A 72,089-nucleotide genomic window follows, 5' to 3' on the forward strand; every position below is an offset into this window, starting at 1 on the left:
CTTAAAAAGTTTCTAACACCTGTTGTACCCCACAACGTTAAATCGACATAAGACAGCTTACGTCAATCTAACTCTGTGAGTGTCTACACAAAAATGTAGCTACCATCAAAGCAACTTGCCCAGTACACCGACTTAATAACTCCACCTCCACGAGAGGAGTAGCACGTAGATGGATGTAGTTTAGGTTGGCACAGTGTCACTGTAGACATTGCATTGCTTACATTGACTATTGCTGCTTTTCAGAAGCCGTCCCACAATGCCCCTAACTGACAGTTAAATCGGTGCAAGTGCTTCTGGTGAGGACATCCACCACTGACACCAGGAGCATAGTGTGGACATGCAAAAGCAATTTAATTACTGTGGTGGCTGTCCATCAATGTAACTTAGGTCAACTTAATTTGGTAGTGTAGACTTGCCCGAACTGTTAGTTTTTTGCATTTTTAGCAAATTGCTTCTCCAATTCTTTTGGGCCTTTCGTATTATACATTTACATTTTACTTGACAGAATTGGTGCTCCTTCCTATTTTCCTCATTAGAGGAAATGATAGCTTGGAATTGCTCTGTTTTTGAGGCAGACGGTTAATAAAAGAGTTTAATTCAGTGTAATTTGTATAATTATATTTAGCAATTGCAACCTGATAATTAGCCCTTTGCAGCCAAATAGTGGCTTGCATCATGCAGCATAGATCTGGAATGGTGTTCTCTGTTTTGTTCATTTACAGCATTGACCACCAGTGATATGGGGGCTGGAAGTGAGAATTGGTACTCAGGACACTTAGCTGGAACATAAAAAGCATGTAGATAAGGGTGAGCCAGTCAATATAGTGCACTTAGATTTTCAGAACACCTTTTGCAAGGTCCCTCACCAAAGGCTCTCAAGGAAACTAAGTAGCTGTGGAATAAAAGGGAAGGTCCACTCATGGATCTGATTGAAAGATAGGAAAAAAAGGTAGGCATAAAGGGTCAGTGTTCACAATGGAGAGAGGTGAACAGCAGAGTCCCCCAAGGATCTGTACTGGGACCAGTGCTGTTCAGCATATTCATTAATGATCTGGAAAACCTGGTGGTGAAGAGTGAAGTGGCATAGTTTGCAGATGTCACAAAATTATTCAACATAGTTAAGTCCAAAGCTGACTGTAAATAGTTACAGAGGGATCTCACAAAACTGGGTGACTGGGCAACAAAATGGAAGATGAAATTCAACATTAATAAGTGCAAAATAATGCACCTTGGAAAAAATAATCCCAACTATATGTACTGTGACAATGGTCTGTCCTTGCCTCTGTGGGTCCCACATTTCCTGGCAGATTTCGCTAGCCTCAGAGGCTCACTGTGACCCTCCACGTAACCCTTCTTTCTCTAGAGACAAGGGTCACAGTCTACTGAGCCATTTTCATCATAAGCCAGCAAGGGAGGTGAGGAGAAGTTATCCTTCCTTGCACAGTCTCTGTTGTCTCCCAGTCTCAGTGATTAATCAGGGGGCAAAGGTGGGGGGGAGCCCGGGCCCACCCTCTACTCTGCACTCCAGCCCAGGGATCCTAATAGTATCAGCTATGGTAGCTGACCTTTTAGAAACATGACATGTACAATTCCCTGGGCTACTTTCCCCACAGCAGCCCTCACTTCCTCAAGCTCCACTTCACCCTTACCTCAGGGCCTCCTTCCTTGTGCCTGATAGGGTGTGTACTACTCAGCCTCTCCAACAGCACAACTTCCTCCCATAGCTCCTGACATGCACACCCACCTGACTAACTGGGAGGCTTTTAACTAGTTTCACCCAGCCCCTGGTTGGCTTCAGGTGTCCCAATCAACCTAGCATTCTCCCTGCCTTCTGGAAAGTTCTTAATTGGCCCCAGGTGTCTTAATTGACCTGGAGCAGCTGCCATTTCACTTATCGTGGTACCAGGGATTTGTTTAGCCTGGAGCTAATATATCTCTCTCCCACTACTTTTCTATAGCCATCTGGCCTTGCCCTGTCACAGTACACAATTAGCTCTAAATTAGCTCTTACCACACAAGAAAGAGATCTTTGAGTTGCCATGGATAGTTCTCTGAAAACTTCCACTCAATGCACAGCAGTGATCAAAAAGACCAACAGTAGGGTAGGAAATATTAGGAAAGTGATAGAAATTATCATAATGCCACTATATAAATCCATGGTGCTCCCACAGCTTGTATGCTATTTCCAGTTCTGGTCACCCCATCTCAGAATATAGTGGAACCAAAAAAGTTTCAGAGAAGGGAACAAAGATAATCAAGGGTCTGAGATGGCTTCCATATGAGGAGAGACTAAAAAAATTAGAGATGGACATCTTAGAAAAGAGACAACAAAGGGGGAATATGATAGAGTCTATAAAGGCATGAATGATGTGGAAAAAGTGCATTGAGAAGTGTTATGTACCCTTTCACACAATACAAAAACCAGGGGTCACCTGATGAAATTAGTAGGTAGCAAGTTTAATACAAACAAGAGGAAATACTTTTCCACACAGTTCACAACTAACCTGTGGAACTCATTGCCATGGGATGTTGTGATGGCCAAAAGTATAACGAGGAGAAAAAATTAAAGAACTGGATAAATTCATGAAGGATAGGTCCATCAATGGCTATTAGGCAAGATGATCAGGGATGCAAACACTACCAGAAGCCGGGAGTGGAAAACGAGTGGAACACTCCATAATTGCCCAGTTCTTTACACTCCCCCTAAAGCTCTGGTAAGCATCATAGTTGGAGACAGGATACTGGGCAAGATGGCCAGGGCCTGACCCAGTATGGCAACTCTTATGTTCTTATGTAAGGAGAGTTGATCACCAGGACAGCACTGTAAGCACATTCAATACAGCAGCCCAGTTCATGTTCACAGCAGTTATTTAGTGCTGTGCATCGTGGCTGCAATCCTCAAGAATCTGGAGAAAGGTCCACCACAACATCAAGGATTTCCCCTTTGGTGGACTGAAGTTGTGTAGTGACTCTGCTGATGGGTTCTTGCACTACTTGAAGGACTCAAGTGCCACCATCTGCTTTCTTGGTATTTACACCCTGAAAACAGAAGAACATTTAGCCGATCACAGACAGCACAGAGAGATATCTCTCCCCTGCTGTTCTTCAGTCAGTCTTAGACCAGGCTCCAAAGAATCCACCTCTAGTAGGGAGTGCTGTTCAGGAGTCATCTGAAGTGGAGCTCCCATAGGGACATTACTCAAAGAAGTAGGAGAGGTTACTTACCTTTGTACAGTAACTGGAGTTCTTCAAGGTGTTTGCCTCTAAGGGTGCTCCACTACCTGCCCTCCTTCCCCTCTGCTTTGGGGTCCTTGTTTTGCCAGGACTTTGCAATAGAGAAAGAACTGAGGGATGTTCATCTGATGTTGCCCTATATACCCTCAGTATGGGGCATGAGGATAGCTAAGGCGCAAGTGCAGAACTCACAGGCACTGCTACCAGAAGTCTCAAATCAAAGGCTCATGGGGCACATTCAGACCTGAAGTGGAGACCCATAGGGACAAACATCTTGAAGAGCTCCATTACTGTACAGGATAAGTAACTGCTCCTTCTTAATAAAATTATCTGAAAATGAAAACAGACTTTTAAAACACACTGCTGTGCTCCTGTTTTATATTTTCAATAAGCACTGGCTGTATAGTGAAAGTGACTTATTATGTTGTTTCATTATGTGTCACGTGGAATGCTGCAGCACAGATATACACAGAAAAGAGCAGCTGTGGGAAAAACACAGACTTGGCAATATACTCTACATGCTCCTCATCTGGCTCTGTACTTTCTCATTGACTCTGATAATTTTTGCCCAGGAGAGAGCTGGAATAAATCATAAAAGTCAAAGTGGTGCAATTTTCAGCATTTATCTTTGAATTTCCTGGCTTGTAGGCCTGTTCCAGTTCCCTGTGAAGTCACTGGAAAGACTTCCATTGATTTCAATGGGAGCTGGCTTAGACTCTGTGCGTGTTTCTGTTAAATCTTTAGGGACAACTCTTTCTTCAGCTCCACCTGGTCAACCCCATTGAAATAATGAGCTGCACGTCGGTAATTAAGGGTAAGATATTTTAATATAGTTTTTGCGTTATGGAATTTCCTTGTGTTTTATAAGTAGTACTGACAGTTCACAGAGCGAGTGTTCCATTGATCAGGATTTGGCTCCTCCCTAACCTTTTACTTTGAATGTTTCTGGATTGCTGACTGATCTTCCTAGGTCATCCCTCATGTGGACACACCCATATGAGGGGGATCAGGGAGAGGAAATCTCTATGAGGATCCCTTTGGGGAGACTGTCCCAATGGACAGTGTATGTTGGAAGCAGGGGATTGTTAAGCCGCAGTACCTGTACCCAAATTTGGCAGATCCCCAGTGATCTGAAGATCAGGGCCATTCATACAGAAGCCCTATTCCTCTACATTGGCTTTGGCCCCAGCACCACTCGCATGCTCACATGGTTCTCCAGGATTACAGCTGTTAGAAATATGACCACTTATTTTAAGTGCTTCAGTTTTTGGGTGCCCAATTTCAGACTCCTAAACACTGATTTTTCAAAGGAACTGATCACCCACAACTCCAGGTACAGTCAATGGGAAATGGAAGTTCTCAGCACCTCTGAAGATTGGACCCTAGGAGATCTCAGCTTTAGGCCCCAGATATGAAGACCCCAAATTTAGGGCCATTTTTTGAAAACTGTGGCCTATTCAACCCACATATAGACTAGCTGGGCAGCCCCATCACTCTCCAGGGCAGACATTGAAATTATGGCCACTTCCTCCACAGTCTGATCCAGTCTATGGAAAGGCTTCCCTCGGCATCAGGGGGCTTTTGCTCAGACCCCAGGGCCACCATGGGAACAGGCTCCCTGTACTTTCTCTCACCCACCTAGGGCCAGGCAGAATTTGTCCTTCAGCCTTTCTTACTTTTGTTTTCCTTTCACATCCTTCCATTTTCTGTCCATTTCTTTTTGTTGAGTACTTTTACTTTTTACTCACCCTTTGGCTATTGGTTTACCACTCTCTCCTTTGTTGTCTGTCTGTATAATCCATACGAACAGCATTTACACAGACCTGTATGTGCAATTTATATTACTTGACAAAGCTGGATTTCCAATTTTTTAAAAAAAGTAATATTTCCCAGCAAAAAATATGTAATTCATTCTTCAAATGGTGTAAACCTTAGGAAGTCACAGCATTCAGATGTAAGGCTCACATTTTGACCTGGACACACTGAGCTTCCCCTGAGCTTTTAAAAGAAAATGTCACTGCTATTGGTTAGTTTGTTTCATGCTTTTGACATTAATTTAATTGTAAATATTTTGCTTATTGGTTGATGGTTGAGGCAGTGAATCTGCCTCTAACGCAGAGTACAGTGCATTCTTCACTGCACACCCATTCTCCACTCCACACTCCACTCCACACCCAGATATGGCTCGGATATGGCCTGGAAAACAGATTACCTTCTGTATTCTGAGGGACTGTATCATGTGGCCCATATGTTCCTGTCTTCTGAGGAGAGCACACTACCTTATAAGAAATGGTCCACTAGGAAATTGAATTTGGATCCTTTTTTAAGGGTGTTGAGAAACATGATCTGGATTATTTGTGGGGAAGCATTACGGTGTCCTGAAAAGTGTATGATTGTGTGTAAAAACAATATACTGCATCTGCACAGGTATGTTTTATATCAAATATTGTAGAGTCCTAAATTATGATTAATTTTTAATGTTCAGCACTGGAGCACGGCTGATGCAACACCCTTTTATGAGGCACAGTACTTTTGTGGCGCAGAGGGACACTTCTACTAGCTGGTGTGATGGGGGAGTAGGAAGGGTGAGCTGGCCCAGAACCCCCTTGCCTCCTTTGGTGTGTCTGACATTGATGTCTGTGACCTCCAGTCTTTGTGTAAGCAGAGTCAGGATGAACTCCACCCTGATATCTGGTGGTGAGGTGTGGCAAGTTGTGGAAAGGAACTTCAGGGGCTGATCTCATTTGCATAGGCATACCCACCCAGCCCAGAATGAGGCCATAGCTGCCCAAATGGTCACTTTGGCTGCTGTGGGATCCCCAGTGTCTCTGTTATTGGGGCAGATTGTTATTACCCTGATTACGGGAATCAAGGACAGTGGAACTGTACTTGGCCTTTCGTTATGATGGAGGGACTCGCCATCTACTAAGTAGCACTCGCTAGGCAAGGGACATGGGTTCCAAAACTCTGTGAATTGAGAGAGGCTGGGAACAGGTATTAGTACCTGGTGGTGTGGGCCCCTTTGTGAGGGTCTGAAACATTAATTGCACCTCTGTCTCTCTCCACTGTGGAATGTCAGAGCTAATTTTGGGTCTATTAAGAGTCTAGTTACAGGTACTGTGCTGAATTCACTTTGGCTCCCACTACTACAAGCTGAAATCACTAAAGAGCTAAAATTACTAAGAGCTGAAATCACTGAGCACTGTGGGGTGCCTGAAGACCTAGAGTGCAGTAGAGCTGTTCGTGGATGGGCTGGTGGAGCAGTTCATGGGATGGCTGGTGGAGTGGAGCAGTTTGTGGGACTGCAAGCAGAGCAGAGCGGCTTGTGGAGCAGCTCAGAGTGAAGCCCTGTGGAGCAGTCAGCTTCAGGTCACGTAAGGTGCCCCTTACCTCTTCTTCTCTCCTCCCCCCCAACCCCCAAGCACATTTTTACCTAGACTGGGGAGTAACACTCTGCAGATGAACTTTTGAACTCTGGGGCTGGACTTTTGGGGTTGTTGGACTTTTTGGACTTTGGGTGATTTTTGGATTGCTGGACTCAAGAGATGTTTGGGTTGTGGGACTCAAGAACCCGAGGGAAAGGACATGGCCCAATTTGGTGGGGTGTGTCTTTGCTCATGGTTTGGTTGATGAACCCTAGTTGTGGTGTTTTCCCAATTTAATGCTGATGTTGTTTACCTCATGTTATTAAAGATTCTCTACTACACCGAGACTCTGTGCTTGCGAGAGGGGAAGTATTGCCTCTTTGAGGCGCCTAGGGGTGTGTGTGAGATTTTCTGAGGTCACTGGGTGGGGGCTCAAGCATTTGCATTTGCTTTGATGAGAGGGAACCCCTGTGTACTGAACCCGGCCCTTGCTGCCATCAACTCGGCCTGGCAGAAGGGTTACATTTGCATTGCTGGAGTGCAGAGATCAAGCCTTTTGGGGTATGTTTACACATTAAAGAAAAACCTCACAGCTGGCCTGCCTACTTACCTTGTGTACCCACTCAGGGAACAGTCCTAAATGTTTTCCCAACTCAGAGGCATCTAGAAAGCTAGAAAAGCTAAATGGATATTAAAAGAATGGGACACTGGGAGAGCCTGTGAGAGACAAGCCCAGCTCACCAGCCTACAGGGAGTGCAATGAAGTTGAAGAGAGATTTGAACAAGCTACTTGCTGAGTTTTCACTTTTACTTCAAGTTTTACTCTAGCCTATTTATTTATTCTGCTGTTTGCAATTTCTCGCTGGGGCTTTTGGGAGTTTAGGTTATGGAAGGCTTAAAGTTAAGCAAGTGCAAGTCTTTGTGGGATCAGGTCTTAAATTAATGTTTATATCAGTTATTATTAAGGCTAGTCAGTGATAGAGGAAAGAATTGGATTTGGGGCCTCTCTGCTCCCATAGCAAGCTTTTATATTAATTATTATTATTATTATTTTATGTTATTATATTTGCTAAATTAATCATGCAAAATAAATTCAAAATCTCATGCATTTTTTCACATACAGATTTTCATCAGTTTTGTCCATCCCTAGTTATTATCAAACTCATGGTCCCAAACCTGCCCTCCTTCCATCGGTAAGATGCTAACTGCAGCCAGTCTGGGAGTTTTGCCTGAGTAAAATGCACAGGATCAGATTCCATCATTGTAAAACATGTTTTACTCTGAAACACCTAAGAAAAAATCACTGCTATATAGCAGTCCCCATGGTGGGTGGGTGTGTGTCTTCCATTGATGTTAACCAAAATTACTGTTTGATTAGCGGGGTATTTAGTATTCATTTAATTATTATTGATGGTATGGCCCCTGCCTATTTTATTTATGTTTATCTTATGACTATTGGAGGTAAATTTCAAATGGAAAATATCTAGAATTTTGTTTGTACAGTTTCCATTTTGATCAGCAGAATAAACAAGGAGAGATTATTTATTTTAATAATTTATATACAGTGCACCTGTTACAGTGGCAACTGGGCACATTCCATAGAGCTAAAAACCTCAGTGTAAACAGCAAAATGAAGAAGAAAGAAAACAATTATACCTCTCTTGATGTTTCATGAAGCTCTGCCTGCTCACCTCAAACTTTAGTTCCCAACAGTGTTTCAAAACCTCTGCTAATGGAAAGTATAGTAGGGTCGATTTGTGTAGCTGTGTAGATGTTCATGCAATTAACTGTGGAAATGCCATGGGTATTCTTCAGTGCTAGAAAGAAAACACCATCTGATAAAGAAATCCTAGCTTTCATGGCTCTGGGATCATTTGAATTAAAAGCAATTACTTCATGTAATTCTAAGAGGTGATAATCACTCATATGCTCATTAAAGTGCTATTACAGTTATGCCTTCTACTGGAAATCTCTAGCCACCTGAGTCAGCTTATCAGGTTACAGAAAAACACTCGACAGATTCCCTAAGTTCCAGCTTGTCAGGTACTTGGTTTTAATAAAGAATCAAATAATTTAAAGGTGCATAAAGTCATTCCCCAGGGAAAGTTGAAGAAAATGGAGATATGGAAAATATGAGCAATTGCTGTAATTGAAAATATAATTGCAGGCTGATGTTTTTCACAGCAGCCTCTGAACCATAGGGGGAGAAGTTGGTGGGAACATTTCTTGCTCTTTGGATTTGACTATATATAGTATTTAGAAGTTCCTGTGATGGTAGCAATGATAATACAAAGCTTTGTTGAATTTATCTACCCTTGAAGGCAGGGTTGACGTATGCAAACAGGCAAGATCAGAGTTCCACCACGGTGTTATTTGAATTAATATTTTCTCATAACTCTAGGACATGAAGCAGATGCTTTTGAAGGAGCTCTGGTGTTTTTTGGAGATCTCCTCCCACAGCCCGTGTAAGTATTCACAAAGTACAAAATGAGCTTGACATTTTGTTCAGCTCAGTAGGGACATCAGTAATTTTCAGTTGTTCATGAGAAGTGTTTCAAATGCAGCTCTGTGAAAAGGCTTAGCAGAAACAAAAGTCACAGCCCCCAAAACCCATTTCTGTTAGGAGAAAATAGGAGTAATACACTTTGTCATAAAATTACAGGGTGTCCATCAGCCTCTGCTAAATATAAGCCAAGCAATGAACAATGGTTCTGTAGCACTGATTTAAATTATAAGGTGTTATTGTGTTCTACCTGTTCCAGCAAAATGCTTAGTAAGAACATTGGATTAGATTGTTGCAAATTCTGCTTTTACAATACCACTTTCTGTTCATGCACTGGCTCCTCTGGGTCAGAGCCCAGCCAAGAAGCTGCTCACTCTTCCACTCCATGTGTATAAGATTAATGGGATCTGTGTGAAATGCTTTTTCCCTGTTGCTGGAACATATGCCAGACCAGCACCATGAAGGTGCAAAAACTTGCTGTTTGGTCAGAATGCAAAGCCGAGTGAATGCTCAGTGGACGCTTGAAACAGACATCTCAAGCAACAAAAGACCTAACATGATGGAGAATTGCAGCCCCATGAACACTTTCTTGTATATATTACAATATTCCATAGCAGTGTCCAAAACAAAAGAATTTATAGCAATATCACTCTGAACTGTGATCTCAGACACTTAGGACCATTGGACGGGATTGGTACTTGAATGGGGGACAGCAAAGGAAATCCCAGTGGGTGCTAGTGACTGAGGGATCCTCCCAAGTCAGTATTGAACCTGTGTGCCTGTCAGGTGTTACAGGGAAGGGAAGAGGGTTAGTTACATTTTGTTGAGATAATGAACAGATTTCCTAGCCTCTTGTTGACAATAAAAATCCTATGGGACTGTTTTCTGAAGGCACCATTTCCAAGAATTGATGTGATAACTAAAATTGTGTGAAACAGTGACCCTGGACCCACATGATCACAGCCTGTGTTTAGGGTTGTCGGGTTCTTAGGCCCCAGCTCACCTTTGTGAAAGGTTTTGTAGATGCAGGCTGAGTGTTGCAGATAAAATAGCCTGGCTCTTCCCTCCAATTTTAGCACTGCCTCAGCAAGTCTCAGGATTTCCTACTTATTTCTGATATTGTCACAAGGAGTCCAGTGGGCTGAACACGTGGTTGGATGGCTCACATACCAAACCTAAAGGGGACACAAGATGGCTGCTTCCCCCTGCAGGCTATCTGGAGACTGACTGGGCTGCTTCTGGTAATTTGTTAGTGTCTTTTGAGGAGCAAAGGGAGGAAGGGACCATGAAAACACTCCATTTACCAGCAGCTCACAGAATAAATGAATGGGCAGGGATAATGAATAATCCCTTTCATAGTAGCTAGGGTAACTCTGTGAGCTGGCTGTTGATTATGATGACAGAGGAATGATGCACAACAATCCCTAATAAACACTAGGGATTAGGGGACATCTCTATCCCATAGCTGTTCCATGTATGGTATGTAGGATGTGCTGCACCCTGAGCCTCCAATCTTTCTAAGGCCTGGAGGTGCTGTGGCCCACGCAAAGTAGATCCCAAAGGACTCTCTGCAGAGCGAGTGTCCACTCAGTCCCTTGAAGGCCTGTTGGAGTGCCACATAACCACAAATTAAGAGCAATGGAGCAGGCCACTATGTCCCATTCCCGCCAAAAAAGCTATCAGAGTTAAGGTGAGGGAAGCTGGAGGGTAAATCTAGGCTGATGGGGGGTAAGTCTAGGCTGAGTGGGGGCAAGAGGTGGATGATATCATTGGAGATTTTGGTTCAGAACTGAAAGGAAAGCAAAGATATTAGATCATCCTTGGTGCTAATCCTGGGCAAGTGAACTGCTGCAAATAGTTTGCAAATACCTTGTGCATCAAACCCTGTAGTATTAGCATAGCTTGGCTGCCAGCTCTGGTGATCTGACCAAATTCCAGGAAGTGTAATTATATGCTGTTTACTCAGCTGCCCCTGCAATTTCAATAGCACATAGTATTCTTTTCTTCCTGAGCCTACATTGTGTGCAGAATTGCTGTGAGTTCATTAATAATTGCAACACTTCAGTAGTAAGCTAGGTGATTCCTTCATACTCTGTCATTAGATAGCCAGAATTTTTCCTAGGTTATAGTGGTTTCTGCCATTTGTTAGAAAGCTGTCCTAGACCATTTTGTTAGAAAGCTGTCCCTGGGCATGGGAAAAGATGAATAACCTCTGGGTTGCCAGGCCTTGTTACTCTTGTATCAATGCCTTACTATATAGCCAGTGATCTTCCACAGAGTCAGATTGGTTCTTTAAACTCTTTAGAAGCTATTGCTGCAGTTATTGGAAAATCAACACAAATACTTCACTTGAATTGCTGTGATTCCTCAATGTAATCCAGTTTAGATGGGAAAAAATAATAATCTTCCTTATGTGTCTGTGAAATCTCATTATATAATGTGCAAAACTTTAGGCGTTCTGAATTCTGCCTATCATGTATTCCTAGGAGACAGAGATCAATTCAAATATTTGAAAATTAACTTACTGGAGATCCATGACAGCATAGTCACTTGTAAGACTTGATATCTATGCTCCAAAACTGAGACACAGAATTCCTGGAAGTGAAACTTCAGGTTATTAATGTCCTCTAATGTTGTATTATATTCTTCGCTACACTCTGACACGCCAACCTTGGAGAACACTAAAAAGGCTGTTTCTAACATGCTTGTGCAAGGCCATCTGGGCTTACCTTCACTGTGCTACATGCTGGGTGATCTTGGGGGTCAGTATCTGTCATCCAGGTGTCCCCAGATTGGTCCAGGGAGGAGCAAGAGGCAGAAGAAAATAACAACATGGAACATAGAGGAGAACAACGGTAAAGAAAGTTTCATGACCCTCGATCTCCTCCACTTGTGCTCTGCTGGGACTGTGGGTAATGCCTGGGGTAGCTCCTTGAAAGCCACCCACCTTCTGTCCCTGCTTCCACAGCAGCGTCTTTTGTAGACAGCCCCTGTTCACAAGTTCAGGCTGCAGGCTCAGGCAGCCGCCCACAAACCCAAGCATCTCTTCTCTGCTCCCATGACATTCAGCTATGCCGAAAGAGCGCTGGATAGTGGCCTTATGGGGTCACCAGTGGACCTCCTTAGTCAAGTGTTGTGTAGCCTTCTGTTTGAATGAACAATGGGGAAGAAAAGTCACAAAATGAGAACAAAAGAACAAAAACAGGAAAGCAACATTATTGTTGTTGTCCTTTGTGGCTGAAGATAATACTGATGCTGGGTTTATGTCTTGTGAGTATGATTGTGGCTAAAAAGACTGATGAAGTGCATAGGAAGCTTGATGCTGAGGAAGGCATTACAATCAGTGCCTGCTGAGTGTGCCGCTGTTTACGGCTCACCTCTGTTCTGTGCCTCAAGATCCATATGGCAGTTAATCTTGCACTGGGCAACCCCCTATCTGGCTACTGCTTGCCAGCATGATCTGTGTGTTGTTGACAACTCCCAGCTGTCAATGTTGCACTGTTTCAAGTTATGCTTCAGTGCGACCTTGAAATGTTTCTTCTGGCCACCTTGTATGTGGTGGCCCATTTTCAGTTCATCATACAGCAACTACTTTGGCATTCTGGTGTTGTGCATCCTCAACACATGACCAGCCCAGTATAACTGTGATGTGATAAGCATGGCTTCAATCCATCCCCTGTGGAGTGACTATGTTCCAGAACCTCATTGTTGGTAACTTTATCCTGCCATTTGATGCAGAGTATGGCATGTAGATGTCAAAATTGGAACTTATCTAGAAGCTTAATGTGCTTCTTGCAGGAGGTCTGTGTCTTAGACCCATACAACAAGTTGGACAGCACAACCACTTTATAGACTTTTGACAAGGTTTGAAGCTCAATATCATGTTGCTGCCAGACTCTGCCTGATAGTCTGCCAAATGATGAACTGGGTTTGTTGATATGAAATGTCTGCTCCTTGTCTATACTAACATCATTTGCCAATGTACTACCAAGACAGAGAAATTCCGTAATAGCATTCAGCTGGTGGTGCTGATGGTGACTTTTAGTTTTGTGTATGGACATAGGCTGATATACGACTGCTGCCTTTTTCAGACTCATTGTCCACCCATCCCTTTCTGCAGACTCTGTGAATCTGTCTATGATCTATTTAATATCTTCTAGAGTATGTGCCTCTAAAGAACTACCATTGGCATACAGCAGCTCATGAATAATTGCCTCAAAGAGCTTCATGGAAGATCACAGCCTGTTCAGATTAAATAATTTTCCAGAGGATCAGAAACTTTGTGACACTCTGTACCTCAAAGTAGCACCCTGGAATCCCCACATTCACCTCTGAGATGTGATTAAGATATGTTTGTAAAGTGCATGCCTTGTGAAGTATCATTTTGAAAGTCTTGGTCTGTTGAACCTTAATATCCTGTTGGATTGTATGTGCTATCATTGTATGTGAAGTTATGAAGTATTGCTATATGTGTTACTGAAATATGTTTTGAGGCTGGGAGACACCCGTAGCTGGCCTTTCATTAGTGACAAAGGAGCAGCTATCACTGGCCAGACAGGCATTAATGGCCCACCAAGAAGAATCCACTCTCCCAGAGGCTTTTCAGAGAGGGCATGTATGCAATGGGAACTGCCTGACCCCCACATCACAGCAAGGATCTTTCTAGCAGCTGGAAGAAAGTATAAAAGAGGGACAGTGACACCATCACTTGGCCTCTTTCACTCCCCCTTCCCCCCCATCTCAACAGCTGGACTTTGAACTAGAGAGATTGGTCCCAGGCTGGACAGGAGTTCAGTCTGAGTATTGAGAACTACAAACTGCCTGTAACATCTATTAGGGTGAGAGACTGCTTGATTCAAATCTTGCTTAGGCTGTTAAAGTTAGAATTTGGACTGCAAATTTATTTTTGTTTATTAGGTAACCAACTTTGATCTCTATGCCTGCTACTTCTAATCACTTAAAATCTCTCTTTCTGTAGTTAATAAGTCTGTTTTATATTTTACCTAAAACAGCGTGAGTTTGGTTGAAGTGCTTGTGGAATCTCAGCTCAGGTTAACAAAGGTGTTGCATGTCCATTACCCTGAACTAGTTAATGGGTTTGCACTGTCCAAGGGAGTCTTGAGCAGTGTAAGATGGTAAATTTCTAGGGTGCAAGGCTGGGGACTGGAGTGATTGACTGGTGCCTTTCTCAGTATGATTCATGAGTGGCTCAGGGAGCATTCATGCAATTTAGCTGGGTGTGGGGCTCCACATACTGATGGCTGAGTGATCACAGCACCTGGAGGGGTTTGCTGCTTATCACTGGCATAGCTTTGTGACTGACACTCCAGACTGGAGAGTTAAGGGTGCACAGTGGTCCCACAGTTCTGGGATCTCTTCACAAATGTATCTTGATACTAGCATTCAGGTATCTTGAAAGCAAGTAAGAGCAAAATACAGAGGACGGTGAAAGAACAGAGACAGCAGAGGCAGAAAAGGAGAGGAGATAGGGTGGACAGAAAACAAGATGGCACCTATTCTACTGAGGTATGATGCAAGGGGGTCACCCCAACCACCAGGCCATCCCTACTGGGCATGCGCTATGTTCTGGAAATGAGTGCTGGTATCAGAAGTCAGGCAGACTGTTCTTAATACAAGAATGGGTGATTCTTCCTCTCTCCCCATCAGCCTATGTTAAGGGGGAATACCTCTGTTTCTCCCCCCAGCTCCTTTCATTCTGGGTGGATAAAAAACCACACCACCCAACTCCTTCTATTCATGGGGAGGGACACCCTTCACACAGCAATCTCCACTCCAAAAGGTGACCCCACCCCTGATATCTCTTATCTATTGCAACTGTAATACAAAAAAATAAATAAACCTCCCTGCCCACAGTCCTGTAGGAATTGATGCCACTCTCCTGCTGGAAAAGTGCTGCAGCGCTAACCTCCAGTCCCACAGAATCTAACGTGGAGGGGCAAAAGGAGGTGAGGGGGCATGTAAGGGGGAGGGATGACTGAAATACTAGCACTTTTGTATGCGCCGTGTCCCCTGAGACCAGCAAGGAGTGGCGGTGTCACAAAACCCCCCATTGAGCCAGTTACTTCCTTTCTTACAAGAAAACACATGCTTATGTTCCAAAATCTTTTAGCATCTCAAGTCTCTGTGAAATTTTGCATATGCCTTTGGCTGTACAGAGCCTTCTCCAGTCTCGTTCTCTTTTTTTTAAGTAATGAAATTACCTCAGCCTGTACATACCATTCAGTGGTGTTAGAATAAGTTTCCTCTGACATAGCTGAGACCGTGGCTTTTTATGTTCATATTTACATGACTGCGTTGCGTTATTTTCATTGAAGTTGTCAAGGTTCCTCCCCCACTCTGAACTCTAGGGTACAGATGTGGGGACCTGCATGAAAAACCTCCTAAGCTTATCTTTACCAGCTTAGGTCAAAACTTCCCCAAGGTACAAAATATTCCACCCGTCGTCCTTGGATTGGCCGCTACCACCACCAAACTAATACTGGTTACTGGGGAAGAGCTGTTTGGACGCGTCTTTCCCCCCAAAATACTTCCCAAAACCTTGCACCCCACTTCCTGGACAAGGTTTGGTAAAAAGCCTCACCAATTTGCCTAGGTGACTACAGACCCAGACCCTTGGATCTTAAGAACAATGAACAATCCTCCCAACACTTGCACCCCCGCTTTCCTGGGAAATGTTGGATAAAAAGCCTCACAAATTTGCATAGGTGACCACAGACCCAAACCCTTGGATCTGAGAACAATGAAAAAGCATTCAGTTTCTTACAAGAAGACTTTTAATAAAAATAGAAGTAAATAGAAATGAAGAAATCCCCCCTGTAAAATCAGGATGGTAGATACCTTACAGGGTAATTAGATTCAAAACATAGAGAACCCCTCTAGGCAAAACCTTAAGTTACAAAAAAGATACACAGACAGAAATAGTTATTCTATTCAGCACAATTCTTTTCTCAGCCATTTAAAGAAATCATAATCTAACACATACCTAGCTAGATTACTTACTAAAAGTTCTAAGACTCCATTCCTGGTCTATCCCCGACAAAGACAGACTATAGACAGACTCACAGACCCTTTGTTTCTCTCCCTCCTCCCAGCTTTTGAAAGTATCTTGTCTCCTCATTGGTCATTTTGGTCAGGTGCCAGCGAGGTAACCTTTAGCTTCTTAACCCTTTACAGGTGAGAGGAGCTTTCCCCTGGCCAGGAGGGATTTCAAAGGGGTTTACCCTTCCCTTTATATTTATGACAGAAGTGGAACTGTGTGTGAGTTTATGCGTGTGCCAGTCCCCTGGCAAGTGGATCAGAGAGAAAACATCTGTTCTGGCGAGACATTCTAGGTTGCACCATACACGTATGCTAGTGCTGATCGAGTGCACCCTAGTCTGCACTAACATTCTAGTTTGTGTGCATCAAACTCTGGGGGGAAAATATTTGAATCCCTGCAAGTAAAGCAAAAGGGCACAAAATTTATCCAACCCAAAACCATGGCAAAGAAAAATATTGCAATGCTGCAAGGGGCTGAGAACCTTCAGCTCCCTCTGATTCTAAAATGGAATAATTAAAATAATGTATTCAATTACCGACACTGATAGCAGATGACCTGCACAGCCCCCTCTTGGGGGTACACAACTCCTCTCATGATTAGGTCCACTGTTGGTAATCAGAAATTTCTGGGTCCCAAAAAGAAAGGCTAGAGGTATAAACTTGGATACTAAGCAGGGACACTGTGTTCCCCCAGATTAATGTGCTGAACCAGACAAGTAATGTGGATTTGGGGTATATCTGAGACTAGCCCGGTGTTACTGTCAGCATTTGAAGTCATTGTTAATGTGCAGCAAACAGTGGAAATTCCCTGACATTGCCATTTTCTTGTAGAGATGTTGGGAGTTAGAAACAAAACAGTTTTTTCTCTTGTGAGTGAAATCATGCTCAGCTCAAACTGAGATATTATCGTTTCTTTGCTTCATTGCACGGCTTGTTATGACCTGGTCTGGAACTTCAGGGGTTGCGTAAGCCAGTAAATTGAATAGATTTCTGCTCCTTTCTCTTGCTGTAACAATTGTTGGCTCGCTATCTGTGTTGCTTTTACATTGCTTTGTCATTTGGTTTTACATCATTGGCGAAAGGATATAAAGCAATCACTTGATTTGGTATCAGCTATGTGATTAGTCCTCTTTGTGCAAACTAAGCAGGGGCAGTTGATGGATGGAGCTCACCTTTGTGCACTAAGGGTATGTCTACACTACGAAATTAGGTTGATTTTATAGAAGTCAATTTTTAGAAATTGATTTTATACAGTCGATTGTGTATGTCCCCACTAAGCGCATTAAGTCGGCAGAGTGTGTCCTCAATACCGTGGCTAGCATCGACTTACGAAGCGGTGCACTGTGGGCAGCTCTCCCACAGTTCTCGCAGTCTCTGCTGCCCCCTTGGAATTCTGGGTTAAGCTCCCAATGCCTGATGGGGCAAAAACATTGTTGAGGGTGGTTTTGGGTACATGTTGTCAGTAGCCCCACCCTCCCTCCATGAAAGCAACAGCAGACAATTGTTTCGCGCCTTTTTTCCTGGGTTACTCATGCAGACGCCATACCACAGCAAGCATGAAGCCTGCTCAGCTCACCACTGCTGTTGTGAGCATTTTAAACACCTTGTGCATTATCCTGGAGTATGTGCAGAACCGGGCTAAAAGACACCAGCACGAGGATGATTGTGAGGAAGACATGGACACAGACGTTCCTGAAAGCACGGGCTGTGGCAATTGGGACATCATGGTGGCAGTGGGGCTGGTTGATACAGTGGGACCCTGATTCTGGGCCTGGCAAACAAGCACAGACTGGTTGGATTGCATAGTGTTGCAGGTATGGGATGATTCACAGTGGCTGCAAAACTTTCGCATGTGTAAGGCCACTTTCCTGGAACTCTGTGAGTTGCTTTCCCCTACCCTGAAGCGCAGGAATACCAAGATGAGAGTTGCCCTGACAGTTGAGAAGCGAGTGGTGATAGTCCTGTGGAAGCTTGCAACGCCTGACTTGCTACCAGTCAGTTGGGAATCAATTTGGAGTGGGCAAATCTACTGTGGGGGCTGCTGTGATCCAAGCAGCCAATGCAATCACTGACGTTCTGCTATCAAGGGTAGTGACTCTGGGAAATGTGCAGGTCATACTGGATGGCTTTGCTGCAATGGGGTTCCCTAACTGTGGTGGGCCGATAAATGGAACACATATCCCTATCTTGGCACCGGACCACCTTGCCAACCAGTATGTAAACCGCAAGGGGTACTTCTCAATGGTGCTGCAAGCACTGGTGGATCTCAAGGGACGTTTCCCCGACATCAACGTGGGATGGCTGGGAAAGGTGCATGACGCTTGCATCTTTAGGAACTCAGGGCTGTTCAAGCAGTTGCAAGAAGGGACTTACTTCCCAGACCAGAAAATTACCATTGGGGATTGTCATAAATATAAAGGGAAGGGTAAACACCTTTAAATCCCTCCTGGCCAGAGGAAAAACCCTTTCACCTGTAAAGGGTTAAGAAGCTAGGATAACCTCACTGGCACCTGACCAGAATGACCAGTGAGAAGACAAGATACTTTCAAAGCTGGGGGGGTGGGGGACGACAAAGGGTCTTCTCTGTCTGTGTGATGCTTTTGCCGGGACCAGAGCAGGAATGCAGGTCAGAACTCCTGTAAAGAGTTAGTAAGCTATCTAGTTAGATATGCATTAGATTCTGCTTTGTTTAAATGGCTGATAAAATAAGTTGTGCTGAATGGAATGTATATTCCTGGTTTTGTGTCTTTTTGTAACTTAAGGTTTTGCCTAGAGGGATTCTCTGTGTTTTGAATCTGATTACCCTCTAAGGTATTTACCATCCTGATTTTACAGAGGTGATTCTTTTACTTTTTCTTTAATTAAAATTCTCTTTTAAGAACCTGATTGCTTTTTTCATTGTTCTTAAAATCCAAGGGTTTGGGTTTGTGTTCACCTATACAAATTAGTGAGGATTTTTATCAAGTCTTCCCCAGGAAAGGGGGTGCAGTGCTTGGGGGGATTTTGCAGGGGAGACGTTTCCAAGTGGGCACTTCCCCTGGTCTTTGTGTAACACTTTGGTGGTGGCAGCTTTTAACCTAAGCTGGTAAGAATAAGTTTAGGGGGTCTTTCATGCAGGTCCCCACATCTGTAGCCTAGAGTTCAGAGGGGGAAGGAACCTTGTCAGGGATGTTGAAATGCCAATAGTTATCCCTGGGGACCCAGCCTACCCCTGGCTCCCATGGCTCATGAAGCCATACGCAGGCACCCTGGACAGTAGTAAGGAGCAGTTCAACTATAGACTAAGGAAGTGCAGAATGGTGGTAGAATGTGCCTTTGGACGTTTAAAAGCTCGCTGGGGCTGTTTGCTGACTAGGTTAGACCTCAGCACAACCAACATTCCCATTGTTATTACTGTTTGCTGTGTGCTCCATAATATCTGTGAGAGTAAGGGGGAGACATTTATGGTGGGGTGGGAGGTTGAGGCAAATCGCCTGGCAGCCAATTTTGAGCAGCCAGAAAACAGGGCGATTAGAAGAGCACAGGTAGGCCCGCTGTGCATCAGAGAAGTTTTGAAAACCAGTTTCATGACTGGCCAGGCTATGGTGTGACAGCTGTGTGTGTTTCTCCTTGCTGCAAACCCGCCACCTTTGTTGATTTTAATTCCCTGCAAGCCAACCACCCTCCCCACTTTGATCACAGCTGGCAAAGGAAATAAAGTCACGATTGTTCTGAAATCATGCATTCTTTCTTTATTAATTAAAAAAAAAGTGAGATAACTGACAAGGTAGCCCGGGTGGAGTGGGGGGAGGAGGGGAGAAGGGAAGGACAAGGCCACATTGCTTATTGTAGCCACACTACAAATGAAAACTGTTTGAATGCCAGCCTTCTGTTGCTTGGGCCATCCTCTGGAGTAGAGTGGCTGGGTGCCCAGAGCCTCCCCCCGCCGCATTCTTGGGCATCTGGGTGAGGAGGATATGGAATTTGGGGAGGAGGGCAGGCGGTTATACAATGGATGCAGGGGGGTCTGTGCTCTTGTTGGCTTTCCTGCAGCTCCAACACATGCTTCATCAAGTCCGTTTGCCCCGCCATCAGCCTCAGCATCGCCTCCTGCTGCTGCTCTTCACGCTCACTTAATGCTTTTCTGGCCTCTGCCACTGAAAGCCTCCATGCATTAAGCTGTGCCCTATCAGTGCGGGGGGACTGCATGAGCTTGGAAAACATGTCATCGCGAGTGCGTTTTTTTCGCCTTCTAATCTGCGATAACCTCAAGGATGGAGATGAGAGGGGCAGCATAGAAACATTTGCTCCTGGGGGGACATAAAAAGGGAGAGTAAAATTTAAGAGGATACATTTCTGAGAACAAAAGGGAGACTCTTTCACAGTGAATCAAGCAATTCACAGCACATGTGCTTTAGGGACAAGGTCGCATTTTGCCTTTTATATTGAGCGTCTGCCGGTATGGTGACACATCACACATAGCTGGGCAACAGAATTCGGTTTCCAGGCAGCCATGGTAAGCCTTTTGGTATGCGGGGTTGGCTTCTTTCGCCTTCATAACATGTGGGAATGGTTTCAAACTGCAGTGCCACCCTTTCCCATAGCAAGCAATGCTGGTTGGGCTTCACATTTAAAAGGAGGGGCTGTGGTTTTTGGGTTTATGTGCAGCACACATCTCCCACCCCACCCCATTGCTATTCTCTGGGATGATCCCTTCACCCCTCCCCCCGTTGCGTGGCTATTCTCCGGAATGATCCCTTTTAGCCAAACGCAAACAACCCAGCATGAATGGGGTCCTTTGACTGTTCCCTTACAAGAATTCCCCTATTTCAACCAGGTGACCATGAATGATATCACTCTCCTGAGACTAACACAGAAAGATAAAGACCAAATGTTGCTTGAATGCGACCAAAACCCAGGACCATTTGCTGCAATGCTTTGTGCTGCAATGAATCCAGACTACTTGCTACTGTCCTACCATGGAGGATGAAATAAGGCAGCCCTCCCCAGAAACCTTCTGCAAAGGCTTTCAGAGTACCTCCAGGAGAGCTTCATGGAGATATCCCTGGAGGATTCCTGCTCTATCCCCAGACACGTTAACAGATTTTTCCAGTAGCTGTACTGGCCGCTAATGCATCCCAATTCTTCAGGGCAAATCAAACATTAAACACAATTGCTTTTAAACCCTGTACTGTAGTTACAAAGATGCACTCACCAGAGGGGACTTCTCCACCTTCAGGGTTGGGGATCCCGCCTTGGGACAGTATTCACTCCAGGGTGATGAAAAGGTCCTGGCTGCCGGGGAGAACGGATTCACCGCTTACCTGCTGCGTATTCTCCTCCTCCTCTTCCTCATCCACAAAATCCTCCTCCCTGTTGCGTGAGACTCCCCCCCTTGCAGCTGTCCATGGACAGTGGTAGGGTAGTGGTAGGGTCCCCCCCTAGAATGCCAGGCAGCTGATCATAGAAGAGGCATGCATGGGGCTCTGACCTGGAGTGACCGTTTATCTCCTTTGTCTTTTGGTAGGCTTGCCTGAGCTCCTTAACTTTCATGTGGCACTGCTGTGTGTCCCTGTTGTAGCCTCTCTCCACCATGCCCTGTGCGATTTTGGCATATATATTTGCATTTCTTCTTTTTGATCGGAGTTCGTCCTGCACAGATTCTTCTCCCCATACAGCAATCAGATCCAGTGCCTCCCTTTTGGTCCATGCTGGAGCTCGTTTGCGATTCTGAGGGGACTTCATGGTCACCTGTGCTGCTGAGCTCACCATGCTGACCAAACAGGAAATGAAATTCAAAATTTACCAGGGTTTTTACTGTGTACCTGGCTAGTGCATCAGAGTTCAAAGTGCTGTCCAGAACGGTCACATTGGAGCACTCTGGGATAGCTCCCGGAGGCCAATACTGTCGAATTGCATCTGCATTACCCCAAATTCGACCCAGCAAGGTCGATTTTAGCACTACTCCCCTTGCTGGGGAGGAGTACAGAAGATGATTTTAAGAGCCGTTTAGGTCAATGGAATGGGGTTGGTTGTGTAGATACATTCATTTTAAAATCAACCTAACACGGCTAAATTTGACCTAACTCCGTAGTGTAGACCAGGGCTAAAAGAGAAGCAATGAAAGTATCAAGGTTTGCTTGCTTACAACAGCTATAGGAGTTGAAACTTAGTTGTTTGCACAGTCACTTGTCACTGTGATAGCAAATGTCATTTACAAACCAGATTTCAGCCCTGTTCCCTCCACCCACTTTTGATTTTGATGATAAATATCTATTCACAGTCACAGAGTGGAGAAAAGAGAGATTTGTTCAAATGTATTGGTAAGAAAACAAGCTCGGATAGATACAGGAAGACTTTTTTTTATGGTGCTGCCTAAATCTAATATCTTCCAATTGTTACTTTTGACCCCAATTCAGCAAAACATTTGTTTGATTTCAAGAATACGAGTAAGTCCATCCCTGTTCAGCAAAGCACTTTATCATCTCTTAAGCATGAAAGTATATGCTTTAAGTTACGCATGTGCTTAAGTACTTTTGTTTTGAGGCTTTTGTGTGGAACTTCCAGTGAAGTTAATGGACCAAATCCCATCCTCAGATAAGCGAATGCATTTCCTCTATAGTCAGTGGGACTTATGTGTGTGCATTGAGGCCAGAATTTGGCCCACTTGGAGTTTTCAGTGTGGACACATGGCAGACAGATCCTTGGTAGATGCACTGCTTTCCCATTAAAATTAGTCTTCTGTGAAAAAGGAATTTATGCACATTTTCGCAAGTAGCATGTAGCATGTAGAATTGTGTAAGGTTCTAGCTTCTCTGATCAGAAAGCATGAAGGAATTGTACAGAGCCTATCCTTGTGGCTCCTACCACAGGCTGGGGCTTAATAGTTACAATATATCCCAGTCTCTTAATGACAGAAATCTGCATTTTTTCTCAGACAGGTTAGTGTACAATGTTATTTTGAGTGATCTGTCCCCTCTCACCTATATGGTCACATGTTCCTTCCCTTGGTGTGTGCTTCAGATAGAGATATACCAGCCAGCACCTACCTGGAAGAATGACTGTGGCTTCCTTAACAGAACCCAGAGTGAAATGTCAGTCTGGAGAATGAACTGCAAACACAGTTCTCTGCAAACTGCATTTTTAAGGAAATTAATGCAAAACCCTTTATTCTTAAAGTGAAAAATGACAGCAGGTGAGTACTTGATGAAACTATTTGAATGTTTTTGCCTCTGACTGATAACAGGAGGTAGCATTCCATGTGTGTGCATAATTTTCTGTTTGTTAAAGGCACACACTTAACAGGTCAGCTTCCTCTTTAATTAATCCCATGATAACCAGGTTTACATTTCTCAACCTCAGCTCCACACCAAGCTAGAAACTGGACAAAAACAAATAATTCTTCTGCAGCCTACTCGCAAAGGGTTGTAGCTACTGGATCTACACAGCCAATCACATCACACCCTTCCTACACCCCTCCCCACCCCAGTGGCTATACAGAATTGAACCAGACCTCAGCTTGTCTGAGCAGGGGCTGACAAGTACCACATTTGCACAGACAATACTTTGTGAGTCTGTCCTTGTGTGTTAAAGGCCAGGGGCAGTGTATTTCTGGGTTTCATAGACCTCCAAACCTCCACACCTGGAATAATAGAAGAAGGGCCTGGCATCCTCTGGTGAGGTGTGGACTTGCTGGCCACCCCCAGAAGTACATTGAGGTGGGAGATGACCTTCCGGTGCCAATTCTGGAGGGTTAGATTAATAGGGGCCCAAGTCAAATTCCACTGAAGACACTGGAAGTCTTTCCATTGACTTTAATGTGTGCGGTGTAGTTGTACCTGTGTCGGTCCCAGGATATTAGGCGGACAAGGTGGGTGAGGTAATACTTTTATTGGACCAACTTCTGTTGACTTTAATGGGAGTTTGGATCTAGCCCAGATCATTGACATCTCCTTTCCATGCCATAGTAAGACAGAATGGGTGGAACTTGGGTACTGATTGCATCTCCCTGTAGGGGAAATGCTCCTCTCAAGATAGTACTGATCCAATAGGGTTGTGCAGAGAGAAAATTGGTGTCCTGAGAATTATTTGCTATTTTCAAAGCCCCCAGATTTTCCATTTGTCCTTTTGAAAAAGTCAGTTTATATTTTCATTTACACTTAATTTAAAATACCATGTAGATCCCATCCTCTAGCATACAGAAAAGAATGCTGAACATGTTCTTTTATGAAATTGCTGACTGTGAGCAAAATTAATTCCCCCGTTAGTTTGCTAGTTTTGAAGGTTTCATGTGTGTGGAGAGAAAAGGGGTCTGCATTCAAAATGCAGATCTCACTTGCCCAACTCTGGCTGTTTGATAGCTATGCAATCAGACCATGTAGGAATTATTTATTTATTCAGAAGGAGCTGTTTGCAGGTAGTTCCTGTAATTTTCCTTTAAAAAAATTGCTTACAAAATAAAGGTTAGGCTGCAACTGTAAAAGTGGGGTTGGACGAAAGACCCAGTTTTAATGACCCAGAGACTACAGATGGAAGAAGATGGACTTTGATTATGTTATTTTTTGCAAAACAAATATTTATAAAACTAGAATGTAGTGTACATTGCAGTCATGGTTATCACTGAAACTTAAAATGGAAAATACTTCCTTAAAATGGCAACCTTGGCACTGAACCCTCTAATTAAATCTGGAGTAAAGCAGTATGTGCAAAGGTGATACAAAATGGAAATGTACAGAAGATTTCAACAAAGTTATGAACCAGTGTGATGTGGTATTATCAAAAGGAGCCTTCTATCTAGGTGCTTATGCAAATATTTATGTGGCCCGCAAGTCCTATCTCAGCACCTAGTGAATGTGACTCAAATTAGTGTATTTTACATGCATGGCTTTCTGCTATATTACATATATTTTGCCCTATAATTGGATTAATGTTAAGGACCAAACTCTCCTCCCAGTTCCTCTGGTGCAACACTATTGAAATACACTAAAACCTACCAAGAGCGACAACTCATGGGAGTTAGCAAAAGTGGTCACTTGTAAGAGGTGGTCTCTCTTCAAAAGTTTGTCCACCAGAGATCGGAGGTGTTCCATGCCATCTGCAAGAAGTTGCTTGTGACAGGTGGTCTCTCTTCAGAGGTGTTCCCAAAGGCAGGTTTTACTGAAAATGAAAACAGTGTAATTGAGAGGAAATTTGGACCCTTAGGCTGGGCAAGCTGCTATAGCTGAGATGAATGACAGGGTTAAAGGAAAAAGCCATTGGACAGGGTTTCTCTGAAGACAGAAATGTGAACAGGTTGCCTTACCATTTCTCACTATGTTTACAATCTTTTCTCCAGTAGTTCATTGGTCTAATGCCTTTTCCCTTGTCATTTGCTGTTTCAAAAAGTAAATCTGAATTTGAATGACAGAGCACAGAGATCTGGAAGGCTAACTTGTAGACAAATACAATGGCCTGAAAATCAAAATAGAGATTATTGTAATGATCAGTGAACTTTAGTGCAGAATCTTGGATGGATGGCAAATCCAGAAATATTGAACTGTTTTTTAATTTACTAAATTAATTTAATAATTAATATCTAGTAATTTCAGTATTTAGGGCAACGTTTCTCAAATGCAGTCAGTGGCAAAGTGGGGCGGGGCTAAGGCAGGCTGCCAAACTGTCCTGACACCATGCTGCGCGCACCCCTGAGGCAGCCAGCCAGTCCAGCACAAGTAGGAGGGGGTCCAGGAGGCTCCATGGGCTGCTGTCGTCCTCAGGCACTGCCCCCCCCAGCTCTGAGCCAGTTCTCGGGGTGGGGGCAACATGCGGAACCCCATTGGCCCCTTCCCCCCACCTAGGAGCCGGACCTGCTGTCCGCTTCTGGGGCTCAGAGCGGTGACAGGACATGTAGGGACTAGCCTGCCTTAGCCCCGCACCACCGCCAACCGGACTTTTAATGGCCTGGTCGGTGGTACTGACCGGAGCCACCAGGGTCCCTTTTCGACCGGGTGTTCCGATCAAAAAATGGACACCTGATCACCCTACTCTGGCCGTCTGGCAGCAGGAGTAGCCCTGGGCGCTGACCCAGAGCTCGAGCTTTGTGGTATTGGGCTCCGATCCCTGGCTCCAGCCACGTAGTTCCTGTCCCCAGCTCCGGTTTCTGGCTGCAGACACTGAGCCCCGCCCTGGCCGCATGGCAGCAGACACCCGGCCCAGGCTCTGGCCATGTAACAGTGGGGCTCATCACTCACCCCCAAGCCATAGAAAATTGTGGAAAAGTAATAATGGGCCTTATTATTTGTGGTAATAAAGTCCATTATAACTTTTCCATGATTTTCCACTGTCAGCTGCTTGGGGCTGAGAGAGCCGGCTCCTGCTGTTGGCCACAGGGCTGAGAGTAGGGGCTTCCACTGTTGGGAGCCAGGGGCTGACAGTGGCCATCTGGGGCTGACAGCAGAGGCTCCTGCTCTGAGCCCCAGGGTGGCTGGGACTCCCGCTGTCGGTCCCGTGCATGGTGGGGCTCCCACTGTCTAAATTGCAGCCAAAGCCTCATATTGCAAAATCCATGATTTCTGCAATGTCACAAGTTAAGAAGGGCCTTCATTATGAACCATACATTGTGATTTAAGGGTCATAATTGGTTTTCTTGGTAATTCAGTACACAACATTTGTAGTACCAAGTATTATCTTGATGAATATTTATATGGCTAAAACGATGAATCGAGAGACAGCATCAGCTAATGGCTATAGCCTGGAGTGGGATCAGAAGAGCTGGGCTCTATTAAAAGCTCTGCCATTTTCCTGGTGTTTGACTGTAGCTTAACTTCTCTTTGTCTCAGTTTTCCCATGTATAAAATGGGGACAATGAGTTACTCTTCTTTGTGAAGTGGTCTGAAATCTACAGGTGAAAAGCTCTAGATGCCAATACGGTATAAGAGCTAAGTTTTGTTATTGTGAGTGTTTGAAACCACAACCCTGGACATCCTTATTTGTCTGAATAATAACTAATAAACCAGGAGTGAAAACAGGACCCCACTGAAATCAATGGCAAAAACCCGATTGACTTCCATGGGACCAGGATTTTCACTCAATATATTTGTCTGAAGATCTGGGGTGGACTATTGGCTCCACTGGAGTTTTGCCATTGACTTTGGTGGCATTAGGATTTCACCCAATATCTCTCAAGAATACTGGGGTGTGGGGTTTGTCAAACTGGCATAGCTCTTCAGTGCATATAGCCTAGTATTTTGCTTCTAGCAGTGTCCAAAACCACTTACTTCAGAGGAAAGTGAAATCTAGCCAATTGTGCAATATTAGAAATGGAGGAGTAAATTCCTTCCTGATCCCTACATTGATCAGCTCAGGCCTGAAGCACCGCTTGCATTTTGATTTTATCTTATCATAGAAGCATTTAGAATTTAGCATAACTTGATTGCTCACTTCACTGACTGCCGTGTTTTATCCATAATAATCAATAGTCTTTTTTAAACAGTCAGCCCGCCACCAACAGTACTTTTCTGCATAACTACCACATAAGCACACCGTAAATTCTAGGAAGATGTTTTGTTAGATTGTGGCTATTGAAATGCGAAGTACAGCTTTGAAAATAAACATGCTTGTGCTTTGCATTGCTCAGTTGGCAAACCTGTTGTGCGATAAGCCTTAGAAGTACTCTATTATGTAATCTTTAGTTAATCTCATTTCAACCCCAGGCCATGATACTTCATTTGTTTTAATGTGACTAGCTTTTGAAGAAAGTAGGCATTCATTTTATCTGGCTCAATCTTAAAGACCATTTAGCTATTTTACTTGGTCCCCATCACTGACTATCAACAGACCTCACCAACATTAATGGATTTTGCCTCAAACACCTTGCTGAGATAGATAAGCACTGTGATCCTCATTTTAGAGATGGGGAGACATTAAGGGCTGTATTCTGCTATCCTTACTCACAAAGCCAAAATGGCTACAGGACATCATCAGTGGGCAGAAACAACCCTTCTGTCTGTACAGGTGGGAACCAATCAGTTGGTCTGCTCTGATTCCAGTAATTCAATAACAGCGGGAGAGGATGGGTCTATGCAATGCTGTGTGTGTTTACTCTGCAAGGCAGAAAGGGCTTCCATGTAAGGATGAATACCTCTAGGAATGTCAGACCTAAAATTCATCCCCATGTTTTATTTATCTAACAGATTCTTAGCACAACATGAATGCTGACAAATGGGCAGATATCAATGTTGCTTTTTTTGATCTGCCAGCTTCAGTAAACTGGTCATATTGATTAGTTTTTCTTTGCAAATAAATAGTGCTATTGATAGGAGTTATATTGGCGGATCTGGAGACAGAAATCCTCTCTTCACAGAGCATGAATAACATGGGCAAGAGCAGATTCCGCACTCCACCAGTGTTCCTCAACCCTGATCTAAAGGGATCACTTGCTTGATAGCTCAGTTCCCATAGTCATTCAGGGCCTGATCCTGTTGTGGTTGAAGACAGTGGCAAAACTCCCGTTGATTTCAATGGGTCGATAAGACCCTCGGTACTCGGCCTCTTTGCTGACTGCCAGTTGTGAAGTGCATTTTGCAACATAGGTATCTCTCCAGTGGGAACCAAATAGTACACTACCAACCCATTTCACACAGGCACCAAACAGCCACCAGATTGTAATGAGCCACAGCTTCTAGCCCTGATAGACCTGATCCAGAGTTGAAACAGTGATCTAAAGTGACACCATTTGAATCTCATTGCCAAAACTCTAAGCTATCCTCTCTACTTCAGGATTTTCTGATCCTGAAATACTTGTGACTCATTCAGGTCTTATGTGTGGATATAACAATTTTATATTAAATATGGTGGAAACAAGGAATAAGCATGGTACAGATGAGAGGCCTTCACCATTAGCTTTACTTTAATTTTCCATGGGTAGTAGTGGAATTCATGGTTAGTCATTATTTTGGTTCATCCATGGAATATAAAAGAAGAAATGGTTAACTGTGAGACTTCATTTGAACTGCTCTTGTCTAAGGTCACAATTTTCTACCCACGCATCACATGAGCTACTACTCAGTTTGTTAAATATTTTTTTGAAGTGTTCCATAAAAATGTGTTCTGGAATGACACACAACCTCCTTAACCAAAATAGCAATTTGAATACAGTACTTACAAATGGTCAGAGACTGCCAACAATGAATGCAGTTTTTTACAATACTTAGTCTTCATCTGCACTGCTACTTAGACTAGGTGAGTTCAGACAGCCTCATGGAGCTTCAAAACTAACTTGAAAATAACAGTGGTGGATGTTCTGTGTGATGTTATATCTCACTAACTTTGATAGCCAATTAGAGCCCTCAGATCGAACAATCATTGTCATTGGCTGTCAACTGAATTCTCCTGATTGGGCAGATTTAGCTTTTTCAGGGCTGCACAATACTGGATTCCAAAAGGCAGAAGCAACACAAAATGCATTAGCTACCTGTGGGTGCTATAAAAACTTCTGCCATCCTTTGACTGGCTTTAAAAACAAGTTCAGGAGGAACTGTATGTCAGCTCTGTTGATTCGGAACATCGTTTTCATTGTATTTCTCATTTGCTATCCATATTTCCCCTATCTGTAAATCTGCATTCAGTCATTTTTGTAATCTGAAACCTGTATCAGATGTAATCTCAACTGCTCCGGCACTCAAATGCACAACCATGGTTGCCTTTCCTTTCAGCTTTATTACTATAATTCCCTCATTTATTTAGTTAATTGATTTATGTAGATTTGTTGAAAGCACCTCTTCCAACCTCTAGGCGCTTGTACATTATTTATAAAACAAAACAAAATGCTATTCACACAATACAAACCTTACTGGTTCCTATATTTTGGTGTTCCAAACATTAATTTGTTTCAAATTCAAAAGTATTCTGCTCATCTTCTCATTTGGTAGCGGGAACCATATCCTCAGGGGCATGTGAGCTACATCGGCTCCCCTCCACCCTATCATGGGGTCAGCTGAGAGCCAATTCAGCATACAACACACGTTAGAGTAGCTTCAGAGCCCACAGCCTAGGATTGGTAAAGCATATTGCCCTGCAGCCACACTCCCTCCCAGGGCTGGCATACCCATATGCTGAGCATCCAAGAGCAGGTGGTATAGAGCTGGCTACTGAAGCTTTACCACTCAGTCATCCAGTGATTTTTTTCCAATGCCATCTGGCTGTGTAAGACTGCTTTCCATCCCCGTTGAACTGCCAGAATGGTATAAGGGGGTGGGGGAAGGGGCAAGGCCTTGTCCATGGAAGATACTGCTTCAGCATCCAGTTCAAAACCTTCCCTGCTGTAGTCTTCAAAATACTCCATGGATTCTACCCCACCCCATCTTTTCATCTCCCTCTTTTTATGTTCTCTTGCTCTTGCCTTATGCTTCTCAAGTATTAGACTTATTTCTGTTTGCTTCCTCCCCACCGGGGGTCATTCCCACGTGGGCCTCACCGATGAACTCTCTGAACCTAAATGGCTTATAATTTATTTTCATATCCTATGTGAAAATCCATTCTTCCTCTTGGCCTGTGACTCTTACCATTCTCTTGAGTAAAACAATCACATCCTGCTCCCTGAGTCACCAAGTTTCCCCAACCTCAGTCACTCTTCCTGAAACTTAGTATGTGTCCCTTTTCCTTCTTACCCTCCCATAGTTGCATATTGTACTATATTTGTATTTGCATATATAGACTACTTTGCATATATAGACTCTAATTGGATATTAAGAATTCTAGGATATTTTTGTATGAGTGATGTAATATCAGTGGTTACCAGCCTATGATCCATGGGCCATGAGCAGTTCACAGAGCATTCACTGGTGTTCCACGGAGAGGTGACTGCTTGGTCACATGATGCTAGCTGCTGCTTCATGTTCCTAGTTGCTAAATCACATAAAAAGAAGCTAAAAATCCATTACCTACTTTTTTCATGTGAACAAGTGGTGTCGTTGAAGGACAAGTTGATTGCCATCACTACAAAAGTGATTTTTCCTCCCTTGATATTCTACTGTTAATTGAATTGTCTCATTAGATTGACCCCCCACTTGGTAAGGCAACTCCCATCTTTTCATGTACTATGTATATATACCTGCTATTGTATTTTCCACTCCATGCATCTGATGAAGTGGGTTCTAGCACACAAAAGCTTATGCCCAAATAAATGTATTAGTCTCTAAGGTGCCACAAGGACTCCAAGATATCCTGAAAGTCCTGTGGACCTGATCATTCAGACAAGAGCTCAATATGTGGGAGCGTGTGCTATACCCAAATCTTTTAGTCTGTCCTAGAAGTCAGTTATGTTTGTGGAAGGTCACCATGGCAGTTACCTGGCCTATTAAGACTATGCACCAGTTTAAGAAGCTACATATTGTGGAAATATAGATGCAGTAATCCTAGGAGCAAGGCAAGCTACAACTCAGAAAGCTTTTACCCAGCTGTGTCACTGGGTTGCCAGTATTCATGCTCTAGGTGTTTTATGCTTCGTTGTGTCTGGATCTTCTGCCATATAAGATCTCACACTGACACAGGGTTAATTAACACACTCTACCTTTATTGGGACTGCTTACAACATGGGTTCTCCAGCTTTACGGCTCCTCAGACAGTTCTCGAGGGAGCATCACTTCCTAAAGTTCCCCCCTGAAAACAGTGTGCTGCCTGCAAGTGTCTATCACTTTCATATTGTTACATCCTTCCTCTTTTAAAGAAATCTGTCAAACACCCCATGAATAACTGATAACATAATCTAACATATTCCGTTCAGATGCTAACCGTACTTGCAGTTATTGTGGTCATCACCTTATCAGTTTGTCTAGCTTTATATACCCATACAACTTGGAAGTCCGTCACACAAAATCCCTCAGATGAGCAGAGCTTTTAACAATCTACCCTCCTCTAGTATGGTACGGTTCACTGGTGCATTCCTGGTGCTGTCTTCCTCCAATCTGGTCAGCCACAGTCTCTGGGCTTGGTGTTGGTGGAATCTCTGTCCAAACACCCTTTTCCTCCTGTCTTTCCTCTGGTATCCCCCTGACATGATCTGCTTACACTTAGGGTAGCACCGTGGACATACAATCTGAACATAAACATCTCAAAAGCCTTTGGAGAAAGCCATTACTCAGTGCACCAAAGTGCTAACAGCAGGTGATGATCCGACTGCAGAGGTATGATGTACAGATCAAGGATTGCCCAGGGAAAGAGTTTGTGTTTGAGGACACCTTAAGCCATGCATACCTACCAGAACCCAGCAAGGCAGGATCCGTACAGGTCAAGGTGGGGACAATAAATATGGTAAAATATGTACTTATCCCAGAAGAAAGGCTGAGAGAGATACAGAGAGGTACACAGCAAGACAGAGTACAGTAGGCATTGAAAATCAATCTGGCAAGGATGGCTAGCAACAAAAGATCAAATACCTAAAGAGATAACACCATTCCTTGACATTTTTCCATTCCAAAGAATATTGCTAACAAGTCTCTTTAGTTTGAGCATAGCCCTTCTCTGTCACAGACAATCTTCTGTTGTGAATGCAAGAGGATCATCCTTGCAGCATGGTCGCCCCTAGACCTGGCTCAGGTGTGTCACATTGCAGCATCAGGGCTTCCGCTGAAGTATTCAGTATGGGAGCTTTCCCAATTATCTCTTTTACTTTCCAGAATGCTTGCTTGGGTGGTCTCTCCACTTCCATAAGGTGTATTGACATGTCAGCTGTCTCAGGATCTCCCAGCTTGCAGATACCTGGGTGCATTCACACTGGTTTTATTTATCACAATACAACTCATGAGAGGCCTGCAAAAACAGGAAGAACTGCACCTTACCATGGTTCATTTTAAATGTATAAAGATTTGAATTGAACATCTGAATTTGCTAAGCCACACACAAAAATGACAGGTGATTAAGAGTGAGAAAGCTTCCTGCAACTCTCTTTTAGAACAGCACACAGCGGAAAGGAACATATCGCCTTATGTTACAATCCTGTCTGATTTCCCAAGCTGAGGAGGTTTCAGGACTTGATTAGTACACCTCTAAAGAACACCCGTATGCTGCAGGAAATGGCATTGGTGATTCAGAAGGTGATGTTCATTCTGAGTCAGTACTGAACTAATGCCAGGACTCCGATTCTGATGAGATATAAAACTGTGTGTGTTAATCATTTCATGGGTCTTTGTGCAAGTATAAGGAATTTTAGCCTTGCTGTCTTGTCAAATTTCACCTTGAGTAATTAAATTTCCCTTGCCATTTCCATTGGATAAGATGTCCTTCATGTCATATCCTAAGCTACTGTGTGGTGTTATGGGGTGCTGTTTAACTGTTGCCATGTTTCCTCCCAAGAGATAGCTGCTTTTCAGTAGTTGAAGTTATTCCTGTATATAACTTGTGTATCAATTGATAGAGCACTTTGGGATCCTTCAGGATGCTAAATAGTGTAAAACAGTGGTATAACTAACACTTTGTTGTAGGAACATTGGTTTATAGCAGCTGTGTCACCCTTCTCGAGTTCATTAATAACAGAACAGACATAATGAAAAAAATGAGAAAAGACATAAGGACAGGAGTGAAATAAAGACAGTATTTGTGTGATGTATGGAGACTAGCTTCCCTACTTTCAATTTGTATTCTTTAATTCTCTTTTTAACCAGATTTTTTCTTTCTCTTTTATGCGTTCTTTTAACTGCTCTACTTTGTTTAACATGTCTATTCTGTGTCAAAATGTTGGTTGGTTCCTATATGTACAAGAATGGAAGTTTTAGGCTAGTATGGATGTACTATGTTCAATACTGGGACAAATCCTCAGCTGGCATCAATTGGTGTGGCTATATTGGCTTCAGGGATTGAAGCCAAAGGAGCTCTGCCAATTTACCCCAGCTGAGATTCTGCCCCAATACGCATGGCCTGAAGAGATGGACAGCTGATCGTAGGAGTTAGACAAAATATACATGGTAACTACAGCAGAGCAAATAATGCAAAAAACTTTACTCTGAACATTCATTTGCATTTTTAACAGATTTGCTTTGCATGTTCATACCCCTTATGTACTGGCTTTTGGTGAACACAAAGCTGAGTTCTTCAAGGAAAAAAAAGCTTCTGGAAAGTGAATTCTAAAGGGCAGATTTCTGATATGTAGACTTAATACAAAAAGAAAAGGAGTACTTTTGGCACCTTAGAGACTAACCAATTTATTTGAGCATAAGCTTTTCGTACATCCGATGAAGTGAGCTGTAGCTCACGAAAGCTTATGCTCAAATAAATTGGTTAGTCTCTACGGTGCCACAAGTACTCCTTTTCTTTTTGCGAATACAGACTAACACAGCTGCTACTCTGAGACTTAATACAATAAGATTTCCCAAAGATATTGCAGGAAATTGCTGTTTCTGTCACAGTGGGGAGCCACACAATCCATCCTGTTAATAGGTGTTGTGTTTGCCACTTATGAGCAGGTTCCCCCACCATCAGGGCCAGCTTCCTGCTTTCTTTAGAATCATAGAATATCAGGGTTGGAAGGGACCTCAGGAGGTCATCTAGTCCAACCCCCTACTCAAAGCAGGACCAATCCCAAATTTTTGCCACAGATCTCTAAATGGCCCCCTCAAGGATTGAACTCACAATCCTGGGTTTAGCAGGCTAATGCTCAAACCACTGAGCTATCCCTTATAATCCCTGTGAATGCTGAGCTCTTCCAGCAATGGCTGCCCAGGCACTACACCTTTGAAAACACTCCCTTGTAGGGCTGTAGAGGCAAAAATGGCAATCCGGACTTTAATCTTTAAAACTCTTCCAAATGATGCACTGCCCTCAGTAACAGACTCATGCCATACTGGAACCACTAGAGCGTTGTCTGGTAATTAGAGTAGGATACTGGACCTGAGAGAATCTTGGTTCAATTCCTGGCTTTGTCCCTGACTTGCTGCTTGACTTTGGGAAAGTCACTCCACCTTTCTGTGCCCCACTCTGCAGGGGAACAGTGAGATTTAATTTGTGTGTGTTTGTAAAGTGCTAAAAGCAACAGCATGATGTGCAGTAGTCATCCCCCAAAAGCCTGAGAAGTACTGAATCCCCACAACTCCCATTAATGTTAGTGAAAGTTGCAAGTTCTCAGCACCCTGTGGAATCCAGACGTTATTTCTTATCCTGACTGTAGGGGAATATTGTGTTGTCTGAAATACTACTGGGTAGTTGGCATTTTAATGGATAGCAGTGAATGCCTTCCATATAAAACTCTTGAGGGCAAAGAAATATTCAGAGAACAGTACAAGAATGATCTGTGATTTAAAAAACACACCATAAAATGACAGGTTTCAGAGTAGCAGCCATGTTAGTCTGTATTCGCAAAAAGAAAAGGAGTACTTGTGGCACCTTAGAGACCAATTTATTTGAGCATAAGCTTTCGTGAGCTACACGAAATACAGTTTATTTAGCTTGTCAAAGAGAAGGTTAGCAGGTATCTGGATCACAATGTATATCTATCTACAAAGGGAGAAAATATCTGATGCTAGACACTGCATACTGCTGTTTAACCTAGCAGCCAGAGGCATAACAAGATCCAGCGGCTGGAAGTGGATGTTAAGAAATATTAGAACTGGAAATAAAATGCAAATGCTTAGCAGTGAGGGCAATTAATCATTGGAACAGGTTACCAAGTCAGTTCTCCTTTATATTAAGACTGGATAAGTTTCTAACATGTATGCCCTAGTTCAGTCACAAGTTTGGGCTTGTGCAGGAGATGCTGAGTGAAATTCTATGGCCTGTGTCAAGTGAGAGGGAGAGAGGAGATGATCATAATGGGCCATTTGGTCTTAAAATCTATGAATCTATTAATTATTTTTACAGAAAAAGTAATGTATGCAGGTTGAAGGTCTAACTCCTGAGAGTTCCTAGTCTTTTGAGTTAAGGATGTCTCAACATGGTTGAACTAAAGACTAAGTTGTTAGATCAATGCTCTGGTTTCTCGGCTCTCTTTGTTTGAAAAAGGCTTCTTTTGTTTCTAGGGCTGTTTCTGCCTCACACACTACCACAGGGGATGTGAAAAAGAATTCTGAAGGTCAGCAAAACAACATCAAAAGTACAAAGTCACCACTAGGTTCCAAAAGCTACATTCTGAACTCCAGCACTTTTCATCTCATCAGAAAGAAGGAAAAACGTTGATAAATAGCCAAAAAGGCAAACTGGTTAAAACTTTTTTGCGTGGATTCTGTATTCATAGAATCATAGAATCATAGAATATCAGGGTTGGAAGGGACCCCTGAAGGTCATCTAGTCCAACCCCCTATTACTGAAAGTTGCTTTGTAAAGCTAAATTGGCAGAATGAATGTGTATACATGCATGTCCATGTAGTTTCCTTGAGGCTGTATGTCTTGGGCAGCTATTATGGATGAGTTATTCCACTTCAGAGACGGAATACATTTTTCATCTGATTGGATCTTACTCTCAGTCAGACTGTAGGATTCGGAATAAAAAGTAAGTTAAATGCATACCACAGCTTTTATGGTCAAAGCATGCTCCCTTTTTCAAAGTCTTGGGCTACAGTCTGAATGTTATATGCAACTGACAAATCCCTTTTTAGATGGGAGCATGGAAGAATCTGAAGTAAGACTATTTCCACAAAGAAACTTGAGTTAAGTCATCATTCCTGCCATGGGTATCAGAGCTGCCCTGTGGATCACATGACATATAGCTTACACATGGTGAAGTATAAATATATTTCTGTTAAATATGCTTCTTTTTCCAGCAGGGATTTCCTGCTTACATACAGTGTTTTTTTGTATTGTTTCAGACATTCCTGTACTTGCTAACTGGTATTTTGAAATAAATGGAAACTGATGTGATTATTTTGTGTTATTTTCGCAAATCAAATATGCATAATTTAAAAATATTGTGAGCAGAATTTTTTTATTTTTTGGAGCAGAATTCCCACAGGAGTGTGCTATTCCTCTGGAAACCCTGCCGTGCAGTGGACTAGTAATGATATCTGACTACAACTTTGTTATGGTACGAAAGGGACACTCTCCATTCACTTAGCCCTGAATTTAGATTTTGTAAACAAAAGAAAAGTTTGATAAAGCCCAATATGCATAGAAATTCAATTAAACTTTTAAAAATCATCACATCTGCAACATCTTTGAGAACTGGAGCCCAACAGCACTGAACTAGTGCATTAGCAGATCACACCAGTCTTGTCTCACTGTCCAAACACAGTGAAATTAAACACAAAAGTATAAATACCATCAAGCAAATTCTTATCATATAATTCTTTGCTTTAGTAACTTAGGGTGAAATCAATGGGAGTTGCAGGTGCTCATCATCTCTCTTGATTGTGGCAAGTAACTCTCTATGGGCCAAGATAGTAACTCTCTATGGGACAGATTCTGTCTGGCCTTGGGAGATGGGGAGTGTGCAAGGAGCCTTCCTATCCCCTTGCATGGCCCATGTAAAGGCCAGGCAGATTTGTCACCCTGGCTACACTCAGGGAAGTGCAGGAACTGTTCTCTCTAGTCCTCTAGGGAACTGCAAGTTCCAAAATGAGCAGGGAAGGTTGAGTGGAAGGTAGACCCAGCTCCACCATCAGAGCTGGCTGGGTGCGGAATGGGGAGTAAGCTGCAGTGCAAGGGGCTGTGTGCAGCCTCTGCATGCCCAAGAGCTTGAAGAGCCATTCTTGGTGCAAAATGTCTCCCACCTCCCCCCTGGAGCAATTCAGCTTCACATCATCTCTTACCAAGAGCCTGTGTCTAAAAGGCACAATTGAGTCCTATTTGATTTTTATCTTCACAGCGTTCCTTTAAATGAATGGGGGAAGAACGTAACATATCTCAATAGATGCTGTGTGACTAGGCACCTCTCATTTACAAAGCCTGGGGCCTTGGTACACAGTATGCCTGATTCTCATTTCCACTCTGGCCATGTATATGGCCGTAAAGTTTACACGCAATTTAAGGCAAGGGGCCTTACATGGATGCATATGTTTTAAGGCCAAAAGGGACTATTAGAACATCTAGTCTGACCTCCTCTATAACAGGACATAAAACTTCACCCAGTTACCCCTGCCTTGTGTTTGGCTAAAGTATATCTGCCAGAAAGGCATCCAGCCTTCAGAAAGACACTATTGTTCCCCACATTCTTCCAGAGACTGTCCCCTCAACCCTGCACTTTCCTCTTAGGACGTAGGCCCAGAAAAGTTCTCTCTACCCAACAGCAGTACTATAGTATGAGAATGAGTAAGAAACCCTGATTTAATATAAGTGTATAAAGCTAAGGGCATCACAGCTGTTATATACAAGCAAACACAGATCTGCCAACAGTCCTGGGTTTCACAGAATGTCCTGCTTTGACCCCCCAAAGCCTCCGGTTCCAGTTGAAGCCCATCCCACAGGACTGGCTGGGCTTGGCTCCCCACTCTGGGCTTGACTCCCCACTTGGCTCCCCACTCCCCACTGTTGCAACCCAGCCCCTGACACTCAGGTTTGGCACATCCACTTCTCTGTCTCCATTTGTGCAGGGGAATATGTGCCGAATTTGTGAGAGGGCATTGCAGTCTAGCACACAGGGTTGCAACACCACTCACTCAAATTTGGCCCATTCATCCCTCGGTTTCCATCTACAGTGAAGTAAGCATTATTACTGAAGTAATTAAAAATAGCCCTCTTTCTGAAAAAGCAGTTTAACTTTAAGGCCTGTTTACACTGCCAAAATGGGGTAATGGGTTCTTAGTGTAAATGAGAACCAGGTCAGTGATCTGGATTAAGAGAGTTGTTTGGCCTGGGTCTGATATCAGATCTGCTCTAAAGCCATTACACTATGCCTTTTATAATGTTACATCATCGCTCAAGGTAATTTTTTAAAAGTATGACTAGAATATGACTACAAGTGTGAGGCAACGACTCTCATTTTATGCAAGGCCATTTGTGTGAATGTAATTTTCCTCAGCTGTTATTCTTTTGTGTATCTGTCTGTCTGCAGAGTAAGCATAGGACTCCTTGAACTTTCATTCTGGAATAGATGTTGAAAGGAGAAGTGTGCGTACGTGTCTGGGGGAGGGAGGTGTTACTTCACGGCTTGGCAGATACAGAACTTTCGAAAGGCTTTAAGCATCTTTCAGAGACTCCAAAGGCATTATGGCCTTTTCATTAAAAAATAAACAAGTTTACTTTATTCCTTATAAAATGGAACCTGAAGCAAAGTGAGGGTTTTTTTGTTCACTGACCAAACCTCTTTTCTGTCAGCCAACAGGTATTCATTAACTTACCCTGCAAAAAGCCATCATTTAAAATAATGTTTCTGTGACAACATATGCACTTTTAGTTTTAGATTCCCAGATAGCATGGGATATTTTTCAATTTCAGGCCTTCAAACTTAGCGTGACTGTGCCAGAAGTGATCAAAGATCAGTGTTTCTGATTAAAAAGTAAACAAAGTAAAACAAACAAACCTCACATACATGCCCAAGCAAAGATAGTGCAACCACAAATCCACCCAGATCTTTTAGGCTGCTCCCAGGGCTCACACCCTGAAAGTGCTATAATAGGGCTGAGCTGGAAGAGCATTCTGGGCGCTGACCTACCAATAAACAAACCAAACATTCTATTCTGCTTCAGGATTCCTGTATTCAGAGCTGCCCCAAGTAACTTTTAAATTACAGAGCCTTCATCCAGGCTTTGTGTGCCGTGGGTTTGTATTTCACTCACATCAGCACGTTTCAGTCATTCGGGCTGGAGGAGGTTAAGCTGATTAACCATCCTTAATACAGGTAAGAAAGTTAAGAGCAAGAAAAGTCTGATTATCACCTCCAATGTAAATAAATAAGAACTTGGCCCTTGATTCAGAAAAACACTTAAATATATGCTTAATTTAAACATGAGTTATGCTATTGAAGTTAGTGGGGCTACTCATTTGCTTTGACGGATTGAGGCCTCAATACTGTATATCCCCACCTTGCATAAATTCTATGACACAAATAAGTTACTGCATGAAGTCTCTTGACATTTCCTATGAAATCTTGTGATGACAGTATCACACTGAGTAAAAGAGAATCTTTGCAAGATATCATGAAATGTCAAGGTAATTCTTTTAAAGTCTTATGATGATTCCTGCAACAGTAGTGCAATTACTGGTTAATTTCAGATGGTGCAGAGGTTTAGTGTGGATAAGTATCTAGAAGAAGGAAAATTTCATTTTCTGTCTGTCTGAAACTAAGAAGTGCAGAAGCACAGAAAAATAAAGAAAAAATAATATATATATATATATATCTTAGACATACTTGTGGTTCTGCTCAACTTTTAAATGAAAGTTGCACCTATCATTTACTGTTATTGACCCTAATCCTGCAAAACACTTATTCACATGGGGAACTTTCCACACATGAGTAGCCCTATTAGGCTAAATAGAGCTACTCACATAGATAAACACAACCCATGTGTGTACGTGTTTTGCAGGATCACAGTCATTTTTTGCAATCCTGAGGCACTGTCATACTCATTCCAGTCACAGAGAACTTCATCATAGTTTGCCACTTCCAAGCTTGCAACTAAAGTGAGGAGTCTCCTTATGAAATATATGATTCCACAATTAAATAAATATTTGGGCTATTTAAATGTTGATATCTGGAGGGAGCCTACACAGCAGGAATATGAGTCTCTCCCAGATATACAAGGAAATGCCCAAGGCAGAGATTTCTCAATAGGAAGTGACTGATATATATGTAAATGTCCTCAGTGTTTCCTTGGTTATATATCACAAGACTTGTGATTTTATTAGGTAGCAGATATAAATTTAAACAGTCCCAAACTTCTGAACTATTTCACCTAATTGCCTCTAACATGTTCAAGTACATTTTCAAAACTGGGTACAAACACATATTTCCTCGTCTGTGATACATCAGTGTAACTCCATTGTGACTCCTAAACTTTGCCTTCAAGATTTGCATAAGCAGGCATTTGGAAGCAAGTCCTGCATTTATGCTTACAAATAGACATATTTACAGGCAATCTGGATTACTGTACATGCAAGCAGTCTCTTACTTATACAGAGAACTCATATGGAGTTGTATATATACATTTTTAGGGTGTTATTTAGTTAGCCACATGTTCTGACAGTAGACAAATATTTTGTCATTATATATCAGATTAAATGTAGGGGTGTTCAGATGAAATGATATATTTCTTCAAGAAGTGACAATGATCCAGTTAAAGTACATGGATCAAATTGTCTCAGAAGGAGGCTGGTATTGAAATTGTGAAATATTCAGCTCATTTGCTCAGTAGAATTTCTGTAACTAGCTCTGTTGGAGCAAGTTCTGTCCTCAGAGCGGCTGAATGATCTGGAGATAGCACTACTCATGCCCAAAGTAAAGCCTGAAGGCCAAATGAGGCCAGCATTACAAAGGCCAACAGTGTAGTCACCAATTCTCAATCTTTAATAGAGTCCAGGACAGTTGGACCCAGACTGAGCATTTAACCCCGGGATTGTAATTTCTGAGTCTGCATCACCATCTTCAAAGCAACTGCAACCCATGTTCTGCTCCATTTTATGCAATATAGGTACAACTCTTAGGCTCCTGTGCAAATTGCCAGTGTGGGGTCCTTTGCTTGAGCAAAGTTTAGATGCCCCCTCCCCTTTCCAATCTTTACTGCCAGATAGTTATAAGGAATTAAGTCCCATTTGTAAATAGTGAGTCATTACCATGATGTCTGATGGAAATGTACAGCTAAGTAATCTTATTTCTAGTGGGCAGACACAGTGAGTCAGTGCCATGAATAAGCCTCATTTCTTTCCCCTCCCACATGTATTGTCCATTAATTGATGAACAGACAAATAGTAGCAATATCTCAGTGGTAGAGTGTGTCCATTTTGTTGGTATCTCCCCTCCATAGAAGGTCTCTGCTAGTCCACTTCTACTCCAGCTCAGCTGAGTGAAAACTAGGCAGGGGGTCAGGAATGGGGGACATGACATAAAAGGGATGAGATGAGTTGCTGCTTATTGTAGCAGTTACTTTGGAAGAAAGTGTGAGATGGTTGTGGAGGAAATGGACAAAAAACATGGAGCCTGGCATCAGTCACAGAGTGGAGTGAGTGAAGGCGGGACAACACAATAGGACACGAGGTTGAATAATTAGGAAGGAGTAGAATTATGTAGAGCCTTGACAGTGATGATTAGAAGTATGAACTGGATACAGGGGAAAACAGGGAGCTAATAGAGGGACTCAGTGGGAGAGGTGTCATTGCCAATCTTATATTAATTAAGAAGAAGAATATATTAACCAGTGAGAGTTACAAAGGCCCCTGTCAAGTCCTCACTTATTAGTTATTGTTTTATTTCAGTTTGCCAACTGGATGGTGACAGCTAAGTGGATGTATGGGACAGGAATCACAGGAAGTAAACTCATCTCACTTCAGATTAGACTCTTCTGGGTACAGGGCCAGCAGAGGAAATAGCTAAGGATTCAGCCAAAACTGGGACTGGTCCACCAAAGCTGGGACTGGCCCATCAGAGCATGACAGGTGGCAACTGTTGTTATGAAGAAATGTAGGTTCAGATGGTCAGGCAACAGGAACTCTAATTCTTCCTGTTAGGGCTGTTGAAAACAAACAGCTCTTATATTTAGCCCCGCACCCTGAAAAATATAAGTTTTCTTGGAGACTAAGGCATCCTGCAGATTTCTGTGGTTTCCTGGTGGGTTTTGATGGAGAAATATTTGATTTCTGCTTTCAGTCAGGATGTGACACCTCTAACTGACAACCATTATCAGCTGTGAGGGAGCCCTTCACTGCTTCTCTGTAACCTGGGAGCCTCTCTCTCAGCCTGCTTGTTTCTGGTGCTTGAAGGCTACCTTAATTCAGCAATGACCACTGAGAGTTGAAACACCTGTAATAGCTAGGAGACTTTTAAACAAGTTTTACCTTCAGTCAAACACATCAGGAGGAACCATTCAGCTGAATTATTTCCAGGAGCTGCTGAGTCCGATTCACGGAGATTGCGTCGCTTCATTTTTTTGTGGATAAGACTGACCAACTCAGGACTGGCATTTCCCTGTTTTTTGTTTACGAGAAGCTCAGAAAGATCCTACAGACTGTCTCCCCTTGGCTGGGTTTGATAACGTTTCCTAACAAGGATGTTGGTAACAATCTACATTCCCTGAGACCAAGATGCTGTGGTATGGATCCCTGCTTATTCTGACTGCTATTAGTGTGGCTGGGATGTCATTATTAACAAACACTGACAATGCCTTTCTTCGTCAAGGGAGGCTGCGCGCAATTCTCATACGAGCCAAAATGTGCCCCTCCTGAAGAAGTCATCTCTTGACAGAAGTGTGCTACCTAGTTATTTCCTTTACTTCAACCTTTCTGTTGTGCAAACTGGGGTTAATAACAGCACCTTTATGAAGACATTTCAGACTTTAATGAGACAAGGTGGATGAGGTAATATCTTTTATTGGACCAACTTCTGTTGGTGAGAGACAGACAAGCTTTCCTCAGACAGAGCTCTTCTTCAGGTCTGGGACACTAAGGGCACGGCTGCAGTAGAGAGTTTACAGCAGTGTAGCTGCACCGGGGCAGCTGTGCTGCTGTACGCTCTCTAATGTAGCTTCTCTAAGCCAATGGGAGAGACCTCTCTTGTCAGCTTAACTACTCCAGCCCCAGCGAGTGGCGGTAGCTATGTCAGCAGGAGAAGCTCTCCTGCCATGGGTGGCTAGCCCCCAGCCCGCCCCTTCCGCTTGAGGCCACACCCATTCTGTGCCTCCCGGCTGGAGCCCAGAGGCCATCCCCATGGCCACTGGCCCCCCAACAGGCTATCCCCCCCAGTCCCAGAGTGCTGGGAGGGCAGTTGTTGTGGCCCCCAGCCCCAGCCGGGGCCAGCACTGTGGGACTGGAGCCACATGCACAGCAGGAAACAGGAGGCAGGAGGGAGAGCTGCGGGTGGAGTGTGGGCGGGGCCAGGCCTGGCTGTTTGGGGAGGCACAGGCTCCCCTAGCCTATCGTACTCACCGCCCATGTCTCCCACCAACATAGCATTGTCCACACTGTCGCCTATGTCAGTGTAACTTATGTCACTCGGGGATATGTGATTTATTCACACCCCTGAGCAATATAAATTATGCCAACATAAACTGTAGTGTAGACATAGCCTAACTCAAAGTGTCACTGCTAAATACAAGGCTTGAACAGATGGTTTAGCATAAGTAATTAACACATATTTCAAGGGACCATTTACGGTTAGGTGGCCTGTTATTACCCCATTAACTAAATCTTGTATTTTGCAGTGACACTTTGAATTAGTTTCCCAGACTTGAAGACGAGCTCTGTGTGAGCTGGAAAGCTCGTCTCTCTCACCAACAGAAGTTGGTCCAATAAAAGATATTACCTAACCCACCTTGTTGCACTAATATCCTGGGACCAACATGGCTACAACAACACCTCATACAACAATGTAAACTGTAATGACGTATATATGTAGAAATGAATGACAGCCTGGATATGTTCGAGTCTGGATTCAAACCTTCTTTAAGGACTGCTGATTAGGGTCTTGGACGATCTCCTACCGGTTTTAGATTGTGATCAGTGGACCATTATTGTTACCCTTGACTGCTCATCAATTTTTGATATAATATCCATCAGTTGTTGCTTCACTCGTTGTGGGATTTGGTTGGTATGTCTTAAACTGCTCCTCACTGGTTCCTGTCAGGCCTAGAAGACAGGAGTCAATTAGTGCGAGGCAATTGTACGGTCATCCACCAGGGATTTGTAAAGACTCTTACCTCAGAGTTCCTTCTATCATCAGAGTTGTTCAGTCAACATATGAGACCTCTTGCTGAAATCATCTCTAATCAGGGGATTGGCTATTATCAGTATGCTGATATCACACAACTGGACATCTCTTCGCCCTAAATCATTCCAGTTTAGTCTCTTCCTTGGACAGGTTAATATAGGACATGCATATGATTGTATTGCAATTGTATATGATATATATTGTAGTTGTATCTGATGAAATTATGTTGTTTTTAACCCAAGGAAGATAAATGTTTTGCAGGTGGGTAATAGCCATTATCAGGAGGAGAATCTCTGTTTCTTGGTGTTCCGCTTACCAGAGGGGGCAATATCAGGAATGGTCAGCCAGATTAAGAACCTTGATGGCATTTTTACAGTGGTCTCTCCATAGACTGCCATGGGTCAGATGTGCGACTAGTGGATAACCTTGCATTAAGTATCAGTTGCTCATGCTAATGTATAACTCACTTAGGCCATGATCCAAAGCCAAAGCCACTGAAGTAAATGGGAGTCTTTCCATTGATTTCAATAGGCTTTAGATCAGTCCTGTAGAGCACTAAGTATAGGTCTGGATTTAAATAGAGATTTCTTAATCAAATACTGTTCTCTTAGGCTTATAGACAGCAAAAACAACTGAAACCCCCCCAGTACGCAGGGCTCAGTGTGGCGCTGCTGCCAACAGTGCTGTTTTTCTATAAGCACAGAGAGAGAAATTCTTGTCGTAAGGCGTCAGGATAAAAACAAACAACTTCCTCTTGACATAACCAGGTCAGATACATTCTGCCTTTGTTGTGACACCTACAAAACACCAGCGCCTGGGATTGGCAAGTGGGGAGCTGCTGTTTCTCCTGTTTTTCTGCTCTACTTTGTGTTTTTATTGTTACCTCATCCTCTCTACCTTCCTCCACCCAATGTATGTATTTTGTTCCCCTGCTGGGTTCTGTCTAGTACTCAGACTGTAAATTCTTATAGCGAGACTATTTTTGTTACTTGTCTGTACAGTGCTGTGCATGATGGGACCCTGATCTTTGATTGGGGTTCTGAGATGTTACTGTAGTATAAACATATAATATCACCTTACATTTATAGAGCCTGTCTAATCCAGTAGGGTCCCAAAGGGTTTTATGTTCTAGTGATTACAGTGCTTCAGCCTTTGCTGAAATGCAACCACTTCTGGGGTGCAAAATGGGACGCATTCTGCATCAGAAACATTACACAGCTGGATATAAAATCACAGTTTATTCTCATTAAATAGTTCAGTTAGTGGTACAAAGCAGAGGTGGCTTTTGGCTATACTGATAGAATTTTGGATACACAGCACAGATCTTATGACCCATCTGCGTATACAGTTACACATCCACTGCAATGCTGCCCACTTTATGATTTTCAAAGATTTGTAGTGCTTGTTTTTAGCTGTGCATTCTCAGATATTACTTGCTTTGTCTGTGCACAGAAGTCACCCATTTCTTTTTGTAAATACTCTCTTAATCTCAGTTTCAGAGTAACAGCCGTGTTAGCCTGTATTCACAAAAAGAAAAGGAGTACTTGTGGCACCTTAGAGACTAACCAAAAGCTTATGCTCAAATAAATTGGTTAGTCTCTAAGGTGCCACAAGTACTCCTTTTCTTTTTTCTCTTAATCTCATCATCAGTTATCACTAATGAGTCATTTTCTCCTGCATGACACCTGGATTGTTTACCATTCATCAGAACATCACAGGCCTGTAACTAAGGTATAAAAATATTGGTGATCTGGTTTTAAGTGAGGTGTGGTGAGATGAAGGTACAACTGCTTAGGCATATGAGAAAGAGAATGGAAAAGAGAGACATGGACTGTGTTCCTCCATGATGTTATGGAGAAGAGACAATCAGAATTAGCTTCAAAGCAGAATTGAGTCTCAGTGTATGTTGTTTTTGGATATTTATTTCGCACTGTATGTGAATGATAATCAGACAGAGAGGAGACAGGGAGAGCATCTGTGAACTAAAACAAATGCAAAACAATATTCTTACATGTTTTTTATTCTGGAAAATAGTTTTGTGACTAATGTCTGAGACTAGGGGCATTAGAGTTCCTGGATTATGTAGAGCATCTTTTCCAGCTCTTGCCCCTCATATTATGATCCAGTTTAGGGCTGAATTGAACCCTTCCTGGGGATATGCTGGAAAAAAACAGATCCAGGGAGGGGCAAGGGTTTCTGCCAAGGCATTCCAGCAGCAGAATATAGCAAAACAAGTCTACAGTCTAGAGATATGGAGATATGCAGGAGTATGGGGGAACTGCTTGGTGCCAGGGAAAAGGCAGAAAGTTGAGGTGCGGGAGTCTAACACAGAAGACACCTTAGTCAAATAGGTCTCTGATGTGGTTACAGAAGCCTTTTCCATAGGTTACAGAAGTTCTGGCCCAGACCCCCAAATAGTGGGACTACAGCCTCTTTCTCTGGACCCACCACCTGTAAAGGGCAGAAGGTGGTAGAATTTAGAGAAGAATCTTGGGCATGGAGGGGCCAAAGACAGCTCCAGCAATCAGAAAGAGAAGCAGAGCACATGGGAAAGCGAGCAGAGGTCACAGAAAACAGGAGCTGGCACAAGGTCAGTGTTTATGCTTTTAAATACAAAACGGAAGCTCTAAGTATGTGTTCACTGAAAACATTAGTCTGCTTTGTTTATTTGGGGGATGATTAAAGCAGGATTCTCAGAACTATGGGAACAAAGCCTTGTGGTTGTATATTATGTATCTAACAGTAGTCATCTCTCTCTGATAACATTAGAAACCTGAAGCACTGAGAGGAGGGATATTTACATAAATACATTACTACTAATCCCAGATTTGGATCCCCTACTGCCAGTGAGCATGGTCATATGCTTCTAGTCCTATATACAACAACCAAAGTTCACAACCCTCTCCTCCCCCGGGGGAAGCTGGATCAGTTGTTAAGGCTTGAGCCAAGAGCAGGGTTCACTGCCCGGCCAGCGTGTTTGTAGCCAGGAAGCTTTGCTCTTGTGAAACTGCTGCCTTCAGTCTCCTCTGATCACATTGGTTTTTACCTGCTTATAGTTCCATTGCAATAATGGGCCCTAAGTTTACTGAACTAAAGTAGACCTGTCAGTGGTTAGATAACAGTTGCCATAGAAATCCCTAAGATAGGTAGGCAGGTATCCATTTCCCCCATGGGTATGGCTGGGATGGTCAACAATAATATATTGAAGATTAAGCAAATTGTACTCCCTGGCCAAAGAAGACTAGATCGGTCTGAAGGATTAATGTCAGTCTGAGAAACACCACCAAGGGTCTGTTATCAATACTACACAGCAGGATATAAAGCAAAAGTTTCACCTGAGATGACACAGCTGCTGGGAGGTGTGATTCCCACCTTGGGTAGACATACATACGCTAACTCTGCTTTGGCTAGTGACTAAAAATGGTTGTATGGCTATTGTGGCATGGATGGGGGCTTGGGCTGGCTGCCTGAGTATGTCCCCAGGGGGTTGGGTGGCGTCGTATTTCGGCAGCTATCTGTCTTTAGGCAGGTTTCAGAGTAACAGCCGTGTTAGTCTGTATTCGCAAAAAGAAAAGGAGTACTTGTGGCACCTTAGAGACTAACCAATTTATTTGAGCATAAGCTTTCGTGAGCTACAGCTCACTTCATCGGATGCATACTGTGGAAACTGCAGAAGACATTATATACACAGAGACCATGAAACAATACCTCCTCCCACCCCACTCTCCTGCTGGTAATAGCTTATCTAAAGTGATCACTCTCCTTACAATGTGTATGATAATCAAGTTGGGCCATTTCCAATACAAATCCAGGTTTTCTCACCCTCCGCCCCCCCCCCACACAAACTCACTCTCCTGCTGGTAATAGCCCATCCAAAGTGACCACTCTCTTTACAATGTGTATGATAATCAAGGTGGACCATTTCCAGCACAAATCCAGGTTTTCTCACCCCCCCCCCCCAAAAAAAACACACACACACACACAAACTCACTCTCCTGCTGGTAATAGCTCATCCAAACTTACCACTCTCCTTACAATGTGTATGATAATCAAGGTGGGCCATTTCCAGCATACATCCAAGTTTAACCAGAACGTCTGGGGGGGGGGGGGGTAGGAAAAAACAAGGGAAATAGGCTACCTTGCATAATGACTTAGCCACTCCCAATCTCTATTTAAGCCTAAATTAATAGTATCCAATTTGCAAATGAATTCCAATTCAGCAGTTTCTTGCTGGAGTCTGGATTTGAAGTTTTTTTGTTTTAAGATAGCGACCTTCATGTCTGTAATTGCGTGACCAGAGAGATTGAAGTGTTCTCCGACTGGTTTATGAATGTTATAATTCTTGACATCTGATTTGTGTCCATTTATTCTTTTACGTAGAGACTGTCCAGTTTGACCAATGTACATGGCAGAGGGGCATTGCTGGCACATGATGGCATATATCACATTGGTGGATGTGCAGGTGAACGAGCCTCTGATAGTGTGGCTGATGTTATTAGGCCCTGTGATGGTGTCCCCTGAATAGATATGTGGGCACAATTGGCAACGGGCTTTGTTGCAAGGATAAGTTCCTGGGTTAGTGGTTCTGTTTGTGGTATGTGGTTGTTGGTGAGTATTTGCTTCAGGTTGCGGGGCTGTCTGTAGGCAAAGACTGGCCTGTCTCCCAAGATTTGTGAGAGTGTTGGGTCATCCTTCAGGATAGGTTGTAGATCCTTGATAATGCGTTGGAGGGGTTTTAGTTGGGGGCTGAAGGTGACGGCTAGTGGCGTTCTGTTATTTTCTTTGTTAGGCCTGTCCTGTAGTAGGTGACTTCTGGGAACTCTTCTGGCTCTATCAATCTGTTTCTTTACTTCTGCAGGTGGGTATTGTAGTTGTAAGAATGCTTGATAGAGATCTTGTAGGTGTTTGTCTCTGTCTGAGGGGTTGGAGCAAATGCGGTTGTATCACAGAGCTTGGCTGTAGACGATGGATCGTGTGGTGTGGTCAGGGTGAAAGCTGGAGGTATGTAGGTAGGAATAGCGGTCAGTAGGTTTCCAGTATAGGGTGGTGTTTATGTGACCGTTGTTTATTAGCACTGTAGTGTCCAGGAAGTGGATCTCTTGTGTGGACTGCACCAGGCTGAGGTTGATGGTGGGATGGAAATTGTTGAAATCATGGTGGAATTCCTCAAGGGCTTCTTTTCCATGGGTCCAGATGATGAAGATGTCATCAATATAGCAAAAGTAGAGTAGGGGTGTTAGGGGACGAGAGCTGAGGAAGCGTTGTTCTAAATCAGCCATAAAAATGTTGGCATACTGTGGGGCCATGCAGGTACCCATAGTAGTGCTGCTGATCTGAAGGTATACATTGTCCCCAAATGTAAAATAGTTATGGGTAAGGACAAAGTCACAAAGTTCAGCCACCAGGTTAGCCGTGACATTATCGGGGATAGTGTTCTTGACGGCTTGTAGTCCATTTTTGTGTGGAATGTTGGTGTAGAGGGCTTCTACATCCATAGTGTCCAGGATGGTGTTATCAGGAAGATCACCGATGGATTGTAGTTTCCTCAGGAAGGCAGTGGTGTCTCGAAGGTAGCTGGGAGTGCTGGTAGTGTAGGGCCTGAGGAGGGAGTCTATATAGCCAGAGAATCCTGCTGTCAGGGTGCCAATGCCTGAGATGATGGGGCGCCCAGGATTTCCAGGTTTATGGATCTTGGGTAGTGGATAGAATATCCCAGGTCGGGGTTCCAGGGGTGTGTCTGTGCGGATTTGGTCTTGTGCATTTTCAGGAAGTTTCTTGACCAAATGCTGTAGTTGCTCTTGGTAACTCTCAGTGGGATCATAGGATAATGGCTTGTAGAAAGTGGTGTTGGAGAGCTGCCGAGCAGCCTCTTGTTCATATTCCGACCTATTCATGATGACAACAGCACCTCCTTTGTCAGCCTTTTTGATTATGATGTCAGAGCTGTTTCTGAGGCTGTGGATGGCATTGTGTTCTGCACGGCTGAGGTTATGGGGCACGTTATGCTGCTTTTCCACAATTTCAGCCCGTGCACGTCGGCGGAAGCACTCTATGTAGAAGTCCAGTCTGCTGTTTCGACCTTCAGGAGGAGTCCACCTAGAATCCTTCTTTTTGTAATGTTGGTAGGGAGGCCTCTCTGGATTAGTATGTTGTTCAGAGGTATTTTGGAAATATTCCTTGAGTCGGAGACATCGAAAATAGGATTCTAGGTCACCACAGAACTGTATCATGTTTGTGGGGGTGGAGGGACAGAAGGAGAGGCCCCGAGATAGGACAGCTGCTTCTGCTGGGCTGAGAGTATAGTTGGATAGGTTAACAATATTGCTGGGTGGGTTGAGGGAACCATTGCTGTGGCCCCTTGTAGCATGTAGTAGTTTAGAAAGTTTAGTGTCCTTTTTCTTTTGTAGAGAAGCAAAGTGTGCGTTGTAAATGGCTTGTCTAGTTTTAGTAAATTCCAGCCACGAGGAAGTTTGTGTGGAAGGTTGGTTTTTTATGAGAGTATCCATTTTTGAGAGCTCATTCTTAATCTTTCCCTGTTTGCTGTAGAGGATGTTGATCAGGTGATTCCGCAGTTTCTTTGAGAGCGTGTGGCACAAGCTGTCAGCACAGTCTGTGTGGTATGTAGATTGTAATGGATTTTTTACCTTCAGTCCTTTTGGTACGATGTCCATCTGTTTGCATTTGGAAAGGAAGATGATGTCTGTCTGTATCTGTGCAAGTTTTTTCATGCAGTTGATAGATTTCCACTCCATACGGCTAAATGCAGTGCCTTGCATAATGACAGGTTTCTAACAGAGCTAGTGTATATACATCTACCCAAGCAGGGAATCCCACCTCCCTGGTGCTGTGTAGACGTAACCTTAGGGCGGTATTTGTGAGCACAACTGATCCATTAGCAAAAGCCCTCAGAAATCAATGTCTTGGGGGGAACAATTAAATAGGTAGGACTATTACAGCCTCTGTTTTACAGCAGAGTCAAATCTTAATTAGCACACGCTCATGGAAACAGAAATGTACCAGTTAAGTGACTCTGCTGATATTCAGGTGTTCATAGGAATGCACTGTGCTGGGGAAGAGTCATATTTCTTTTATTAATTACTTTGAGGTTCTTACACTGCTAATTTTTAAACATACTTTTAATATTACACTGGTGTATGCAGTGTTGGGGTAGCTGTGTTGATCCGAGGATATTAGAGAGTCAAGATGGGTGAGGTAATATCTTTTATTGGACCAACTTCTGTTGGTGAAAGAGACAAGCTTTCAAGTTTATGTGGAGCTCTTCTTCAAGTCTGGGCCAGATCCTGACCTGAAGATGAGCTTTGTTTAGCTTAAAAGCTTGTCTCTGTCACCAACAGAAGTTGGTCCAATAAAAGATATTACCTCACCCACCTTGTCTCTTTAAAATTACAGGTATGATTCACTTGTGAGAAGCAGCCACAACATGAACAGTGGCGCTCTCAGTAGGGTATCCGTACTAGCCAACAACTATTCATTTCACACCTGTTAATTTTTACAAATAGGCTTGCGAACAAAACTGTGCACTAAACTCTCAAAGTTAGACCTGCGTAAATCCAAAGTAATCCCATAGACCACTGCTCTTAGTCTTCCCTCTCTCTAACTACCACTCTGACAAATTCTGCAATGATTTAGTGCAGCTCGTGGTAGAAATTGGCCATCTGTCTTTCTGTGTAACAATTATTACAAACATTTCTAGCCAGCTAGCAAGCCCTGATCTGTTGGCAAATTAAACTGATAACCCATTGTTTCTGACAAAGTTCTTAAACCCAATGAAATCTCATTGAAGTCAGTCAGGTTGGCTGGGGTGAATTAGCACAGAATTGATCCCTTAGGTTCTAGCTTCTACTGAAGTTAATGGGAGTTTTACTTCAAATGAAGCTGGATCAGGCCCTTAATGTGGGTGGGATAGACAAGGATGCTCACAGAAAAATTAAGTAACATTTTAGTTTTCATACTTTTCTCCATGGATCACATTTCCTTTTATACAGAAGATGCCTTTTCTGTAGATGTTGTTATCACTGACAACTCCCAATTGTGATAAAAGAGCAGGTTAGTTTTTTCTCATCTCTTTAAATTTTAATCATGTTTTTAATCAGGGACAGGCAAATAGCCTTTATTTTAAATGTACTTCTCTTTCTTCCTCTCTGATCCATTGTCCTGACACACTTCTCCTACATCCACAACACAGCAAACTATATTTGGTGCTGCATGTGAATTATAAAAGAGTTGCATGCTATGTCCTTGTGGAGAAGGCATCTAAAAGGTTGAGTCATCCAAGAGTTAAGCCATCAATATGTGATCTGAGTCTTGACAACAGGTGCTTTTAATTGGTTAATAAATCTGTAGAGAGGGTAAAACATCAGTAAAATGAGACTTTTTGTAACCTTTGTTTACAGCATGCTGACAGATGAAGGCCTGTCCTGATTTATTGTGTTACACCTGATGTAACAAGTAACACTGTACATGAAATGGAAAATATTATAGGGGTGGGTAATTAAGAATTTTTGTGTTTGATTCCTCATTTCTCTTTTTTATCAGCTGAGGAAGGATGGTCTTGAACAGAAGACAGAAAAAGGAGTCAGAAGATGTGGGCCAACATTTAAAAAGTGCTTATAGGTGTATCAGGTTTTGAGTGCTGAACATCCACCCTCTGAAAGTCAGGTGCCTTTAAAGTGCCTTGAACTGAGCACTCAAAAATCGAGGCATCCAAAATCAATAGTCACTTTTGAAAATCTTGGACAAGGATTCTTTTTCCTATTGTTCTTCGACACGTCACTTAGGGCCCAATTACAGAGAGGGCTCAGGGATCTCCGCCTTCTCTTCCAATGCACACATACAGACAGGCAGCTGTAATTTGGCTAACTGCTCTGTAGGCACATTTGCTCTTTGCAGCACTAGTCACTCCAAAAAGGGTGTTGCAGGCAAGGGCATAGCCTTTATCTTCCATGCCACATCCCTTCCCCTGCATGATGGGATGATTGTGCTCCAGGAAGTGCTTGTGTAGCAAGGGATGCCACTCCCCACCTTCCCCCAGGGGCAGGCATCATGCCTCTGAAAGACCTGCTATCTCCTGGCACTAATCATCCATTAAGCTCTATGTCCCTCAGCTTCTTCCCTCTGTAAAAGGAGGATAATATTTCTTCCCTATGTCTTTCACACTTTTCTCCTACCATCCCTACCTCAGGGGTGTTGTGAGATTAAACTGAATTAATGTTTTTAAGGACATTGAGATCTTTGAACGGAAGCCGCTATAGAAATGCAAATGGCTGTTATTTCACTGTGTGGCCTTGGAATTTAATGGAATCTTTACATCCATGGGTCTCTTGTTCCACTAGAAAAGGATAAAGATAAAATACAGTGCCAGAACATCTGCTGGTGTAAGTTGACCCAGCTCTGTTGACTTACACCTAGAGCTAGGCTGATCTACATCAGCTGAGATGAAGATCTTGCCCACAGTGCTTTTATCAAAGCAGTTTCTGCCTGACATAATTATTACCGATGTATTTTAAACTGCTCTTGTCTGAGATGAACAGTAATAAAAATGGCTACTGTGAAATACACATCTCCCCATCTGCGGCAAAACAAAGGGAGTGAAGGATTAACAGGATGAGGGCACAGGATGGAATACTATGTATGAAATACTCTAGCTGAAGAAAGAGATACTGGACTCAATTCTGATCTCACTTACACTAGTGGGACTACTTTGGCATCAATGGAGTTAGTTACTTAGAGTGTAAGCTCATTGGGACAGCAGCCTGATTTGGGCCCCATACTAAAATACAAATAATAAACACCGGTACTCATAAAAATAACATTCCTGATTCATAGCAATGCAAGTTAAAGCAGAATCAGGCCCACTGCTTCTGATGCTGTCTATGGCAGTTGTGTTATGCAGTATTCACAATAGTTTCTCATACATAGAGTATGTTTATTCTGCATTTTCTTAATTTTTAATGAAATGTTTACGGAGCTTCTGTTGCCCGAGAGAAACATTCTGCTTATAAACAGCTTGACCCACGTGATATTTTCCCTATTTTTTCCCCCTGCTTGTTAGTTTATTGCTAAGGGCACATATAGATAAACAGAATTTTTGTTTTTAAATAGATCTGCACTTGCTGCTTATCTCTGTCATAATCCTGTGGTTCTGATTGGGGTCAGTTCAGGTCATAATCCTCTGGTTCTGACTGGGGTCAGATGAGGTCATAATCCTCTTTTACTAACAGACGTCCCTGGAGGTCATAATCTGTAACACTGCAGTCATTTTGGCAGAAGTCAGTTTGATGTCAAAAACAGGATTCTAGCTTCAAGTAAGAAAGGAGTGGCATGAGCTGTTAAACCTGTGAGGATTCAAATACCCTTACTTGATTATATGTGGCTACGAAACTGTGATGCCTTTGTTTTCTGTATATTGCCTTTAAATTTCTAAACACCCTGGGTCCAATTCCTCATTGCCCTGCTCCTTGTACAGCCACTTATAGTGAGTGCAGAACTCTACCATTCTGACTGGGTAGGATTTTACATCCACTTTGGACTCATTTTGCACTTGTGTAAATGACTGCACAAAGAGCATGGTAACAATTAATCAGGCCTTCTGTGTGCAGTGGCAGCAGGCATTTAGTTCTCAGAGTTGTTGCAACCTGTCACAGAGGAGGAGACACACACACAGGGCTCTCTCACGGATACTTTACCCTTGTTTTCTTATTGTTTTCCATAGTCTACAAGCTGCTTTAGACTGAAAAGAAATACTTTGTCTTTGGATATGGAATAATGAACGACTAAAGAAAAAAATAAATGGTGACAGAAACATAGAAGACACATTATATTATATATATATGCAGAAATAATTTAAAATAAAATATTTCCAAAGTTTTGTAAGCAACATCAGCAGACTAAATGTATCTGTTTATTAATTGAAAGATGAACACAACTGTGGTCATTTTGAAAATTGAATTGTTTCTTGTTTATGGTGGCATGAAACTGTAGCTGTCTCAGATGCCTAATCATGAGAAATATAAGATTTTATTCCACAGAGTAGACATAATTGCTGGGGTGGATGGGGATGCATGTTCCCTTCTCCCTTCTTATCCAGTTGATAGTCACTCCAAAGTATTTGGCTGAGAACCCTCCCAGTTCCTGTCTCTTTCTAGTGGTGCATGTCTTAGAGCAGCTCACATGCACCCATCACTCTGCACTTACAGGGGCTGTGATATTTGTATGTGTTAAAAAGGCAGATTCTGTGGACTAACTTGCCATCTGAGACCCTGGTCCCCTTCTCCTGGGGCATAGCATGGAGGAAAGGAGATTCTCAAGAGAGGTCTCCATTTCTGGGCTTGTGGGGATATGTGAAGATTCAATATATCCCCATAAAGAATGTTTATGATACATAGGTGTAAGATACTGAATCTGCCATTGGAGCATAACAATTGTGACTTGTAAAACAGGGCCCCAAATATTCACTAAATCCATACAGCAAAAAGTTAGAAGGCAAAATTTCCATAACCACTCCACCAGTGTTTTCATGAAAAGCAGAAGTGAGTCCATTTCAAGTCCTGTGCAACTGAAAGAGCTTTGAAAATTTTCTCTTTTTAAAATTGATTTCTCTAGTCCCAAGCAAGGCCCTTAACACTCTCATTACTTTTTCCCCACCCCCACAAAAGATCTGTAGCACAGCCATGCATAGTCAGAAAGCTGACTCCGTCCATTTTAACCATCGCTTTAAAACAAGGCCAAAGGTCATTAAAGGCTGAAATGCTCATTTTGGCAGGCAAGGGCATGACTTGGCTGTTTTAACTACATAGATGCTTCTGCCAAGCTGAAATTGTGTTATTAGCTGTTGAAAGGGAGCAAGAGAGAACATGTTGACCTGTTTGTAGTCCCGGTTATTTGGGATTGATCTGACTTTCTAGCTTGCCCATTGGATGGGATAGAGGCTTTTAAAAAAAAAAGAATTCTAGGATTTTCTCCAATGGGTTTGTATACTGGCTAGCACAATGGGACCCAACCCGGTTAAGTTGTCTAGGTGATATCACAATATAAATTTTAAATAATAATAATTGATACATCTGATGCAGGAGTACAGATTATATGTGACAAGAGTTTTGGGGCTCCATTCACCTCTGCTCATGCAGGGGTGTGTGTTGCTTGGGTCCCAGAGCGTTCACCCATAAGAGAGGGTAGGCAGTGGTTCTGGCACTGGAAGGCAATTTTAACTGTGACTGGGGCTCCATTAGAGGTTGCCTAGCAATGCAATAAGGGCCTGATCCAAAGACCATTGAAATCCATGGGGGACTTTCCATTCATTTCAGTGGGCATCAGCTCAGGCCCTACATCAGCACATCCAAGAATGCTTCTTCCCTGGCCAGGGCTGCCCAGTTTTGGGGCTACATACCGATCAGTGCTGGGTCTCCGCAATGGAGGAAGAAGGGGGTTGCTCCAGCCTGAACCCAGCCCCGGCCCGAATCTACCGCGGCTTGGGGCAGGGGCACCTATCTCACAGCCCCAGCCCTGGAGCTGCCGCAGCGGGGAAAGGTGCCTCTCCCCACCAGCCCAGGTGCTGCTGCGGGGAGAGAGAGCTGGCGGGAGTCCTCTCTCCTTGCCGTAGCCCTGGGGCAGGCTGCATTCCAAACCCTTCATCCTTGGCCCCATACCAGTGCCTGTACCGCAACCCTCTTCCCCAGTCCTGAGCCCCTCAGCCCCACCCCAGGGCCTGCACCCCAAGCCAGAGCCCTCACACCCCTGCACCCCAACCCTTTGTCCCAGCCCTGAGCCCCCTCGCACACTCTGAACCCCTCGGCCCATCCCCCACCACATGAATTCGTTATGTGCACCAATATGGAGGTGATGTGTGACACATCACCTCCATATTGGTGCACATAACAAAAAAATTTCCACGCACGTGTGGGGAAAATTAAAGGGAACACTGTGAGTGCTTTGCACCACTGTGCTCAGATCTCCATGAACCAGATTTCCACTGCCTATAGCTCTGTGTGCTGAGACCTGGTAGCAGAAGATGAGGAGGGTAGAATCAAGCCTGTACATTGGTTCTACAGCCAGTATCTTGGTATAAAATTAACATAAATTGCTGGCTTCTTGGCTGTACTGTTGTTGTTTTCTGCCTAAATGATAAATGAGAGCTATGTGGTATTTGTTGAGTCTCAGATACTTTTCATTTGGTTCACCATGCCCACTATCCAAGACTTTTGTAGTCCACTGTCAAGCATTGGGACATTTGGGCTGTACAGTCCTGCCAGCTGAAAATAACAATGACAAGTCATTACAGTCATCCTGGTGATTCATGATTTGTTTTGGGAGCGGGGGCTACGTTCCTGTGCCCCAATGTCAAGTTGGCTGCAGAGTTTTGTTTACCTGTTAGCAAGTCACATGGCTCCAGTATGTGGTTCTGCTCTAATTTTGTTTTGGAACAGTACCACCATAGATCCCGTGGGGCCAGAATTAACATAAATTCTGTACAATTGCATTATGGGGTATATTATATGATATTGCATTATGGGGTATATTATATGAGATAAATAAGGTAAGGACAAGGCTCTTATCTAACAGACCTACAAATAAAACTCTGTTTGTAGCTCTAGGATATTATCTGGCCTTAGAGTGATAACATTATGTCGATCAAATTACTATAAGGGAACACTGGGATAGACAGTCTCACTGATCTGAAGGAAAATTTGAAGTTGTAAATGTTACTTTTCTTTAATTACAGAATCCAGCCCCTGAAAGGCCAGAAGTTCTTGTAAATGTTACATATACTCCCTCTGGAGGTTACAGGCTACTGACCTCTGTACAGTAAATCTTGCAACAGCATTATTCAATCTCATAGTTTTAATTTTTATATTTAAAGATAGATTGTTTTATTAATCTGCTAGATTACGTTTAGGATGGAATTTTCAAAAATGGTCAGCCCTGGCTTAGTTGTAATTCCATTGTCCTCAATGCGAGTTTCACCGTTGACTTCAGTGGGAGCAGAATCGGCTCAATAATGAGCACTTTTCAAAGTCCCATCCTTTTAAGGTCTTTCCTCAAATAAACATATGGCTTGTTTCATAAATATGCATTTGATGCTTCTACAGAGAAGAGGAGCGGAGCAGTTGTGCAGACTTCCTGATACCCACATGATACTGACAGTTCTTTATTTCAACTCCATTCTTAGATCCCAATCCTGCAACTGAATACATGTGGGTAGAACCTGGCACCCATGCATCTCTGTTGTCTCTAATGGGAGGCCACACTGCTTTGAGCATGGATCAGACGTCAATATCAGCCGGACACTGTCAATTGTAACACTTCCAGATAGGGGCTTGTAGTGAGGCAGTGTGGGGCCCCACCACCTCACCGAAGGAAGAACTTCCCCAGATACCAAAGTGGGCGGAGCCCGTGGATCTTGTGCCTGCCCCCCAGAGGTCAAGGTGCAGGACAGGAAGTAGAAAAGCCCAACCCTGGAGCTCAGTTAGGGGACAGCAGCCAGAGAGGCCAGATGCCCGTGGCCTGGCTCCGGCTTGGGAGATCCTGGCAAGCCGCGGCCAACCCGAGGACTGGCCGGACCGGCCAATGCCTGATGCTGACCGACACCCAGAGAAGCAGCCGAGCCTACCCCTCACCAGCTACCCCGAGGTGCCCATGGTGCTGGAACCCTCTGAGGACACCACTCTGATCCAGGTACCCTATGAGGGGGAGTCCGGAAGTAGCCCAGGGGCAGCCGACCCTAGTCTGGCTCCAGCACTGCCAGAGCCAAATGTCAGTGTGTTGTAGCCAGGATCCCCACCGACACAACAATGTGTCTTTGGCTGCTGCTAGGGCCCCAGGCTGGGACGCAGTGGAGTGGGAGGACATGGGTGGCAGTCTCCCCCTCCCCCTGGTTGCTAGGAGCCTGGGTTTATATTGAACTATTTTGCTTAGCCCCTGCCTGAGGGCCTGAGCCCCTGTTTGTTTGTTGCCCCGCCCTGACCCAGGGCCTGGGCTTATATTTACTTGCTTGCGGGACCCAGCCTGAAGGTCTGGGCCATAGACTGGGGGTATTCCCCAACCCAGCAGAGAGTGTAGTGAGGTAGTGTGGTGCCCCACCGAGGGATGAGCCCCAGCTAAGTTCCTTACAGGGCTACTTACCACATTGTGGATACTACCATAATGCTATTAACAATGTGCCTTATTTTGTGTGCAACATGCAGGTGGTTACTACATCAAGCATCCCAAGCAGCATGTGTATCACATAACAGTTTAACTCCTGAAAGCAGAAGAAAAGGAGTGGAGTCAAAGGGTATCTTGTTTTTTCCAAGCCAAATGCTGTTTTCTTAAACCTCTTGCAAATGGAAGACCTCTGCTAAAGGGTGAGGATGAGGATTTTTTGTTCATTTTACTTTAAAGATAAGTACAATGCTTTAAAAATCTAACTGCACTTATCAAAAGCAGTAATAAACCACATAATAGACCACCCACTGTTCAGTGTAATTGATGAAGCGGAATGGATAATATACTGTTGTTCCCCATGCTGCCTCTTGCTTTCACCATTTCCATAAGTCAGACTTAATCTGAACACATTCATATATAATGATGTCTTTATCTGTGGAGAGAAGCTTTAGAATGAGCAGATTCCTCTTTATTTTTTAATGCTATCCCTATTCTCCTATGTGTGTAGATTTGAGCTGAAACTTAAAGGAATCACTAACCCAGGAACCTAACCTATCCTGGCAACAAAGCCCAATGCCAACTCTGTCCACATATCTATTCAAGTAGCAAATAGTCCTGTGGCACCTTATAGACTAACAGACATATTGGAGCATAAGCTTTCACGGGTGAATACCCACTTCACCCACAAAAGCTTATGCTCCAATACGTCTATTAGTCTATAAGATACTACAGGACTCTGCTGCTTTTACAGATCCAAATTAACACGGCTTCCTCTCTGATACTTGATATCTATTTAAGTGACACCATCATAGGACATATTAACATCAGCCATGCCATTAGGGGCTCGTTCACCTGCACATCCACCAATGTGATATATACCATCATGTGCCAGCAATGCCCTTCTGCCATGTACATTGGCCAAACCGGACAGTCTCTATGCAAAAGAATAAACAGACACAAATCTGACATCAGGAATCATAACATTCAAAAACCAGTAGGAGAACACTTCAGCCTCTCTAATCACTCAGTGGCAGACTTAAAGGTGGCAATTTTGCAACAGAAAAGCTTCAAAAACAGACTCCAATGAGAAGCTGCTGAACTTGAATTAATATGCAAACTAGATACCATTAACTTAGGTTTGAACAGAGACTGGGAATGGCTCAGTCATTATACTAATTGACTATTTCCCCATGTTAAGTATCCTCACACCTGTGTGTCAACTGTCCAAAATGGGCCACCTTGATTATCACTTAGTTTTTTTTTCCCCTGCTGATAATAGCTCCTCTTAATTAATTAGCCTTTTACAGTTGGTATGGGTATTTCCACCTTTTCATGTTCTCTGTATGTATAAATATCTTCTTACTATATGTTCCATTCTATGCATCCGCTGAAGTGGGCTGTAGCCCATGAAAGCTTATGCTCTAGGGTGCCACAAGTCCTCCTGTTCTTTTTGCTGATACAGACTAACACGGCTGCTACTCTGAAACCCATCATTAAAGGAATCCTGTGTCACAGCTGCTTACGTTTTGCAAGCCTTGAATGTAGGCATCTTGCCATTAATTAAGCAAAAGTGTGATACAGCAGTAAACTGCTACTGGTGTGAGTCAGAAACATGCAGGATTCTGCAGAACATTATTATATACTGTCTAATTTTGGGATAAAAGGGGCATGTACATGCATGTGTGCTAAATAGTGCAGGGCATGGAATTCAATTTACAGTATGTACTTCAAATATTCAGCTTTAGAGCACTTGCAACAACAGCTTAAGCTGCATAGCAACTGTAGAATCACAAAAACAATGACATTTTTAAAAAAGAATATTCTCCACTCTAGTTAGTGTTTCTAACGATTAACATTATCCAAGAAGATGCCATCAACTTTTTAATTCCTTCCACTGCCTGTATGGATATAGAACCCGCTACCACAGCTACGATCTCGTAGCTAAGGGTGGATCACAAACACAGGAGGGCAAATCCATCAGTTTTCACACCGTAAACATTCACTTGAGGAAATAGAGATGGTTTATTGACATGTTTTTCTGAACTAAACCTCTGATTTCAAAGATCTTAGTATCTAAACCTGGATCTGATTTTTGCAATAGGTTTAGGTTTTAACCCATGTGTCTGATCTCCCTTTGAACTTTGGGTTTTCAGTATTGCCCCTGGAATTCATCTCTAGGGTTTCCTTAAGAATTCAAAAATTTCAGCATTTCCATTAGTTAACATACTTTTCTCTCACAGTAAAAATGGTGGAACTGTACTCTAGACTGGAGTGACTTACAAATCTTCATACATTTTTCCCTAAAGAAAATTCACTATTTACACAGAGCAAAAAGTTAATTGAATGTTCCTTTCAAATCTAGGTAAACAATAACAAACTTTAGTTATGGAACTTAGTATGCTAAATATACTAGGGATGATTGAACTGAATTGTTAATTTCCCAACAAGTGCAAACAGCTGTATTTTTACCATATAGATACACCAATATTCATAATGGTTTGTGTCTTTGGCTTGCTTCAGGCACATTTAGAATCAGCAGATATTCTATTTCTGAGTATCAGTGGTAGGACACCTGTGTAAGAATACCCATTTGACTCTGGATGGTGGACTGCGTGCCTCTAAAAGTGAAACCTTGGCCCATCAACTCTAGACTTAAGGAAAACATAGAATAATCTGTAGATATCAATACAGTATGTGTGATGCTCCTTCTCACATCCTATCATTCTGTAAAACATTCCATCCATGAGGATTCCTCCCCCACTCTTTGTTCTGTATTGCTTAGACTGTACTAAACCCCTGGCTCCTTTAGATTGTAAATTCTTCTGTGTAAGGTTCCTCTTGTGTTTGGCACAGGGCAGAGTGCCATGCACACGAGCAATGTTTTATAAATTGTTGTTAATAGCAGTGGTAATAGTTTCTAGTGTTATCAGGCCACTGGCTTTCATTTGTTTTGTTTTTGTTGAGAAAAAAGAAAATGTCACGGCTAATGTCACCTTTGTCTTCACTTCATTGACTAGACCAGGGGTTGGCAACCTGTGGCACGCATGCCAAAGGCGGTACGCAAACCGATTTTTACTGGCACACTGCTGCCAGCCGGGGTCCCGGACACCACCCCCACTCAGCCTGCTGCCAGCCTGGGATACCAGCCACCGGCCCCGCTCACCTCGCTGCTGGTCTGGGGTTCCAGCCACCCGGTCCCCTGCCAGCCGGGGTCCTGGCTGCCGGCCCGCTGCCAGTCTGGGGTTCCGTTGGGGGGCCCCATAAATGTGAAATTTACATGCCAGTAATAAAACCTTAAATTAATGAAGACTTGGCGAGCCACTTCTCAAAGGTTGCCAACCCCTGGACTAGACCAATGTATTTCTGATAACTAAGATAAAGAGTTTTAAGCTGGGCAAAATCTGAGAAGCCTGGGTGTCAGAGGTCACTATTCACCTTTTTGCGGCTTATCTGGGGATTAGCTCTTGACCGGTCTGGCACCTTTGGTTGCCCACCCTGTGGTCCCTCTCTTTCTCTGGACTCCGTTGCTCCCTCTTCCTGGGTTGGCCCTCCAGCCAGGTCACTATAATCCTCCCCTTCTGCAGTAACAAAAGTCCCTCTGGACAAACTTTCTCAGGTTGCCTTCTGATCCGCTGCCCAGGCTGTACCACTTCCCTGGTAGGGGAACTCAGGCCTGCCCACTACTCCAGGTTCCAGCACAGGAACCCTATGCCTATGGTCTGCTCAAGCTCCGATATTGGGCTCTTTCCTACCTTTTGTCCCTATCTTCTACCCCTTATCCTGGATTACCACTGGAGTGTCCTCTACTCCCTATGGCTACTTCTCCCCTTTTTTTGGATTCTTACCAAAGTCTATAATCCAAAGCAGGATCCCTGGGGCAACTGTCCCCCTAGACCTTTTCCTTGTACATAGCTGACTCTGCTCCTCTCTAGGAAGTGACTGTAGAGCTGCTCCCTGCAGCCCTCTTTTATCACTATCTTCCTCTCTTTATAGGCCTACCCCATCTCCACCCTCATCTGGGCTTCATCAGCCATTAGGCCTGATCAGTCCTTGGCTCCCCTCCAGGTGCAGCCTATAGGTTAATTGGCCTATTTTACCTGTTCAGACCTTGTCGGGTGGACACTCCAGCATACTTGGAAATAGTGTGACACAGTTGTTTCAACAACATTATAAGTTTTATCACATGATGTAGTTAGGTGATACTGTGCTTAACAGAACATTGTGCCCCATGCTGCACATTAGAAACTTGACAATAGGTTTCTCATTCAGTTGTAACGTTCACTGATAACAGTAAATGCAGTTGTTACACTTTGAACAACACTTATCTCTTATTTGGATGTAGTTTCATGTATTTTATACTAGTATCTACTGTGCAGTGAGTTCAGATAATCATAAAGGATAACCACCCCAAACAGTTAATCACTAAAACCTTCTACAGCCAGGGCCAAATAGTTACTTTAGTTCTACTTGAACATAGAAATCAAATAAAGTCTAGCCAATGCTTTGTGCAGTTATGACAAGAATTAACAATCCATTGCATATAAATATCACCTGTAGAAATAGTCACAGATTCAGCAGCCTCTCCTCACCCTCATAAGTGAAGCTCAGCCACCCATGCAGTCAAAAATACCCCATCTGCCCCAGGAACCCATATTGCGCCGTGCTTCCTAACCTTTTCAGAAGCCTGTGAAAATCATAGCAAGCCTTGACCATCCCTCTCGCGTATTTGCCCGATCTAGTCTTAAAAACTTCCAGTGACGGGATTCCACAACCTCCCTTGGAAGCCTAGTCCAGTGCTGAACTACCCTTATAGTTAGGAAGTTTTCCCTAATATCTAACCTAAATCTCCCTTGCTGCAGATTAAGCAAAGAAATGGGCTTTACAGAGCACTCTAAAACACCCCAGATTTGGGCCGTTTTTCATCATGACTTCCAAAGGTAAAGGCCTCTCATGGAGAATGTCTTGCTATGTCTTTTAAACTGAGGGGCTCCAAGTGCCCCATTTCATCTCTTCTGTAGAAGTGTAATATGGGGATAGAGGAGGTCTTTCAACTAGGCAGGGTTGTACACATGTAGTGAGGGCCAAATTCGGCAGTGACCTTGTCAAGTCACTTCTCCTCTCTGTGCCTCCATCTTCTATCTGACCCTGGCTCTGTCTTGTCTGTTTAGATTCTGAACTCTGCAGGGCAGAGGCTGTCTCTCACTCTTTGTAAAATGCCTAGCACAGTAGAGTCCAAATCTTAATTGGGGACTCCAGGTGACACTGTAATAATTAATAATGACTTATTGGAGCTCTGGAAGGTCTGATTGGAGCCTGATACTGGAGATCACAGAACGCATTCTGCTGTGTGGTACATTGAGGAAGATGCAAGAGCAACAGGTTCTCCCTTCCTTGTGGAGGAAGGCTGCTGTGATACATTGGCATACTGCTTTTAAATTCTGGACTGAGCTCATCTGTTGGCATTCAGGTCAGCTGATTGTGGTGAATGATTTCTACAGGTGCAAGAAATTAAGTATTTTTTTAAAATAATTTTGCTTCTAACATGCAGAAGTTGCGGGCTCTGAGCACATAATGCACAGGGCAGAGGAGATACAGATTGACTTTCCTGAAACTCAGTGCAGATACTCTTCAACCTGTTCTCCATTTCATGGTATTAGCTGTTAAGAACAGGGAGGAACAAGTGCAGACAGCTGGTTTTCCAGATAATGCACTTAGCCTTACAGGACCCACTGAACAAAGACAGCACATAATACTGGTTGATTGTTGGGGATTTTTTTTCTGAGCAATTTTATTTATTACACGATTTTAATCTTTTTTTTTTAAAGATAACCTTTCGTGGGGTGGGGGAGGGAAATGCAAATAAACAGTGTCAATTATTGACATCCCATTCCCACTGCTTAAAGTATTATCAAAATCTTGACATAAAAGGCCAAACTTTGGCTGGTCTCTATGCAGGGGCTCAAGGTGGGAATCCTTCCTACATGCTCCCTCAGTCATGGGCCAGCCACAATTGATGTCCTTGTGCTCTGCTGACCATAGGGGCTGCTCCCTGCTGTGCCCCTTGAGATACTTGTCATGCCAAACATGGCAGGGAAGAGGTGAACCTTGGAAAAGTACAATCTGCAATCCCTGCCACAACCAGCCTGCCCTACCACTTCCGCATCCCATTGAGGGTGACTGATATCCCATGGAGCACTCGCCAGGAGCAGCCCATGTGCTCAGGGAAGCAAGGAGACTACAATTGTGGCTGGTTCCCTATAGGCTTGGGGATGGAAGGATGGGATCAGCAGAGTCTTGTACCCCTCTTTAGTACCCAAACAAAGCTAGCTCCCATCTGGCCCTGGCTGTAAAATGCTTTGAAGATAAAAAGTGCTTTGCAAAGATGAAGTCATTAATGTAGAATTCTCCTTTGCATTGTTACAGCATTGCAAACTGTTCCCATTCAGCATTAAAGATTAATTCACTGAACGTAAGGAATTATTTTAAGTTACATGCACTAGCTAGTGATGAAGTTGCCATTGAGGCAAAACAAAGTGAACAGCAGTTTTGCCTGAGTAAGGAATAAGTATGGATCGTTGAGTAGGCGTTAGAACAAGAAGTTATTTTTATATATTATTGTTATAAGTTAATTTTATTTATGAATGTATGGACATTTGTGGATCTGATTAGAGAGGACCACAACTTAAAGTGGCAAACTTTCACTGCTCAATTGAACTATATTTTAAGCTGAATAATGGCCCTTGATGTCAAGGCACAGAGTGTGGTGTATTTCCATGCCACACAGCAGCTCACTAGTAACTATTACACTGGTGTCTGAAAGATCAGAAAGGAATGGAAATATCAATAATGCTGATAACGTGAGATTGCTCATATATTGAAAGATGTTACACAGAGAAATGTATTGCTAAGTCACATTTCAATTCTGCCCTTGAAACTTCCTACATCCCCCATCTCTGTCCCTTGAGTATACTGTCAAGTTATTCAAACTTCAAAAAGAGTATTCTAATTTTAATAGAGAAAGAGACACGAATGTATGCTCTAAGGCTTTTTCCTTTAGTGGCTGCTGTCTCATTTTTGTAGTCAAACTGACATTTACCTTTTAAAGGACACTTTATTCAAAATTACCAAGGTATTCATGGTCAGCTAACTCTTTCATGCAGATTGAAAATAGCTTGGCACATACAGTCAAGCGAGAAAACAGCGTTCTGGAATTCTAGTGCGTTTGTTGGTTGGTTTCCTTCCTCTCTGCATTCTGATAGTAAGCAACTTGTAACAGTTTGGACTGAATTCTGAGGAAGTTATCCTGTTGGATACACTATTGGAATGGGCCAGCAAGGTCTCATACCTCAAAACCACTAATAGCTGCCCGTAACAGGGTCCTCTACCTGCCCCTCTTGCTGGGGTCTGCTGACTGCCCCAAAAAAGCTCAGAGGCTTCCTGTTATATACACACACTTCTCCCACCACCAATGTTGAGCTATGTACAAGGCTTACAGGGTTAGCTCCCTCCTTTCCAGTCAGCTCACAGCCAGAAGACCACCCGTTCTCCTGGCAGCCCCCTTTCATACCGGCTCCCAGCCCTTATAACTGCTGGCTTATCAGGCCCATAGGTAGAGCCAATCCCCAGGCCAGGCATCATGCCTGTTACACCAGCCCCAATCTATTTCTCTTGATTGGAGCTAGCTGAGCAGGGGCTAATTAGGTGCTTTTGCAGCAGCACCCTGCTACACACCTCCTCCCTTAAGCTGATGCCAGGCCTGGTTTTCCTCAGCCCCGCTTCCCTCAGTCGGGGGATCAGCCCCCTGCCCAGCAGAGCGATCCCTGGGCTCTGTCTCATGGGGTTTTGGCATGCCCCATCCACAAAAGGCGCATTGGGTAGGGGACGGGGCAACCCACAGGTCTACGCTCACCCAGAGGTCTTCACACCAGTCGCATGGTTGGGCCAGCCGCCCCAGACGCTCCCCTTTTCTCTGGTGGGGGAGATGGATCAGAGCCCCCTACCCCAAGTCTGGCCCCAATCTCAGGATTGGGCCCTCTGCTCCTTGGAATTTGGGTCTCCCCACTCTGATCTTTCTGTACCCTCTTCTCCATCTCAATCTGTGGGATCCCCTCCCCGGGAAGCCTCATCCCCTCTTTGGTCACTCCCACAGGATCCCCACCTTGGCTATGTTGTCTAGGAGTCTCAATTTCTTCCCCTGGAGGTTGTGGGGACTCCGCCTTCCCAGGCCCCACCTAGGTATGGGCCTCATCCCCTGTCTCCAGGACTCTTTCCTGTTTTGGGGGTCTCTTCCTCAGGCCCCCTCTCCCCTTTGGAGACTGAGGCCCGGGCACCCTTTCCTCCTGCAGGACTCACCAACTTCTGCAGGAGCTGCTGCTGCACCCTCGACTGCTCCTTAATAAAGTCCTGTAAGGCCCTTTGCTGCTCCGCCTGCCACGCGAGTAGAGCTCGCCTCTCCACCTGCTGAGACTGCTGGAATGCCTGAAGTGCTTTCTGCATCTCTCCATGTTGTTCCGTGAGCCACTGCAGGGTGCCTTCCATTGCCAGGTCACCAGACTGTCTCTGGCCTCAGATCCCAGAGAAGCCCCCACATGTAAAGGGTCCTCTACCCGCCCCTCTTCCTGGGGCCCGCTGACTGCCCCAGTAAAGCTCAGAGAGATTTCCTGTTATGCAGCACCCATGGCTTTATTTGCACTCTCAGGGTTCCTTCCCAACTCTGAACTCTAGGGTACAGATGTGGGGACCTGCATGAAAGACTTCCTAAGCTTCCTCTTACCAGCTTAGAGTAAAAACTTCTCCAAGGTACAAACTTTGCCTTGTCCTTGAACCGTATGCTACCACCACCAAGCGTGTTAAACAAGGAACAGGGAAAGAGCCCACTTGGAGACATCTTCCCCCAAAATATCCCCCCCAAGCCCTACACACCCCCTTTCCCAGGGAGGTGTGAGAATAATATCCTAACCAATTTGTTACAAAAGCAAAGACCCAAACCCCTTGATCTTGGGGCAATGGAAAAATCAGTCAGGTTCTTAAAAGAAGGGTTTATTTAAAGAAAAAAAAAAAGTAAAAACCTGTCTGTAAAATCAGGATGGAAAATACTTTACAGCATATTCAGATTCAACAAACAGAGGATTCCCCTCTGGGCAAAACCTTAAAGTTACAGAAAACAGGAATAAACCTCCATCTTAACACAGGGAAAATTCATATAAAACAAGAGAAAGTAATCCACCTTGCCTGGTTTACCTATACTGATTGCAATATCAGAGACTTGGATTAGGATGGGTTGGAGAAGATGGATTTCTGTCCGGCCTCTCTCAGTCCCAAGAGATAACAAACACACAAACAAAGAGCACAAACAAAAGCCTTTCCCCCAAGATTTGAAAGTATCTTGTTCCCTTATTGGTCCTTTGGTGCCAGGTGCCAGCCAGGTTAGCTGAGCTTCTTAACCCTTCACAGGTAACAGGATGTTGCCTCTGGCCAGGAAGGATTTTATAGCACTGTATACAGAAAGGTGGTTACCCTTCCCTTTATATTTATGAGATACACACACAGTTCTCCCACAACCAATGCTGAGCTATGTACAAGACCTCCTTCCCAAGCACTCAGCTCACAGTCAGGAGACCACCCATTCTCCTGGCAGCCCCCTTTCATACTGGCTCCCAGCCCTTATAACTGCTGGCTTGTAAGGCCCGCAGGTAGAGCCAATCCCAAGGCCAGGCATCATGCCTGTTACACCAGCCCCAATCTATTTCTCTTGATTGGAGCTGGCTGAGTAGGGGCTAATTAGGTGCTTTTGCAGAAGCACCCTGCTACACTGCCCTGGAGAAATGACATTGTCCTTACATGATCTGTTACAATCTGTTTCCTTAGCTGGATTTTCAGTGTTTCAGCACTCATGGCTATATGGGGAAAACACACTGCCCAGACACTATCTGCTTCCTACTTATGCTTAGAGGGATTTTCAGTATTTCTTGACTCTTGTTTATAGTGAAGAGGCATCAGGGCAGTCTATGAAGGGTTTTCCCTCACCATTCTTCCATCTCATACCCAGCTAACCTACGCAGGGCATGCTTCATATTGCTTCGCTCCAAACTCTCATCTTCCTCTACATCAGAGAGCTACTATAAGACTGCAAGGTGCTGCTGCCACTGATATAAAAGTTACTAGGCTGTGATAATATTGCAGGTAGAAATCTGATCCAGCCTCAGGGGAAAAGAGGGAAACCATAATAAAACAAATAGAGCCTGCCTTGATAAGGACTAGCTGCTTGACATTTTAGCTGAAGAACAGCAAAAGTTACCTATTTGAGCTACAAGTCAAATAACATAGTTGCTGTAACTTTTCTATCCCTCAGGCAGTGTTTCACAGCCTTTTCAAACAGCAGCCTATTTGTCTATACATACACAAAGAGACAGAGTGTGTGAATGAATGTTGATGATTCTTGTAGGAGAAATTCTGCAGACTGTATAGAGACAGCAGGCAAAATTCGGCCCTCTTTTATACCAGTCCATCCCAACCCTTTTGGTCTCATCCTTATTAAACGCGATGGAGCTTTTCCAAAAGGGAATGGCTCTAAGGGCCCTTCCACCTGGGTTGAAGGATGGGAGCATCTGCATAGCAGTGGGTTTTCTGGCCCATCTGTGCCCCATGCCATCCGCCCAGGGAGCTTGTACAGTGAAATTCCTAGGGGAGACTGGATTCATTACAATATTTATTTACAGGAAAGAAAAGTTGGTGAGGCCTCATCTGGAGTACTGTGTCCAGTTTTGGGCCCCACACTACAAGAAGGATGTGGATAAATTGGAGAGAGTCCAGCGAAGGGCAACAAAAATGATTAGGGGTCTAGAACACATGACTTATGAGGAGAGGCTGAGGGAGCTGGGATTGTTTAGTCTGCAGAAGAGAAGAATGAGGGGGGATTTGATAGCTGCTTTCAACTACCTGAAAGGGGGTTCCAAAGAGGATGGCTCTAGACTGTTCTCAATGGTAGCAGATGACAGAACGAGGAGTAATGGTCTCAAGTTGCAGTGGGGGAGGTTTAGATTGGATATTAGGAAAAACTTTTTCACTAAGAGGGTGGTGAAACACTGGAATGCGTTGCCTAGGGAGGTGGTGGAATCTCCTTCCTTGGAAGTTTTTAAGGTCAGGCTTGACAAAGCCCTGGCTGGGATGATTTAACTGGGAATTGGTCCTGCTTCGAGCAGGGGGTTGGACTAGATGACCTTCAGGGGTCCCTTCCAACCCTGATATTCTATGATTCTATGAAAAGAAAAAGTTTCAATAGCTTTCAGTTATTTTTTTAAAAAATTGTTTCTAGCTCAATTAAAAGGCATTTACAGCTTAGCTAGGTTTCACTAAGAGTGGTTACCTTAGTTTCCATAGTGGCATTCTACTTCCAGCGTAGGTGCAATCAGTGACTGTGATTACACCAGTCTACTCTCTAAAGTTTCTGATAGGCATCCATGTTGCGCAAGTGTTTCAAGCTACTAGGCTCTTTGGGGTAGGTTGTGCCATTATGGTACTGGCTCCCATTGGGGTGGCACAGAGTTGCCCTTTCACAGAAGCAAAATCCCCTCCAGCTCGCTGGCACAGAGAAGTATGCATGCTGTGCCACTTTGTTCCCACCTGTACAGCAGGACAGTCCTGCAAGCCACTTCTGAGACAGCCACTCTCCCTGCTCCCTGTAACCCAAGGACCTCTTAAAGCCAAGTGGCAAAGAGTTACAGAAATCTTGTGAATCTGGTGTGTACATCCTAGTTCACCAGAGAATGTCATGTGAGTTCTCAAATGAAAGCCGGTGTCACACTGGTTATTAATAGCATTGTGAAATGCACGTACAGATACTGTGTAAGGAGTTATGTGTTCATAGTGAAAAATATATTCTTAGAGGCTGTATCACCAGCAGAGGTGAAAAAGAGGTTTTCTGTCAGACAAGAGATGTTTATTCACCCTTCTCTCTGTCAGGATGTAAATTAAGCACTGTAATGGATGCCCATTCACATACAAAGCCAATGAAGAGATGTGAAGTCATCAGAGGAAGCAG

General features: G+C 43.6%; 1 long non-coding RNA gene across 1 annotated transcript; it reads left to right on the forward strand.

Moving 5' to 3' along the window:
* Positions 1-3,839: 3,839 nt before the first annotated feature.
* On the forward strand, positions 3,840-36,960 carry LOC144260334 (uncharacterized). The gene is made up of 3 exons (XR_013345012.1): positions 3,840-4,048; positions 9,001-9,064; positions 36,123-36,960. It is a non-coding gene; the product is annotated as an uncharacterized LOC144260334 (long non-coding RNA).
* The last annotated feature ends 35,129 nt before the right edge of the window (positions 36,961-72,089 follow it).

Source organism: Eretmochelys imbricata, chromosome 2 (genome assembly GCF_965152235.1).
Source record: "Eretmochelys imbricata isolate rEreImb1 chromosome 2, rEreImb1.hap1, whole genome shotgun sequence".
In the NCBI taxonomy this organism is placed as follows: domain Eukaryota; kingdom Metazoa; phylum Chordata; order Testudines; family Cheloniidae; genus Eretmochelys; species Eretmochelys imbricata.